The 51,454-nt window shown below is 34.1% G+C and overlaps 1 protein-coding gene and 1 pseudogene across 1 annotated transcript; one reads left to right on the plus strand and one right to left on the minus strand.

The window, feature by feature from the left end:
• Window positions 1-17,800: 17,800 nt before the first annotated feature.
• On the minus strand, window positions 17,801-40,567 carry LOC132558749 (actin-like protein 6B). The gene is made up of 14 exons (XM_060223344.1): window positions 40,496-40,567; window positions 39,289-39,365; window positions 38,949-39,114; window positions 38,406-38,506; window positions 37,995-38,092; window positions 36,533-36,627; window positions 36,289-36,395; window positions 33,300-33,386; window positions 32,709-32,770; window positions 31,103-31,217; window positions 30,586-30,669; window positions 29,690-29,785; window positions 19,233-19,319; window positions 17,801-18,236 (listed from the first exon to the last, which is right to left on the minus strand). Exons 1-14 carry the CDS (start codon window positions 40,518-40,520, stop codon window positions 18,156-18,158), a joined length of 1,281 nt encoding a protein of 426 aa, XP_060079327.1. The 5' UTR covers window positions 40,521-40,567; the 3' UTR covers window positions 17,801-18,155.
• Window positions 40,568-40,884: 317 nt separating this feature from the next.
• On the plus strand, window positions 40,885-41,796 carry LOC132558745 (uncharacterized; annotated as a pseudogene).
• The last annotated feature ends 9,658 nt before the right edge of the window (window positions 41,797-51,454 follow it).

Raw genomic sequence — 51,454 nt, forward strand, 5'->3', positions numbered from 1 at the left:
ATTTAGGTAAAACACTAATATGTTTATTCTATATGGAGAAAATAAAAATAAGACATTTTCCATTATTGTTTTCTAAAAGATTGTATAACTGCCACACGAGTAAGTAATACCTTATAGCACATTTTAGTTCACAGTAATATATACTAAGGAATAATTATTTATCGACAAAAAGTTATTAGGTACTAGGTATAAAGGGATAGAACGATAACTTTAATGTAAACTCATACTTTAAAAAAATGAAACAACATAATGGATGTTTCCGTTTCTTGTAAATTCCCTGATAAATTCCAAAGATGTTATCATTGAAATAAATGTAACTATAACTGAATCACCATCAAGATTAAGTAGGTTTATCAGTTAATTCTTATTAAAAATGATATCATACAAATATTCACAAATTATATCTGAGTGCTTACAGGATCCAAATTGGTGTTCATTTCTTTCGAGATTTTATGAAAGTTCTCATTTTTGTGAGCCATGGCGATGTGAGTAACATAGACTTCCATATCTCAAATAAAAACGAATTTAAGATACTTTTTACCACATAATTTACATTTTGACCAGTTTTATAGACAAATTGTGGAGGACAAAAAATCAAACGGAGCCATCTATTTTGTTTTGCAATTTTCAATTCATGATATGTAATTATCCATATCACAATCGATTTCTGATTGGCGCAACCAATGAAACATGTTGTAGGGTATGTCATACTGGTGACATGTATGAAAAAATATTACAAGGCCTAGTCCACCTGACAACAGTCCAGTTATGCGATAAGAATATTTCGTAAAACAGATTAGAGGGTAAACTGTATACCAATATGTGATATATAAATAGCAACAAATAAAAATACGATTTGGTGATAAGATTTATGTTTTTACATTCTCGTCAGCCTTAGGTATGACCGCCGTGCAATGTCTTTATTGTTTTCCAATCCTGCAACCTAACAAATTATATATGTATACATTTACAGAGAATGTAAGTAACAGGCAGAACACTTTCCGTAAATTCCCAGGCTAATGGCGAACAGTAACAATGTATTTAGATAATAATTGGTACCGATAGTTTAATCGTTTTGTTCATACCAGAGCCCACTAAACATTCAACAAACCGTGTGTATTGTTATCATACTGTTTCACAAAAACGGACACATTCACGTAAAATGTACACAAATTGCCACGATAATATATTAGGTTCTTCGAAAAATGGCAACAATAGATCATATCGGCTTTGGTAAGAATGGTTCTGTCTGTCACTTCTTAGAAGAATAATACCCAAAGGGCACTTTCTTTCCTGTCTAGACTGCAAAAATTGATCCCGGGAACAAGACAAGAAAATCTTGTCTACAATCTAAAATGTTCGGTTTAAATCGTAGTCGATGAATTTAAAAAGTCTAATCGAAGCGCTCTCACTTGAAGTATTCCTTACCAAATTCCAATCTTTTCGCGTTGGGTTGGAAATATCTCTTGTGACATGTATAAAATAGAAACTGTCGGAGTTAATCTCTGTATAAGCAGACCCCCCTGTGTTGTAGGAAACATAATGTATATGTGTAAATCCCGCGACTCCAGCCCTTATCCTTAAGAATAAATTAGAAGTGATAAATGTTTCTAATATAAAACGTTGAAACATAACTCAAAGATCCTATGGAGGACATTTTACGGAGATGTAGATTCTGTTAGTTATCTTTAAACTTTGCCACCTTTTATATTTTTTATCCATATTAACCCCGGTAATAGCAATCATTCTTAAAACTTTAGACTGAAGAAATGTAATACTAAAACACAAACTGGAAATTTTGGAAATAGGATCTAAAAATCATATTCAAAATCGATGAACCTGTCAAAAAAGCATAAACGAAAGATTTACATTATGAAAAATTGAGTGTAAACTACTTACAACGATAACGTTTTCAATGTGGGAGTAGGTATAACGGCAATAAAACCACTAAAATGAGCAAAATTGTAATTTAAAACAAGATATATGGAAAATATTTTCTCATCAGATCAACATGATAAGCACAACCAAACTTATCCTCACTTGCAAATGTCCCTGAAATTCGTGTAAAGCAAACGTTTTTGTCACGATTTCCCTGAATCATCTATATACCGTTCCCAGGTTGTTCTCCTGTCGATAACATTGGTATAACGAGAAAAGAACGAGAGTTGACGACTGTTTATTCCTCTCACCAGTTGTATTCCTGGTGTATTTAAACAAGGACGGACGTCCCTGTTTTCATTAGAGCCTGCACGCTGGTGAAGATTTTGGGAAAGGTTAAAAGTCGTCTTAATGATCTCATCGCGAAATGTGTGTTCAATATGACCAAGTTTCCTGCTAATTACTTTATCTTGTTGTTGTTATATTGTTCTGATGTGGGAAAGTGACATTACTTCTCTGAATTGACCAATATTTACAAAACGATGAAGCAGAAAACGCTTATTTTTTCGGAACACCTGGTCGTCTTTTCCTTATGCTTTTTCTGACGTCTCCGTGTACATTTTTCTTTTGCTCCTATTTTGCCATAGATTTATCGAATTTGTGTTTGAATTACGATCCCGAAATTTCTTTGTTGATTTTGAAGTGACGGTAAAAATCTGTTTTAGTAAATTACAATTTTCGAGTGAAAATGTTTATTTTATAAATGTGAATGATAGACCTTAGCAATCATAAGAACTAGAAGTTTGAGCATATCAACTGATATTTATTGATAAGAATTTCAATTCTGATATTTTGTGGTGTAATTTGTTACTGCTAAAAAAGAGAGTGATATTAAACTATAAAATATTCAACTAAAATATATGCAAGCAAAATACAGATTGTAGATATATGCAGGTGATAAATTGGCATGTTTCATGATTCCGGATTATAAAACATAAATATATGTTTCATTAGCAAGCACCTGATACACAGTAACTGAACAATATAAGAACAAGATATGTTGGCAGGGAGTGACCGTGGGGAAAAGTACTCTATCACGTTTTTATTGACAGCTGTCGCGTGCTTTATGTTAAATCTGGATATCGTTTATCTAAAATCTCGTCGAAATCTCGTTTTCGTGTTACCTGCGGTCGTGGTACCAATAACTAAATCGTTCGAGTGATGTATGGCAAATACTCGTGGTTTAAATACAACCATTTATGGCTATAATTTCTAGCTATATATTACGGGGAAAATCTATTTTCGGTGCCAGATAAACACGTTCTTAAGAAATAATTGTTCGTTATGATTACGGGGCCAAACACTTTCTGTTATTGTACCCGAATAAAAAATAAGATCAAAGTACATCTTGGTTGGGTTGCATGTGCAAAACTGAAGTGGTGTAGTGTAAAAAATGAGTTACAGTAGATTTAGTGTCGAACACACTCATAATGTTGATACGAATTTCAAGTAGATCATTGAAAGTTTCAGACAGTAATCATTTTATTTATATTGGAGTCGATATAAATCGTCTGGTGTTTAACTTTTGTGTTGAAGTCTAGCCATAGTCTGGGGCTGTGCTGCATTCACACTATAAAAAGGAGAAAGGATTTGACTGACCCCAGTCGTAAACATTCTGAACAATTTGTGGTGTTTTCCTCGAGTTAAGACGTAATTCACCATCCTTCACAAGACTTCGCAAGACATTTGCTAAAACTTGGGAAATTTGTTTTGCTACGGAAGTAAATGAAGTGTTTTATATCTATGGTGAGGCTTTGTAAACACAAACCCGTCATTTACCTGACGTAGACACCTTAAATTTTGTCAGAGTTTCTATTGAAACGAAATAATGATGCTCCCCAAATACAATTATTCTGATCCACATTTGAAAAAACTTTTAAGTGATATTACTTTTACTGAATAATACTGTAAATCGCTTATATTTCGTGTGGGATTTATTTTCGCTCTAATATGCGAAGAAAGTCAAATATTTCGCGATTATTTGTGAGAAAATAATTCTGGATTACATTTATGTTGATTTGGTAACCGATATCGGAGTCTTGAAGAGTCCTTGTCTCTGATATAACAATTCACTATTCGCGAATGTCATATCATTTTAATATCAGTGTTCGCGAAATCATGTATTCGCGAATATGTCTGGAAAGAAAGACTCGCGAAATAAGGTATTCGCGAAACCTAAGTAATTTACAGTATTTCCGAACACTTAAGTAAATAGGAATGTTAAACACGTCATAGTGTTAGTATAAAATAGGTTTACTACCTCTACCATACCAGAATGATCTATAGATATATACATACTGTACGCTCGGTTATGTCTACTGTAAAATCTAACCAGAGAGATGTGCGATTAAGATACAGTGATAAAAACCGTTAAAACAATAACATGGACAGGGAATATAAACGAGAAGATACAATAGACACAACACACATGGAGAGTATACTTTAATACAAATTTAGAGTGTTTAACAATTAATTAAACTGCATCATGTCTCATTTTCGTCGTTCTAGGTCTTGTAACTGTGTGATGCTAAGGACCTAGATTTAGAAATTTAGGAGGTAACCGAGGAAAATCCAAAGTGATCAAAAGAAAAGTCAAAATCTAGATGGGGGGATGCACTGAGTCCATAGTTAATTGAATTTCGTAATTTCCCTATATCAGATAAATTTAGAATAGCATCCAGTATGTGTGTAAAATCTAAACCGTGGTTTCAAACCTTGAACTGTTTCGTTATGGTTATTATGGACAGAGCTATTTAAAATGAACTCTGTTCAAAGATGATATCTTCTGTACCCTTTGATTGTCTCCCTTTGAAGAGGACTGACGTAAATTTTACACCTGTGTATGAGATTAATTTGAGAGAGAATATTAAATATAGGCGTGCAGAAGTTGAGTGTACAGTACGCCTAACTAGCCTGGTTAGTGGGACTTTCCCTTTAGTCGAGTGGTAGAGTGTCCGGCTACAGACAGAAGGGTCGCTAGTTCGAATCAGAATGTCTTTCAATACTCTTTTCTATCACACACGTATTTTCAACAATATCATGTGATTATTATTATTAATAATTATTGTTTTTATTACCAAGGTAATACAATACAAATCTTTGGGGCTTAATTCTTCCAAAGGGGGCTCTCTTCAAGACGAAATATCAATGGGACAGAGTAAATCATATTTACATCCGTACATCTAGTTATAGATTGGTCACAATTTATCACCGATGTTTATTGTAACTTTGATAAATTTGGAGTAAAACAATTAAACTAACATAACAACAGAAAATTGAGAAAGTTTTTAGTTACCTTGTGTTTTGAAGCTAGTGTGATCGCCCTAACAAATTAGGGAAGCTAAGGTAATGTATTATCAGCTGATTATTCTAATAGTTCACACATCATTATAATGTCAATGTACGAGATTTATGTCTCAATTGTAGTCCCTATCTATCTAGACCATTATTGTGTCTCTCTGTAATTTTCAACCTCGCACATTATACATGTCAATACTTAGAGAAATTTTATTTATTTTATTGTAGTTTTGACAGTGTTTCTATTTGTTTTTGTTTTTTTACTGTTTTTTAAGTCAGAAAGTCCATGCTTTCGTATCACTGTGACGGGTGTTATCTACAGGTATAATTGGATATGATTTCAGCAAAATATGACACAACATGCCAGGTAAATGATCTTTGGATGAAATTCTGCTTCACATTTTTTGGTACAGATATTGGTATTAACTTCTGTTATCTAATCTAAGTATCTAACTATGACTATCATATGTTGTTGTTGTTTCAAAATTGAGACCCGGCGTTTAATTTGCGAATCTTAAAATGGATGGATGGAACATACATGTATCATTCAGAACTAACTGATCTATTCTACTTTTTCACGATAAAAAGGGGAAAGGTGAGGGGTCATGGGAGGGGAGGGGGGTCATGGGGGTCATGGAATACACAATATTACACTTACTACTCACCGAAAACCGAGAGAAGAAGCAGGCGACTTTCTCACTTTGGTCCAACAGAATTATCCGGACTCTCGTCTCTTATTTACCATTCCACAGCTCCTTTCAATCACATCTTCATTTGTCTATTGCACCCTCCTATAATTCTTTCTGATCTAAAGAACATTTTAAAATGAAATATTTTGAAACGATGTCTGGGGCATAGCTGTAAAAACGTCAAAATGTTCAACTATCAAATGAAAATGCACTACTTCCGGTCAGGCCACAAAACCTTGTAATATCCAGAGTATCAGAAATGACAATGCTAGCATATCTGTGATATACTTTACTATTTGTATTGCTTCTCATGAACTTTGGCCCTAAGTCTTTAAGCCGTTTGTTGGTATTGAAGGGCAGTGCGAGGGACCATAAAAGGGGTCGAGGAAGGGGCTGGGATCAGGAGGATAATAGGGGCAGGTGAACTGTCTGTTCATCAATCAGTGTCAACACATCCGTAGTTATCTCTTCTGCTCAGAGTGGCCAAATTACCGACCCATCCAACACCCTCGTAAACTACTCAGCGGCAGCCTCCGTCACACTGTAGGGGACTGGCACGAACATAGATCTAGAACCGAGAGTCCTGATATGGAACCGCTATCCCTTCGCCCGCCACTGACTTCAAATTATACCAGTAATTTATATACAATTGTAAGTAATGATCTCTTTGTGCTGATAACCATTTACGAACCAATTATTCAGGGTAAGTCATCTGAAAGTGACCGTATTAAGCAAATAGTATACATTCAAATTTCGTGGTACACGTTTGTAGTTCTAACCATATGAAGCGTACTGTCATCTTAATTTGATAACATCGTTAGTAAAAAGATTTCGAGGGAATTACAACCAAATTTTACCCGGACAGAAAATGTCAAGATAAAAAAGTCAAGGTCATTGACTTTAAAGACGAGGACAAGCATCTCATTGACAAAATGTAAAATAAAATCAGACAAATCTTCATAAAAAATAACGTCATCGTTAGTCGCTAGTCCTCGTGTTGTCCTTAAATCCTGTCGCTAGTCCTCGTGTTGTCCTTAGATCCTGTCGCTAGTCCTCGTGTTGTCCTTAGATCCTGTCGCTAGTCCTCGTGTTGTCCTTAAATCCTGTCGCTAGTCCTCATGTTGTCCTTAAATCATGTCGCTTTTGTTGTCCTAAAAATTGTCGCTAGTCCTCGTGTTGTCATTAATCCTGTCGCTAGTAAAATGTTGTCTTTATATCCTATCGCTAATCCTCGTGTTGTCCTTAGATTCTGTCGCTAGTCCTCGTGTTGTCCTTAGATTCTGTCACTGGTCATTGTCTTGCCTTTCAGTCCTGTTGTTAGTCCTCAGCTTGTTCTTAAATCCTGTCGCTGGTCCTCGTGTTGTCCTTAGATTCTGTCACTGGTCATGGATTTGCCTTTCAGCCCTGTTGTTAGTCCTCAGTTTGTACTTAAACCTGACGCTGCTCGTCGTTACATGTATCGTTGAAGTGGTAAAAGTTTCTCGTTGATTCCAGTTATCTGTAAGCTTTTACTACTAAAAATTGAATGCTCCTATCCGTCAATTTAACATTAACCCAAGTAAAATATAATACTTCAAACCTGAAATGAATAAAATAAACAAACGAAAAATGACTACGTCATACACGTGCACATCTCTCTTACGTCATAATCACCTAAATATATTCTGCTACCTGATGGACATGACGAAGTCTGTTTAATTTATTTACTGTTTTGAAGAGCTAGTGTCATTCTGGGCGGGATCTCCGTTAAATAGATGGTGCCTACCTTAATGAACAACATACAGGAGTCCTGTCGCAAATATACAAAGTAAATGAAGAAATGTGTATTGCCCAAGGACACAATCACAATAGCACAGAACGATTCGCGATCTCAGCAGAGCTAACGGCCCCAGTACGATAAAGGGCAGACTGAAATACTCGTAAAAAAGGCATTTACCACGTTGTAGTTAGTATACAGTGGCGGCTAGTGTGACACCTGGATGAGATGATAATTACGATGATTATGACAATGACGACGGAGCACACATTCTTTGAGATAAGATAACAGCCCAGGTTATAAGTACATAATCTGTGTTTAAAACAGGTCCACAACATGGCGAAGATAAAATCCTGATTAACTAAAAAAATACTGAAATAAGACGGGGAGACTTTGTCGGAGTAGTGCTAGATTCAGGACGAGTTTTAGCCGTACAGGTGTATGTTAGGTTTCAATGGCGAGATATCATGTGGAAACTATTGACAAATGTCTTAAATTAAAAATGTATAAGGAAGTACGGAGTTTAACGGGTGAATGTGATGTGTTATTAAATAAAACATGGAAATCCACAAACATTTTAATCAGACCTCAATGATTTAACAGATAATCTGTTTTTTTTTATTTATTTATTAATTAATTCATTTATTTATTATGAAAATTATTACAAAAACTTCTCCTCAATTTTTTAAATGTTTCAAGTTGTTTTCTGTCATATGAAATTATATTGTGCTATTATGAGACTTTTTAAAAATGTGTTTTTAGGAGAGGGGTATTCCCCCCGAGGGTCACAGAAACAGGTACCCCCCCCCCCACACCCCCACACCCCCGCCCCCTCCACTTTAAAAAAGCTTACACGATAGATAAGTATGGTTATATTACACAGAGCAGATGAACCCCTTTATTTTCCTAACAATGTTAAAATATTACACCGTCTCTCATTACTCGGGGAAGTGTATTTCACAAGGAGTTACACATATCAAGATTGCTGTAATTGATTTTGACAATTTAACAAAATGGCGGGTAATCGTGAACTTTTATCCAGTCTGTGTGTTATTGTGTATCTTACGCCGTTTATCATTGACGGATGTAATACAAAGCGTACACTGGAGCCAAATAGTGTGGGGAAAGAGGTCTGGAATCTAACAACACGTGTTCTTCCTACAAAAACCAGAAGATGTTTTGGAGTCTCTATGTTCTAACTGAAGGATATAATTAATATAACAAGCTAGAATTCTAGTACCATTTCTCCCTAGTCTGTCTCTGGGCTGGCATCAGTTCAAATTTGCAGTTGAAATTGCGTCAAAACACGAGATATATAACGAAGCTGAAGCCAATAAGGTTTCTCTGGGTTTGTACAAATGTTTTAAACCATTTTATTCTACAAATTGCTACTTCTGTGAAATAATCAACTTAGCGAGAGGTAATTGCGTACATGAAACAACACGCTTCGAAACAGCAGTCCTGATAAAACCGGAAGTGAAATCAGCAACATGCATTTCTGAACATGTGTTTTTGACAGCTAACTTGATTAAAATTGTTGGGGTCGATTTCTATGCAAGAAATGCTTTTAAAATACAATTCAAGTGCATTGAAGATTCAATTATTCAAGAAATTTTGTTTAACGGAAAAAACAGCAATAATGATTGACATTGGTGTTGGGCTCTTTTATTGTGACAATGTATTCCAACACAAATTTGACATCCGAGAATTAACCCGTCTGTCAATGTCAGAATGACTGTACTCTTTTTTTGAATCTTCAAAAGCATTTGGTGTTTGGATGTTGGAGCTTTGCATGCAGATCAGCTACAACCCAAAGCGTCATGCAGTTGAGTTCTATCGGTGGTGCCGCTGAGGGCCCAGAAACCTTTCAGTACAAAGTGTTATACATGTGGTCGCTAAGTACAGACATTAACACCTTTTCCTTTGCTACGATAATATTGATGTATCCTGCCACTTCAGTGTTTAACTATAAAATAATCAGAAGGTTTATGTTTACAAAGATTTCTTAATTTAATGCACATTTTAGGAAATATTTTCCAACCCGACTGATTGTAAAATAAATCCGATTACACAAACATCTCACGTGAATCTGTTTTGTCCTGACGTTGGTGGAACATCATATATATTCCACGAGTACAACTGAATAAAGATGATTTTCACTAGTGCGAACATGAAAATATCGGTCAACGGGAAAATCAATCTGCTACAAATTATCAGTATTATAATGAAAATTACCATTCGAACTTAAAAAATATATTTGTTTTACAAGACGATAATATGAAATTGTGAGAATTATTGTTGGATTAACAATATCGCTTCGATGAAATTTAGAAAGTAAGATTTTCAACCATCTATTGTCAGATATATATATATATATATTATATATATCCATGGGGACTAATTGTGTCCCTCTCTTGGTTGAATTGTTATGGTTTTCAAACGGGGCTGAATTTGTTGAACAGATTATCAGAATAGACAACAATAGTCCTTTAATTCATCTTAAACAGAAATTTATCGACCGAATCCCTAAATCTTTACCTACAAAGCAACAAGCAGGGGCAGCTGACATGATATCAATTGTCACATTATGAATTTTCCCATTTCTTTATGCAATGTCCTGCTTTCCCAACCTGTAGTAGTACTAGTGTTTACATGCAGAAGTTGAATCGATATCCCAGCGTAATAGATATCTAAAGCCGACAGATCAACGATACAGGCTGATGGAGACAATAGGAGGTTGATAATATGTCTGTGATGTTTTCCTTTTTCGTCAACGTGTATTTTCATTCCGGATGACACGAAATCATTTGTATTTATTTGATTTCCTAGTGGTGTCGATGAAGCAGAAGACGTTTAACCTAACAAATTTATTCTCATTCCTTTTCAAGGATTTCCGTGTAAACCGCCTGGAACACCTGGTGTTATTCTAGTTCTTTGTCCGGAATTTACATGTAAATCTATTCTTTGTTTATATTCGTTCTTAGACAGCAATGAAATGGGCTGCTTTGCGAAAATCTACCATTTCTGTAGTTATCTTGTATATACTGCGTACAACATTTTTGATCAAAATGAAATATAAAGTTAGATGAAAAGTTGAAAATTTACTGAATGCAATAAAAATGCAGTAAAAGTTTTATCTGGGCAGATGATCGGCAAATCTCGGTGCAACAAACATATCACACCGTTCTGATTAGTTCATGCAAAACGTTGGTACTTAATACACTGTATTTACACCACAGATTTTCATTGCATTTGAGCTTTTTCTGAAACTATTATTACAAGTTTTTTTTTTTTTTTTTTTTTTCCAAGCCTTAAAAACAAAAATTAAAAGTTCGAAACGAGTTTTATGATTCTCGTATATAAAAAACCCACAAATATTTGAAAATATATCTTTATTGAACAAATCAGGGAATCTACATTTTAACATGTCTTAATTTCAAAATGTGGAGAACAAAATCAATGGAAGACAGCCAATTTGTTGCGTCATTTTCAATTTTTGACGTAATATCATTGTTCATATTATGACATCACAATCGATTTTGACCGGCGCAGCTCCAGGGTACATTACACTAGTGACATACACACAAAAACATTACTGGTTTATTGGCGGATTATGTGTTTAATCTATTTACTTGCGATAAGAACAATACATTATAGTGTATGTGACGCTGTTTGAGGTAATCCATTGTAGTACAGTGTATGTGACGTTGTACACACTATAAACAGTGTGGTACAGTGTATGTGTTGTAGTACACCATATAAACAGTGTAGTACACTGTATGTGACGCTGTACACACTATAAACAATGTAGTACAGTGTATGTGACGTTGTACACACTATAAACAGTGTAGTACAGTATATGTGACGTTGTACACACTATAAACAGTGTAATACAGTGTACTAGACGTTGTACACACTACAAACAGTGTAGTACAGTGTATGAGACGTTATACACACTATAAACAGTGTAGTACATTGTATGTGACGTTGTATACACTATAAACAGTGTAGTAAAGTATATGTGACGTTGTACACACTATAAACAGTGTAATACAGTGTACGAGACGTTGTACACACTACAAACAGTGTAATACAGTGTACGAAACGTTGTACACACTACAAACAGTGTAGTACAGTATATGTGACGTTGTACACACTATAAACAGTGTATGTGACGTTGTACACACTATAAACAGTGTAGTACAGTGTATGTGACGTTGTACACACTATAAACAGTGTAGTGCAGTGTATGTGACGTTGTACACACTAAAAAAATGTAGTACAGTGTACGAGACGTTGTACACACTACAAACAGTGTAATACAGTGTACGAAACGTTGTACACACTACAAACAGTGTAGTACAGTATATGTGACGTTGTACACACTACAAACAGTGTAGTACAGTTTATGTGACGTTGTACACACTATTAACAATACTGTGACATTGCTTAAGTTTACCCAAGATCGGTTCCGGTTAGATAGCTTATGTGCTCCGATGTTCCATATAAGTAAACCTGATATATGACACCCCAATAAGCTATATTGTATTGGAAATTAATATTATATACATTTTTCCCTGATCATCTTTAACGATGGGTTTTACATCCAACCTAATCTTTTAAAAACTGGAACGATTAAATAAAAAACCAAAGCTGGGAAAAACATCTTCATAATTTCTCTCAGTTTTCAACAGCTAAGAATAAGTATGGTTTAGTTAGCACCAATATATTTTAGGTCAGCTGACCCAAAGTGTCAGGATGACCCATAGCCATCGTGCTTCGTTCGCCGTGCATACATATATTTAACATTTAAGATTTCTTAAATTCCAACAGCGGGGCTGAAATTAGTCTGAAATCATTCTTGATCAAGTGATTTTTTCTATTTTTTTGGGTCGGTCCGAAATTTAAAATGCCGCCATCACGAAAAGCACATTTTAAACTTTTAAAGTTTTTGTCTCCAGTTCCACTGGTACCATTAAGCTGAGATTGAAATGAACAATTTTGTTTTTTTAACTGTCCTTACTGTTTAATTACTCAAGTTTTATTAAAGTATTAAAAATTAAATAATTACTAACACTTTTCCTACATATATCATTTATAGTATTACCATTGAGGCTTGTGAACTTTTTAAAAAACGAAATTTTTTTTTCTTAAGGAGAGGAAACCCTGTCTGCTCCACACTGTAAATAGGATTCAATACTCCAATCAGTGGAGGGGAGGAACACACTATGATAAGTCGTGTACATCGGAAGCATTATTATAATTAAGTACCCTCAAAGTGTAAACCTGACGTCACGTTTCGTGGGTAAGGTTTCTAAGTGCAAAGTACGATGTACGGGATAGAGAAACAGATCTTTGCAGCAGACCGTGTCGGATTTTGATTTAAAAGTTCCCTGGAAATTCTCCGAAGAGCTCACAAGTCAAGGATGATCGGATAATTCTACTGAGGCTCAAACCACATAATTTTGTACTAATTAAAGTACAAGAGGGTGTGTAGCCGAGACTAAGTAGCGAGGGGACGGGAAGCATGTGGTCTCAAATCTTCTTGGCGGTATGTTTGGGAGCGTAGAAGTTTTCTGAGTGGGAGTAAATTTTACTAATCAGATTTATTTAAACAGACGTTCTCCAGAAAATGTTAAGTTTTTATCACCTTAAGTGTGTTTATAAATGGTGTATATACAAGGAGATTTAAGCCCAAAACCACAAAGTGCATTTATCAAGTACAGTGTTTAATCTCTGATCCCTAGATGTAGCGTATCGGACAGTCACGCGTATTGTGGTACATATCTTCTTTGATGTCGTTCAATAGTATTGTCGGGGAAACGTTTGATCCATTAAAATACATGTATTATGTCATTTCCAGAACACACAACTACGTCATCAAAAATGGAAGGAGGAAGAGCACGTAACTATGTCGTCGCCAAGTAATGTTGTGATTTACTTGGTTCTCTGTTTGTATTGTCAAACAAAACAACAACAACTTCAAGTACAAGATAAAAATATAGTTAATGACGATACGCAAGTGATGATATAAAGAAAATCGTGTGTTTTTTTAAACAATTTTCTTTATATATATATGTGTGTGTGTTTGTGTGTGTGTGTTTGTGTGTGCGTGCGTGCGCGCGCGCGCGTGTGTGTGTAAATTGCAAAATTAAAAATAAAGAAATAACTTGAGTTTACTTATCAGTATGGATGGCACTGTATAAGGCAAGCTGTAAGCAGAGGAATTGTTTTACAGGATCACCCTTGAAGACTTCTATCTTCATGCACATGTAAATCCGTCAGATACAAGTGATGACACGCCTTCAAACAAAGTGCCGTGGAAACTGAAATAAACACCCACAAGACAACGTTTCGAACATATATATGTAAAAAACTCCAACGTCCATTTATTAGCATAGTGTAAAATTCGTCAGATACAAGTAATGACATGTCCTCAAAGTGCCGTGGAAACTGAAATAAAAACCCACAAGACAACGTTTCGAACATTTATATATTAAAAAAGCCAACGTCCATTTATCAATCAGCACAGTAAAATATTCAACAAGAATTTCGGGGCACGCCCGTGTATTATGAATCATTTCTGATATATGACAATGCTACGTGTGTACATAAAATAAAAAAAAATATCAAAATGCATCGTAACAATTTGGAATAAAATGATCAAGTGTGGAATAAGTTTTCTAAAGTTAGCTTGAAGAAAATGATTTTAAGAAACATAAACTCGTCAGTTGACAGCCGGCCATTTTAATATTTTACAAAGTCGTTGTCACCATTTCCTAGAGAAGTATATGATAGATGGCTGTGGTCGTTTAAATTTGGGAGCGGGCAGAAACGAAAGAGTACCGCGGGATGGAACAATATAAACCCGTCCCACGCCAAAGGAATATACGGAAATGGTGATAATGAGTCAAACTGTTTTGGAAGGAAAACAGCGAAATATGTTGAATGATAAATGTGTGATGAAAAGAAAACAAGAAAAATCAGAAAAAGGAGGAGATATTTGGACATGTATTTTTTGTAAAAACTTTCCGAAACTGAAAAATCACAATGCCAGAAGAGAAAATGCAATTTGATGTAATGGTTATATAGCCTACCGTTTGATATTGATGGAAACTGAGGAAGATGATCTCATAAAGGAAATAAAATACTGAAAAACAAAGGGCAATAACTCCTTTAAAAAATTGCTGAATCATACTACGAAAACATTACTTAATGTCATGGTAATAAAGCTTACCAGGTTTGAAAGAAATCGCTGAAAAATTGAGAGATATGATCCTAGGACAAAATTAACATTATGAAAACAAGGGGGGATAATTTGTGTTGGAGCCCTTCCCTTGACTTCAAATGATTACTAGGCCACCAATATCTCGGATATCAAATTCAATGAGAAGGCTCCCTCTGACCCCTAGTGCCTATTCGGTTATATCAATAGGTCTAGGGGAGTACTAGATATGTCTTTATCTACAAGGGGCACCTTGCTCCATTGTTTTGCCTGTTCAACTTTGAGAACATATAGGGAGAAATTGCTGACATGTAGCCATCTTGGATTTTGATAAAAAGTCTCAGACTGTGTAGTTTTTCCTCATTAATTGGTGGTATCACGTAATTCATTAATCCATAAATACATGTAATTATTAGTGTAAAAAAAGGGTACAGATGTAAAAAAGAAGTAGAAAATTTCATACACGTTGTGTTGGAGAGAGAAAAGATTCATCCATGATCAATACTTAAATCAAAAATACACTAAAATATGGTAGTTATTAGAAACACAATGTAATAATTACATACATTTATGTACATTGTCTTATAATTTCTAAAGGCATGGAACAGATCCATGCTTTCTTATAAAGTACAGATCCTGTTACCTTAAATTCAGTGGTTACTTGAGCAGTAAAGATGATAACACTATTTGAAAAATTGCCAGATTTTGATCAAGAAGACAGACAGTGTGGGCTGGGGTCCACTGCCAAATTTGACCACACATTTTGACTTCAACAGCATCAATAATAACAAAATCAAGTCAAAATTATATAATTTACTTTCAGCTACCTAGCCATGGCAAGACTTTTTGTTCATGTACCAAAAAGGGTAAGAATTAAATTTAGATTTATAACAATAGACTTATTTTTCAAATTGATGTACATAATATACAATGATTGTCTCAAATGTGTTTTATATCAAAATCACCCATCACACATACCGACAATATATAGTAAATTATCTGTGGGAGGCACTCTTAACATAATTTTCCTTCTAATTTTTATGTCGGTTTAGATTAAATCGCAATTTTGTGATAGGAGATAATTGCAGGTCTTAACTTTTCCTCAAAATAGATAACAGAAATATATTATCTGGAGATGAATCAACTAATTCAAATTTAAATGTTACTTCACCATATCTAGAGTACTTCAGAATATGGGCCAACAGATACTTGTTATTTTGGATGCCAATTTCTGAACTTCATTCAGAGAACTGTACAGGGTGGTTCATTAAATTTTCAAGGTAAATCTACCCCTTAATAAGGAATAAATATTAAAACAATACTCAAGATACAAAGACAAATGATCTGTTTTAATCTGCCCTTAAAGAACCGAGTCTATCCAAGTATTTAAATATTACATAAAACTTTATAACACATTCCTATGATAATTCTAATGGTTTACAATGAATATTGATATCATTGGTATGTTCAGGTGTTAAAAAATTGTTTTTGCCTCAAACTGGTCTGTTTTTCACTTTTTATGTCGAAAGATTAGTGTCCGTGCCATGTCTTCAGTAAACCAGTATCTGGTTTTGGTTGTAATTATGATACGTCAAAAGATGTTGAAGTAAGGAAAAAGTTAAGGTAGGAAGTAAATTTCATCTGACATTGGATCCCAATAAGTGACAAATCATGTGAATGTTTGGACAAGTAAGCTAAAAAGAAGAAAACAACATGTTTACTTCAATGACTTTTATTTTACAAAATAAATGAGATGTCTCCCATGATGTACATTCTTACAGACTTTCTCTCACTCCTATCAATATTTCTTTCTCTCATTCTATTTACAATTTCATCAAACTTTCCACATACACAAGCATACATTGGTACATGAATGTATAAACAAACAATATAAAACACACACAAGTTACAGATATACAATGAACTGTTAGTGTGTACAACATAAACCATTCAAGGGTCCATGGAACTATATTAAAAGTGTACTTTGAATTCCGTCATATTTCTTCAGTATTTTTATAACCAATTAACAGATATATGTTATCTTATATAACTTATCTGCGACTTTTGTCAGAGTTATTCCCCTTGAATACATGAGGTCACCATTGGGTAGCATATACCCTTAAGGTGTTAAGATAGGACATTCTGGACAAATACTCAGAATGAGTGTAACAAATGGATTTTCGATATATTACTGATGTAATTTTAAAGCTTTAAAAAGAACACTGAACAATACCATTACTTGTAAACAGAAATGTATAACAGCTGTTTTGAGATGCTTAGTTTACAATTATGCTCTGTTGAGAAGAAAAGACTTTATATTTTCAATATACTACCTAAGATTTGATATACTTCTCCTATGATCACCCATGTTCTCTCGAAGTTAGTTTTTATGTCCGATTTCTATGACATTACCCAATAATTTTGGTAATTTTCTTCTCTACAAGTATTGACATCATACCTCATTAAAATTTGAATCACCTTTTGGTGAGATAAAATATGCGGATCAATGATATTCATAATTCTAATAAATTACACTGCTTGTTTCATACATAAGTGTAAAACTTTGGTCATGTTTGAGTTAAACAGTCTGTAATGATTAATGACTTCATGTAAGGAATACTATACTATAATAATAATAATAAAAAAAAATTCTGAACTGGGTTAGATATTCCTGGTCCCAATAACTTACGTCTTTATAGAATTTACTCTAATCCTGCATTTGTATTTTGTATTTATTTGTAAATTGATAAAGTACTACAAGGTATGAGATTCAAAGTTGATCTATTAATTTTGTAGAGAATGTTCATTATACATCAAATATTTTTGTAGAAAATGTTCGTTAACAGTAAAAACAAATATTTTCGTAGAAAATGTTCATTAACCACAAAAGCAAATATTTTCATAGAGAATGTTCATCAATTATGAAAAAAAAAATTTTCATAACATTTTCATGGGAATAAAAATTGATGTATACAAATGGTATAAATTATCGTGGTAGAAATTCATAGGAATGAAGATTTGAACACATTTTAAGTATTTTTCCTAAGGAAGAAATATTTTCCAAGACCTAAGTACTATGTAGCACCATGAATTATATTTCAATAGTATGTAAAGAAGCACAGAGAGAACTTTCAGAACACAGCTTCCATTATAGTTACCAGAAGAAAAGACAGTCTTTTGGACAGAATTTTTGTTCCTGGATCTGATTTCTACATAACATTTAACAACCAAATTGACCTTGACCTTGCCATCAAGGACACTTGCGTTCCACACAGCTACGACCTCCCTCTTCATACTCCTGCTTAGATATCCACATCTGCTGGAAGGAGCCCTGTATAAAGTAAGGCTTGTCTGAGTGAAATATATAAAACTCATCATATCTTTATTGATATGAAAATCTGTTTTTTTAAATTTAAGAAATCTTCCATGAAGTATCGTATTTTTGACTGATCCAAAATGCTGGTATCAGCGAAAATACCTGTCACATACAAAAGTAATTATTGAAATGTTTAAAAAGTCAATGACAACACATATCAGCATTACATTGTGAAAGACTCAGTTATGTAATTAATGTTTATTAATTAATCATTATTAAATCACAGGGAAAGAATTTGACCCTGAACATAACACATCAGAGCACATGATAATGACATAATTCATGCTGATAAAATTCACCAAACAGAGAAATAAACAAAGAGGCCCATGGGGCTTAACTGTCAACCGAGTCTTACAAAAATTGCTGTTTTGTTGTTCTGTCTTGTCATAGAAATCATCTTGGTGGTAAGATAAGATGATAAATGATGAATGTAATGCAAATGATTAAAATTTCTATCAAGCTAACACATTTTGGTCCTGCCCATCATGCCCCTGGAGGTCAGACAGGGTTGATACGTACATACATGTACCACAAACAACCATCACAAGGTAATGATTCTAAGTTTAAATCATGTCCAGTAATGGGGACAAAACAAATCATGACAAAATGACAATTTTCTGTATGATATAAATGTATAATAAAAGGCTATATCAAAACTTTGTCCCACGTGACATAAAATGGTGAATAAACTGACAAACAAATGGCGAGACTTGGATATTTTTTATGAGTATCCGCTAGAGGGGGTGTTCAAATAATATAGAAGATGCCATTATGCAGTATATAAATGCCAAAGGTTTTTTTTCTTTTATGGCTGTTAGATTCCAAAAAGTGACTGTGACTACAAAGGAACTCAACACCCCTCTCTGTCAAAAAGATATCACTTTGACAGTCATTAAACATGCACATTGATAAATTCACTGATACTGTACAGGTGACTCCCAGATATCTTACCAAAGATGCTAGAATTGATCCTCCAATCCAACTGCTGAATCGTCTCTCCGCGGTACCGGTGGCAGATATAATCTTCAGTCTCATGCTCTAAAAAAGGATGAATAATGGTAATATTTCTGGTAAGACTAGGTGTAGCAGTTCATGTTTAGATAGATCAAATTTGTTGTATATGTTTGAGCTTTAATTTTTTCTATGCAGGATGAGAGTTGTCTCCCCTTGTGAATCACAGGGAACGCCTGAATCGGTTAGGAAAGATGAAACATTTGATGTCAGCAACCAAACTCTGAATCTGTTACCGTTACGTTCGTATGCAACATCTGCACCTCATCACAGCAGTAGTTTTTATGATGGATATGGTGAAGAATGGAATAAAATGTAATAAAATGAGTGATAGGGTTAAAAAATGGTAGCATTTAAAAGATTTCATGATTTAATAAAAATAATGTATGTCTGGCTGTAACATATCTAAAAGTTAAAAAAAAATTCTTCATTTCAACTGAAATATAGCTGAATTTAAAATACATGTATTACCAATTTTTCAATATTACTTTAATTTTTTTAAAAAATGAACATGTTGGAAAATTCTTACAAGCCTGTATTTTTCCATGCCTTATAAAAAATTTTAAGCTCTGTCCTACTTTCTGGACTGACACAACTGTCATCTGGATCAAATATTCAGCATTTCACATGAAACATCAAAAGAAATCAAAATTAAATTTTCAATTAGTTTCCTCAAATTTGAATTGAAAAAGATACATTAACATTTTTGTAACTAAAAGTTATCATTTTGAATCAATGTATCATTGTGTAATTAGATAGTTAATCAGTTTGTTTGTTGAAACTAACACCCAATGAACGGACAGGGTCATTTTGCAACCAGGTTTCCTGATAGTTGGTGGTGATTACCTCACAGAACAACATACTGGAGGACCACATATTATTGGAGCAATCGGGGTAATGTTTCTTGCCAAAGAACACAATTACAATAGCCTAGACCAGCCTAATTCTCAGGTTCATGAGAAACACAAACCACTACAGGTAGGGAACGACAAACTACCCATCTCAGATTGTTGCCTGAGGTTTTCATAGGCCAACATTCTGACTGGCTAAGCTGTGGTGTCCCTGGTTGATAGTCTAACAGAAACATAAACATATTCATTCAGATAAAAGATGAATACGGAACTAATTCAATAAGAAAGAAACTCACTGTAAAGTAATGCACTGATTTATATATGGTTAGAGTATTCTTTATCTATCCTTTCAGCTATGTCGGTAGAGATGTATGTCTTCCTCCAGTTTCATATCTGGAAGGTGACTGTTCCTAAGTCACTTCCAGTCATAAACACAAAATTGGGATTTTCCGGTTGTCACTGAGGTGAGATTTTTAGAATATGACAGATAACATCACTATTTAAACTTTTTTTTCTGTTTCATACATTTTTTCCTTTTTTCTTATAGGTAAAGCCTTCTCTTTGTAAAGTGAACACTGACACTACTGTTCCATTCAAAGATACAATCATTTACAATGTCAGATGATGTTATAAGGAAAAGGCTGATTAACCTGTAGTTCTGTAAGTGTAGTTCTGACATTTAATCACACTAGTTCCTAAAGTAGTAATACTGACTTAATCATTACTAACTTATTATCTCCCTTTATTTATACAGATACATGCCTTTGTTACTAGCCATTTAATCATGATTACCCATGAATGGGGACTAAGTGTGCAGTGGATTGTGGTAACAGGTGATTTATATGCCCACACTTTTCTATTGTGAGAGGTGTGAAGTATGCATTAAACAGGTATCCAGTGAAACATTCTTCAACTCACGGTATCTGTTATAAATATATAAATTAGTGAAACATTCTTCAACTCACGGTATCTGTTATAAATATATAAATTAGTGAAACATTCTTCAACTCACGGTATCTGTTATAAATATATAAATTAGTGAAACATTCTTCAACTCACTGTACCTGTTATAAATATATAAATTAACTCTATCTATTTTACAAAAAATGTGAAACAAGGTATAAACTTATAAAAATCACTTTTGTAGACCTATTTGAAACTGTGCATGGGGTCTTTCTGTTGGAGTAAAACAGAGTATGCAAGGAAACCCCACATGGTCGGGCAAGGGATCCAGCACATTTATATGCATGTTCTGCCTATCAAACCCTGGATGTATAAGTGAAAGGCGAGTGCATAACCACTGTGCCACCTGACCACACAGGTGATAATAAATGTACTGAATTTTAGAACAACTTTTGTTGATTTTTTTTCTCCTTCAGAAAAGTACACACTTAAATATTTAAATGTTTTTTTCTGTATTTCTAAAGTGATGATTCTTGTATACACTATTTTGTTCAGTTTCCAGTTTAATTGATTATATAAAAGTTTAAGTGTTTTAAATTAAAATGGATACATATGTCATATATATATCGTTGTGAACAAGATATTTTCACATATACACCATTCTTGTTTTAAATTAGCTTCATAACTCAATGATCCCGAAGAAATACTCTTATCAAATGCAGCTTGATAAAATCCTGTGCATCATACATATCAAATGTAGACAACACATAAATGTTCTGTGCACAACCAAAATCTGACAGATTCCTAGAGAAATGCTTCTTAAAATACCAACAGTACATCAAGTTATGTGATAAAGAGCTATCATCTAATGTATGCCAAAGTAGACATTGTCAATATAATGTAGGTAATACGTCTATTAGTTATACCAAAAACGAAACTCCAGAAAGTCTTAGTTTGACAAGATAGGCTGTAGGGGAACGGTGCAGCTCAAACAGATTGGCGGGTTCCCTACTGTTATTTGTGATAAGGAGATGTACAGACAGACAGTGTACTGGGTCGCCTTAATCATTTTCAGTACAGATATCTTAGTCTACACAAAGAGTATATATTTTATTCATCTCTAAAATATTGATGGCTTAATATCTTAAAATTAATCAAATATTTCTAAAAAATTACCTTACAGTTTAATACAGAATCATCCATCTTTCAATGATTTCTGAAATATTTGTGCCACAACCATTCACAGCTGTTTGCAGCTAAAATCTGATTGTTGCAACATCTACCTTTAGCGGAGGGTTTGCTCCTGTGAGGAAAAAGGCTTTAGGTCCTGTTCCATAAATGAGACATTCAAGAGACTTTAGACAAGAGATCTAAGGAGATCATGGCACCAACCTTTGTTTGATCTTTATTCATTCTTAATAAAAATGGACCCTTTTCAGCCTTTTCTCTTCTTTCCTCTGTTTAAGGTCTTAATTATATCAAATACGATGAGGAATCTGCAATACCAGTCTTTTAACTATCAAATCGAAGACAATCTCCTGTCAGCCATTTGACAAAGACCCATCCAGTACTTCTCCAGAAATTGGGATCACAAACTTTTATTGTTAACATCAAAGATGACTGCCTGTGAGCTAGCTATTATGTTTTTTTTCCTGATCAGTCCGAAAGTGGAGTTATTAAAAGTGACAAAGGGAACCTACATCTGAAAATAGAGAACAATCAATTTTGTACTTCTAAAAAAATAGCAATAAAAATCTTTCATTGTTAAAATTCATTTTTTTCTTATCAGACAAAGTAGATACTAAATAGATTTGACAAAGATTGATCCAGTACTTCCCAAGAAATTGTGATCACAAACTTTCATTGTCAAAATCTAAGATGGCTGCCTGTCAGCCATTTTTTTTTATCATTCCCACATTCAAAAAGGCACAACTAGGAAGATCTTTCCAGTGCTTCTCAAGAACAGCAGTAACAAAGGCTGTTTAAGGACTGATGACAGATGAATGACAACAGAGAGACGAAGGGCCATTGATGCAGGGTGATTTAAACCGCTCACAATCTTATGTATTACTACTTTCTGCTCAATACTCACTCTTGTGTTAGTGTAAGGACTAATTTGCCTATTGTAAGTATAATTGTGACTGTGGGGTGTCCTGCCAGTTTACATACAGTGTACTTCAGTACGATGTAGCACCATAAAATCTGCCTCAGTCCCTTTCTATTACAAGGAGCTTACACGAACACACAGCAGCCTCCCGAGAACACACACACTCACCTCCAATAATACATGGAGAGATCAGTCTTAAATGACTACAGATGTTGACAAGACATTAAACAATTAAAATCTAACAGTATTCTTTAAAACATGTATATTGTATCCTCCTTCAGTGCTACAACACTATTACATGTACCTACATTGTATATATATATATATATATTAAATATCATTTATAACCAATTAAATCTCATTTTTTATTGCTAATGGAGTAATTAATATTTCTATAAACTTCTATGTAATAATTAAAATTATTATAAACTAGAACAAAGAAGGATATGTGTGGCTTCAAACTGTATTATTTTGAAGAAAGATGTTCATAATACAGTGCATTTAGACTTTTAGCATGTTTAAATCAAATCTGAAGTTAAATTCAAATATATTTATGATTTACAAAGTCGTTTTGTTCAAAAGGTGACAAACAAAGGTAAGCAACATTAACATTTGTCTCTATGATGTTAGGTATCCTAGCTTAAACACAAACTACATCCTTATAATTCTTTTTCAATTTCTTCTGGATTTAAAAATAATCACCTCATACATATAAGCATTGCGTCCTGATCTATGGATTTACTGGGGTAGGTATTTTCATACTCTATTATCATCTTACATAAAAAAAAATTCTTTCTCAATTTCTGTTAGTTCTTTAGGTAGGCCATGCTGTTTAAAGAAAATTTTTAAAAGCTTACAATTTTTTTTTCATGCAAGAATGATTGAACATAAAACATTCTGAATTTTTTAAGCCTCGTCTGCAAAACTTTTAATAAATTTGGACCAAGAAAATCATCTTTTAATTCCTATATGGCATTAAAAATTGTAACATTAACAAATTAACACTGTTACATAGAATCAAAAAGCAAGGTGATCTTAATGCTAAAAAGTACCAATTACCTAAGGTATTATCTGATTAGCACTTTCTGTCCAATAAAGTGTGAGAGAGACCAGAGATGGTATAGGAATGGGAGATAGCAGAACATGTACACCTCACTATCTGGTATGATGTACAAGTATCTAATGATGAAATCTCCGACAGGTATTAGATTTAAAATAAAAAAGATTCGCAGGTTTATTTCTAAGAATTAAATAATTTTTCAAGGGGTTTATCATATAGAATTAAATTATTTTAATGGGTTTTTTTATTTTTTAGAATTAAAGTAACTTTTCAGGGATTTATATTTTAGAATTAAAGCATTTTCCTGAGTGGTGTATGTTATTAGAACAAAATCCAGAAAATAAGATAACTAGAGCTCCAAAATTAAACTATCTGAGAATTTCATAACATTAGCTAAAAATACATTTTTTCACTTCAACTATAATTAAGAAAAAAGAATCCATCATTTTTATTTTATGTTTGGTAGGTCAATAGCAGGATCTAGACACACACTGACAACACTGCCTCCACCTCTCTGTCATCAACAGTAGAGCTAAGAACCCTGAAAACTCTAGTGTTAATTCATTGATGGGTCCAAATCTATAAATCATCTTGTGAAACTGTAGATAATTAATACACAAACAGAAGCAAAGGATTTAAAGTGTGATAAAAAAAAATGTAAAACAGATGAAAAATTTAGTCCCGAAAATATCACGGCTGACAATGACAGCTATAAGTATATGAAATTTCACTTATGAATACTTTCAACTATCATACAATGTTTTACAACAAACCAATCACAAAAGTTAAAATCATAGTCTTTAAATGTACAAATAGCATTTTTCTAAACATACTTGAGCCTAGAAATCGCAACGGGCAAAGCAGAGAATATGTATGTATTGTCTGGCACAATAATGGATTACAAGAGAGCTGGTTGTATAATGTATCTGTACAAATAACATACAGACCAATAGCAGCAATTTAAGGTTGACATTAAGTCAAAAATCACGAAGTGTACCTCTGGTACAAACATTTCATGTTACACATTAATCTTTGCCCAACAACTGACAATGATAGAGAATTGATTATTTTAAAAAAAATATTTTACAAAGAATCAAACAAAAATTTTTAATTGATTGCCAACATTCTATCCTTTTAAACATCCATTGATTCTAAGTCACTGATGCAATAACATTTTCAATTAAGAATGAATAAATTCTTGTTCCTGTAAAATGAATACAGCACAAAAAGCAATCCCTCAGGGCTGATAAGTTGCGATTAATTAGAGTTCAGCCTTCACAAATGGTCTCTAATTTTGGGTGTGGTTTGACGTTGTCTCCAGTGTGGCATTATTGAAGGCCCCATATTTCTGACAGGGCGTGTCACACACAAGGCGGCAGACAAGTATGACGTTAGCTTCATTTTCAACCATTTTTAATTTTTTTATCTTCAAACATACAGGTATTTTAATGTATATTTGTTGTAATGCCTCTTTTTAACATCCTCTTACAATGACTACGCCTACAAAACTGACGCAACTACAGAACCTTTTCAATAAATAATGACTTGGTCTCATATTTACCTGTTTCTGTCTTTAATTATGTTTTGTGGAACACAGTGTTTTCTTCTATATCTGCTGTTTTGACATTAACCACTAAATCTGGGACCATACCTGGTCAGTGTTAAAATTCCAAGCCACACAGAATGCTCCAAGTGAAAAAAAAAACCATCCTAAACTGACAAAATTTGATGACAGCCACTCTAACAAATATCAACATTCACCTCAATTACTACATTCCACATTTAGTGTAATCTGGAGACAGCAGTGGCAAGGATTCTGCAAAAAGTCTATAAGACTGCAGAAGTTATCTCCCTTGATACTTTAAGTGTTGGCTCTACATCTCTGAAGTTAGTGAGTAAATAAAACCCCCAAAAAATCTTACACTGTTAACCTGTATGGTCAAGGAAAAAATAAACTATTCTTTATATAATTCAATATATTTCATGCTCCGTGGTCAAGTTATATAAATCTAAGAAATAAGAATATGCAGATAAATCTAAGATCTAAAGGCATTTATATTATCTACGAATTAGGAGAAATTTCGCCATCTACTGAATGGAAGATCATCAACTTGAGAAGTTGTAAATTCCAACCCACAATTGGTAATTTTTTTATATAAAAGAAAACACCCAAAACTGGAAAATTTCTTTTCCAGAAAAAAAAAAAAAATCTACCTTGGAATGAAACTAGGGAACACAAGACTTTTTCCACTGAAAAATTAACCCGGAATTAAAAAGTTAATCCTTAGCAATACCCAGTGGTTATTATCTTAATTCCTGTAAGATGTCCTTTTACATAAAGAGTGCGATATCTTAATTCAATCGTTTTAAAAGAAAATTGCCGAAATTTTGACCCATGAAAATATCCAGCCATACGCAATCACTTATCATTCCTATGTCCTTAGATAATTTTTTGTGACATTTGTTTCTCCATAGCTACTAAACAGATTTTCTTAATCATTCATCAACCCAATAAGCGTTGGTCTAAGTTGTGCACTGCTGTACGCTAGCTGCCAGCTAGAGACCATCTTGGATATTGAAGTTGGTGATCCCTATTTTCAAACAGCTATAAGAATGATTCTCTTGAAATCTCACTAACATAAACAACTCTAGTTGTGCATGACAAATTATCAAATACTCAAACTGGCTACTAGCAGCTTTTTGGGATTTAGATATTGTAAGTTTCTGACCTAGCTCCACTTTTACAACTGCTGAACAGATTTTCTTTCAACATTGTAATCATAGTATGGGTCATAGATATGTGTGCCACGTGTTAAGAATCTTCTATATTTCAAGATAACTACCAGTGACCAATTTGAATTTTGACATTGGAAGTTACAAGGTTTTTTTTTTTTGTGAAATCTCATTGTACTCTTGCCTGAAAAGTTCAGTATCAGTCTGTAAGGTTGTGTCTACCATGTTTAACCTTAATGTGTTATCAAAAATATGTGTGCAAGATGTCACTTTGATTTTTGACCTTTGACTTTTGAAGTATGTTACTTCTATTTTCCAAAACGAGAATTAAATGATATTATGTAACAAATTCAAGAGACAAGATCAGTAAGGAGTCACTTTGTACATGTCCCCCTTTTGGTGTTTTAGTTTTTCGGTAATGACAAACTGCCGAGAAATATGATAACAATTAAGCTTACAGTCTATTCTAAAAACAGGTATTAACTAAAATTACAAAATAACAACTACATGTCACACGATCTTGTCGTCTATCTTTACTAGATAGTTAGATAGTGACAGTTTAGACCTGAATTATGGGTAAATGTCATTTCTTAATTGTTTTCTCCGAATCTGTTAGCCTTTGACCTCAAACACATTTCAAACAGAGATCCTGTTTGTAGGACTATTGGTTTATTGGCAACTTTTTTTTGTGATACAAATTTTTTTGTACAGTTTTCAAAAAAGCCTGAAAAAAAGGGATACATTTTTTACAGATCAATTCTTTTTACAGGTATTTTTTTGGAAGAGAGCCTTATATCCTTTTTAAAGATGCAGAGACTATCCTAAGACTGTAAATACTAAGAAGTGCCCAGTAAAACAAACAACTGGTTAATAGTGACTTGACACTTAAAAATCACTTGCATCACTTGCTGGAGAACAAGCAAGATGATACCTGAAAAACACACATTGACAAGATGCTTCACAAAGACTTGGCCTTAAGTGATGATTCTAGTGATAAAGTTCCAGGGGAATCAAAGACAACTAACAGTGTCAGAGTAGATTATTAACAAGAGGACACTGAGTAATTTTATCTTTGTAAACAAATTTCATATAGCTAATAAGTAGGGTAAAATAACTGTGATGGAGTTATGATGGAATTGTGATGGAGTTATGATGGAGTTGTGATGGAGTTATGATGGGGTCTGATGGAGTTATGATGGAGTTGTGATGGAGTTATGATGGAGTTGTGATGGAGTTATGATGGGGTCTGATGGAGTTATGATGGAGTTGTGATGGAGTTATGATGGAGTTGTGATGGAGTTGTGATGGAGTTGTTATGGGGTCTGATGGAGTTATGATGGAGTTGTGATGGAGTTATGATGGAGTTGTAATGGAGTTGTGATGGAGTTATGATGGGGTCTGATGGAGTTATGATGGAGTTGTGATGGAGTTATGATGGAGTTGTGATGGAGTTGTGATGGAGTTGTTATGGGGTCTGATGGAGTTATGATGGAGTTGTGATGGAGTTATGATGGAGTTGTGATGGAGTTGTTATGGGGTTATGATGGGGTCTGATGGAGTTATGATGGAGTTGTGATGGAGTTGTGATGGAGTTGTGATGGGGTTATGATGGGGTCTGATGGAGTTATGATGGAGTTGTGATGGAGTTATGATGGAGTTGTGATGGAGTTGTGATGAAGTTGTTATGGGGTTATGATGGGGTCTGATGGAGTTGTGATGGAGTTATGATGGAGTTGTGATGGAGTTGTGATGGAGTTGTTATGGGGTTATGATGGAGTTATGATGGAGTTGTGATGGAGTTATATCTTCTGAACAGACATCATATTATAAAAATTCAATATATATCCTTTATTTGGACATTAGGTGTAAAGATGTCCTTAAGAAGCCCTGTTTGGGTGAAACCAGTTTATAATAAATTGATGAACCCAGCCTCTTCACTTGTTTTGATTACTACTGCTACTCTTTTGACAAACAGTAGAAGATTTGAGTGAGACGTTTTGATGAACATGCAGTTACCATACCTTCATGAGATAAACGACCACTGTTAAGTGTACTAGCTCTAACATAAGTATTGTAGGAGATGGTAAGGAATCTACCAACTTTTATAGCTGTACTATAATCCTATGTACACTGAGCTTGGAAATATGTGACGAGATGATAAACAGATAAAAGAGGGAAAAAAATTACACAAGACGGCCACATTATACTATAGTCAATACAGCTACACTTTATTTTATACCACATGGTCATAGATGTGAGATTGTCTGTAGCGCCTCTTGTCCCTGTTTAGTAGTGGCCCACCATAGCATATCAAGATGGCCTCTTGGGCCAGCAGCATGAAAAGATATTTTCCCTGTCAACTATTTTTTTAATTTTCCCAGTCAATAATATGATTTTGCTGATCTGGGACTGAAAATGATTTCACTCTGAGCTAGTGACACCTCCTGCCTGTTTATTTGACGTACGATGCATTGCAGTTCTTGCATTTTATGACATTCTTTTGGGGTGATTTATCCTTAGGATAAATTAGAATCATTTCGACGTATCTTGTAAGGTTTCGTGGCTGTGTCAATACCGTGACCACAGTTACTTATCATCTTTCTTTATGAAAAGGGTGTCAGGGAATGGCATAGTGCCACCCATTTCTTCCTGGTGAATTTACTGCTGTTAAAAATCTATGGGAAATAACAGACCAAGGTCTATATGAAATTTATATACACTATAGGTGACAAAGAGTACTTACAGGTGGTGTCTTGGTACCGAGATCACGGTTGAGTCGTTCTGTGAATCCAGAGATAAGACTGTTACCTCCCACAACGATTACACTGCTGTACAGGCTCTACAGAAACAAAATCAAAAACTTTACACTGGTGCAGTCTTTGTGTTAATGATTAGTATGACACAGAAACAGGAACAATAAATTGAGACAGAAAGAATTCTTTTTGTATCCCTCATTCAATTTTCAATAAGGATGAGATATCCATGTGTTTGAAAAGGGTTCTTTTTTAAGGTAACATTAGGAAAAGTTGGACATCTATTGGAATAGTGATACAAAGGTAAAATATGCAATAAATATTCTTCAAGGTATGTTTGACATTGTTAGGTGGGGGTGGGGTGCAAAAGGAAGTCTTACCAAAGAAACAATGACTATAAGACTACTGTCACTTTCATTAAAAATATATAATTTGTGATCATATCAAAATCTGGATTGGATTTTCAGTTAAACTTGACTTCACACGACATTGCTGCTAATTCTTTTATCTGTCTTGGGGCCTAATCAATAAGACAAATAGGGACATGGGCTTATTACTGGACAATGATTTGTTGTTAATCCTACTGAAACTGCAACAGATGTGAGAGGGTTAATTGACCTGGACTTGGGTTATTGCAGACTACATTATATACCATAAATCCCTAAGAATTCTCAAATACTTTTTTTCGCAAACTTATCATTTCAGACATATTCGCAAATACATGATTTTTTGAATGCTGATCTCGAAAATGCATGTATTGACGAAAAATGGCATTATTGTAACTAAATGGGTTTAGGATTAAACCCCAATAAAGTGAGAGGAAATTTAGACAAAGAGACTGAAATATATTTTAAGTATAAAGTTGTGTACAGAAATGTTTACTTACTGGTCGTATATCAATATCACACATTCCAACACTGGTGGTCACAACATGTCCTGCACTCAACATGGTGTTTCCACTTGGCAAGTCCTACAAATACACAGAAGTTATATAAATATATATGATTCTCAGGTTCCTAATGGAGTGAGCTAGACCTCATTTATATAAAGTCATATTAAGCATCTGATATCTGAAAGATAAGTACATAATATGATATCAATGAATTTACTTAACCACAGAACAGGTCTATAAGAAAGTTGCAAGTTGGATGCATTGTAAGCAAATGTTTAAAAGTATTCTGACAGGAGGAATTACACATGATTGATCTACAAGGTATTGGGGCTCTATTACAATAGTGATATATGATGATGTAAAGCAAGTTTGGTACCTAATTTTTTTTTTATTATTGCCAGAAAGAAATTACAAATAAAAAAAAATAATAACAACAAAATCTTAGACTTTTGTTTGATGGTAAAAAAAAAATATAATAAGGTAACTCCTTTTCTATGGTACAGCATCTCACCTTTATCACTGAGGGGTCGAAAAGGCCTTCAGGTAATCTGAACTTCTCTGCTCCGAAGTCTTGGTTGTAGCCATTAGGGAATTCATACAGCACTGTTGGCATTGTCTCAGCCGTGCTGTAAGCAGATTTTAGAATAACTAGTAATTGCTTACTTGCAGATTGAATTAATCAAATTTAACATTGATTAATTAGTGAACATAAACATATTGAAGAAATCCAGTGATGACCTGTTGTAGGGGTTACTTCTCTAAATGATCTATATCTTATGGATAGACTATAAGGTTATATATAAACTTCATTTATTTTACAACAATTGTGAAACAAGCTATCAGCTTATATTGATCAACCTTGTTGGCCTGAATGGAAGCATGCGGAGGTCCTAATGTGGGAGGAAACCAGAGTTCCTGGGGAAAACCTACATGGTCGTGCAGGTGACTAAATACCTTTTCACATCCATTTTGGGAATTGAACCCTAGACAGCCAGATGAAAGGCGAGTGTGTTACCACTGCACCACCCGACCACCCAAACTATAATGCTGATGTTGGATACTGCATGAAATGCATCTTATCATATAGTTCTGCTTGAATTTATCAAATCTGTACAATATCACCCAGTAAAGAACCAGGTAACATAAACAACCATGTACTGGACGTGCAGGTGTCTTTATAGTATAGTGGAATATATGTTTTCATCTCATATTGAGGACTGAAATGCTTATCTGAAAATCTATAACTCTATAGTACCCAAAACTCTGTTGGGACAGAATTGCACACCTTAAGATACTCAAACAATACTTCTCTGTCCTGATGTTATAACAAAAGAATAAGTAAAAAACAAAGTCCAAATTTTCATGATTGCTTCAAAAACGAAAATGTAGACATACACACAGATACTCCCTATATCATTAAACATATTTTTAAACTGAAAGGTTTCCACATAGACTGTGCAGGGCTCTCGATCTGCCAGATTTGGGGCCGAATTCCCAATGCAAAATAGTATCTTTTTCCCAATTTAGACCCCAAGTTTTCCCAATTCCAAGGAAAACACCATTATTTTTCCCCAATTCAAAGGACCCCGGGCTCCAGTCCCAAAATGGGGTGTGAGAGCCCTGCTTTGAATACTTAAGACCTATCTATGAGTTATTCGAATATGACTTTTGCTGGGTTTATCATCCTGTGAACAGCCATGTCATTTTGAGGTGGGGGCCTCCTTGTAGTAGCTGGTTGCTACCTGATTGAACAACATAAGGGAGGCCATCCTGAGTAATTATGGTAGTGTCTTGCAAAAGGCCAAAAACTGTGGCAGCAATAACAGGACCAATTCTCCGCATTTTGCGACACAAAGACCACCACAGGAGAAATGAACCACAGACCTTGGATCTTCATGGAGATCGTGAGGACCGATGGTCTTCAGACACGAATAATTATAGGGAAAGATTGGAAATGAATAGATGGAAGTATAAGAAGTCAGTATGTGAGAAGGAGACAAAAAGAGGATGGATAAATATCCATAAAACAGTTGATTACCCTGTAAAAAGTAAATAAATCTAATTTGTGTGTATCAATTTCAGCAATAATCTTTGGTATGAAGTTGTATAATATTTACCTGTTATCATATGGAGTGTCCATCACCTGAAGGGCTGAGGCAGCAAAGTCTTGTAATACATCCTGAAATCAAATAAAAATATTTGTAACACACGATGCCCTGCTGACATTTATAAAATACTGGTCTATCTCACCCACAACTTAATATTTAATCTCACTTGCAGAATCACTCAAAAGGATGTATTCAATCTTACATTCAATACCTTTAGAAAATTCTCCGTGCCTTAATAACAACAAAAGAAAGACATCCAAAAATATATCAGTGCTAGTATGTACTGCATTCTATGGCACTTGAGTGGTCGTATCAGAGTTTAATTCCAAGAACAGAGAAAAGGTAGGGGTCACCTGCTCAACCATGTGGGTTTTCCACAGGTACTACAGTTTCCACCCACAATAAGACCCCTCCCGCAATTACATGTAGACCAACAAGAGTGATTATTATAAGCTTATGGCTTGTTTCAACATTGTTGTAAAATAAAAGAAATTTATATTATATATTCTATTTAACCTGAAAGTCACATTTCAATTTACTCGGTGAAGCTGCAAAATACCATTTCCCTTCACCATAAGCAAGGCAAGACAAAGTCCTTACCTTGACCATGTAGTTATGGAAAGACTTTGTGACTTCTGGAATATCCTTCTTTTTCCATTTGGCATCCTCCATTAAAGATACAGGTTCCTGTAGTACACACAGTACATTTAAACATCTATTTTGCTGATATTTTCATAAAATGAGAAATTCATATGGATATACACATTTCACCAGTGGTGAAAGTAGGAATCTGGCCAAGTCAGGACATTATATATACACATTTCAACAGTGGTGAAAGGAGGAATCTGGCCAAGTCAGGACATTATATATACACATTTCACCAGTGGTGAAAGTAGGAATCTGGCAATGTCAGGACATTATATATACACATTTCACCAGTGGTGAAAGTAGGAATCTGGCAAAGTCAGGACATTATATATACACATTTCACCAGTGGTGAAAGTAGGAATCTGGCAAAGTCAGGACATTATATATACACATTTCACCAGTGGTGAAAGTAGGAATCTGGCCAAGTCAGGACATTATATATACACATTTCAACAGTGGTGAAAGGAGGAATCTGGCCAAGTCAGGACATTATATATACACATTTCACCAGTGGTGAAAGTAGGAATCTGGCAATGTCAGGACATTATATATACACATTTCACCAGTGGTGAAAGTAGGAATCTGGCAAAGTCAGGACATTATATATACACATTTCACCAGTGGTGAAAGTAGGAATCTGGCAAAGTCAGGACATTATATATACACATTTCACCAGTGGTGAAAGTAGGAATCTGGCCAAGTCAGGACATTATATATACACATTTCACCAGTGGTGAAAGGAGGAATCTGGCCAAGTCAGGACATTATATATACACATTTCACCAGTGGTGAAAGTTGGAATTTGGCCAAGTCAGGACATTATATATACACATTTCACCAGTGGTGAAAGTAGGAATCTGGCAATGTCAGGACATTATATATACACATTTCACCAGTGGTGAAAGTAGGAATCTGGCAAAGTCAGGACATTATATATACACAATTCACCAGTGGTGAAAGTAGTAATCTGTCCAAGTCAGGACATTATATATACACATTTCACCAGTGGTGAAAGTAGGAATCTGGCCAAGTCAGGACATTATATATACACATTTCACCAGTGGTGAAAGGAGGAATCTGGCCAAGTCAGGACATTATATATACACATTTCACCAGTGGTGAAAGTAGGAATCTGGCCAAGTCAGGACATTATATATACACAAACCTAGGGAAAAATATTTGGCGCAGTATTTCAACTATTAGAATCCAACAGAGATACCATTAGACAACACTTTTATCTGATTAAGTACAAAGATCTTACCTTGTTCTGTGTACATTAATAAGATCTTACCTTATTATGTGTACATCAATAAGATATTACCTTGTTCTGTGTACATCAATAAGGTATCACCTTGTTCTGTGTACATCAATAAGGTATCACCTTGTTCTGTGTACATCAATAAGGTATCACCTTGTTCTGTGTACATCAATAAGGTATTACCTTGTTCTGTGTACATCAATAAGGTATCACCTTGTTCTGTGTACATCAATAAGGTATCACCTTGTTCTGTGTACATCAATAAGGTATCACCTTGTTCTTTGTACATCAATAAGATATTACCTTGTTCTGTGTACATCAGTAAGATATTACTTTGTTCTGTGTACATCAATAAGATACTACCTTGTTCTTTGTACATCAATAAGATATTACCTTGTTCTTTGTACATCAATAAGATATTACCTTGTTCTGTGTACATCAGTAAGATATTACCTTGTTCTGTGTACATCAATAAGGTATTACTTTGTTCTGTGTACATCAATAAGGTATTACCTTGTTCTGTGTACATCAATAAGATATTACCTTGTTCTGTGTACATCAATAAGATATTACCTTGTTCTGTGTACATCAATAAGGTATTACTTTCTTCTGTGTACATCAATAAGATACTACCTTGTTCTGTGTACATCAATAAGATCTTACCTTGTTCTGTGTACATCAATAAGATCTTACCTTGATCTGTGTGCATCAATAAGATATTACCTTGTTCTTTGTACATCAATAAGATACTAACTTGTTCTGTGTACATCAATAAGATACTACCTTGTTCTTTGTACATCAATAAGATACTACCTTGTTCTGTGTACATCAATAAGATATTACCTTGTTCTGTGTACATCAATAAGATACTACCTTGTTCTTTGTACATCAATAAGATATTACCTTGTTCTGTGTACATCAATAAGATATTACCTTGTTCTGTGTACATCAATAAGATATTACCTTGTTCTGTGTACATCAATAAGATATTACTTTGTTCTGTGTACATCAATAAGATACTACCTTGTTCTTTGTACATCAATAAGATATTACCTTGTTCTTTGTACATCAATAAGATATTACCTTGTTCTGTGTACATCAATAAGATACTACCTTGTTCTTTGTACATCAATAAGATATTACCTTGTTCTTTGTACATCAATAAGATATTACCTTGTTCTGTGTACATCAATAAGATATTACCTTGTTCTGTGTACATCAATAAGATATTACTTTGTTCTGTGTACATCAATAAGATACTACCTTGTTCTTTGTACATCAATAAGATATTACCTTGTTCTTTGTACATCAATAAGATATTACCTTGTTCTGTGTACATCAGTAAGACATTACCTTGTTCTGTGTACATCAGTAAGATATTACCTTGTTCTGTGTACATCAATAAGGTATCACCTTGTTCTTTGTACATCAATAAGATATTACCTTGTTCTGTGTACATCAGTAAGATATTACTTTGTTCTGTGTACATCAATAAGATACTACCTTGTTCTTTGTACATCAATAAGATATTACCTTGTTCTTTGTACATCAATAAGATATTACCTTGTTCTGTGTACATCAGTAAGATATTACCTTGTTCTGTGTACATCAATAAGGTATTACTTTGTTCTGTGTACATCAAAAAGTTATTACATTCTTTTGTATACATTAAAAAGATCTTACCTTGTTCTGTATCATGTATGGTGGTATAACATCAATTTCTAGCTCCTCCATCAGTTTCTTACACTCCAGAGATATAAAGTCGCCTGCCAATGGTGACTTCACGATGGCTGTGGATACATCATTGAGATCATGATTTATAGTGTTCTCAATATCATACACAATATACAGTTAACAGGGCTATTGTCGAGATATTATCTCTACTACAGTCTACAGCAATGATTCAGATCAATCTATAATACTGTACCTTGACCTATGACATAGCCATCATACACTGGAACAGCTGTTGTGTGTGTTGCACCACTATCCAATACCAGACCCGTAGATCTTCCATTTGCAAATCTTTTAAGAGTTAAGGAAATTATAAAAATATTGTATACTGGAAAAATTTTGCCCCAGGTTATTTTTGCTGTTGTAACATCATACATGATTGTTCATTATGCTCTCTGAAGATTATATATAAGGGTTATATCAGTGTAACAAAATTTTCTCTCGTCTCAAATTCGCCCTTTTATTTCATGGATAAAAAGGGTGAAAATTAAACAGGAGCAATAATTTCCCAGTACAGATTTTGCAAAGAATGTTTTTATTTTTTTTAGCAAAAATAAATCTACATCTTTAAAGGGGCTATTTAATCAAGCAACGTTTTTGCTATTCAGCTGGAAATGAAAATATATGTGTCCAGACTAACAAATCTGTACATAATAGTTTTCTCCTATGTAGCCAATGTCCAATGTAGTCAGTTTAAAATCTGGGGAAGCCCCTGCCAAAATTAGCGATAAACCAAATATAGCATGAAACACTGCGCCCTCTAGCGGGAAGAAAACTGTTTGTAAACAAATGCACGTGTTATGGTGGCATCAAGTGACTAAACGGTGAGTCTGATTTCACGTTAACTCCTTTCATAAGGAAATCATGAAAGAAATGGTGTGGTAAAACATATAAAAGTTACTAAAATTCACGGTGAATTGTTATTTGATGGTTTAAATCTGCCAAACACGGTCTGACATACAAAAAATATCACCAGCGATGATGACTTATCACTTACCAAGTCTAGAAGAGTCTTCACAACTTCTTCATTACTTCGAAAAAAATTTTCTTTCTTGAACTTGTCCCACCTCTCGTAGGCCTACTACTCTCCAATTGTTATTCGAGAGTGAGCTTTCTGCCACTGACCTTTTCTATGTTTTGTGTGCGATGACGCGACCCGTTTGCCATGGACACGCTTTGGCTGGGAAGCCATTTTTGTTTGTGCATGCTCACAGGTCAAAGTGTGCATAGACGGCTTGCTCATTTGCATTTTATCGTGCTGTATAGACGATTAGGATTTCCCATATAATTCATTAAAAAACCGACAAAAAACATGCGCTTGTATCAATATGTCAGTGAGGATATTTCATAAGGATTATTGAACTACATTTTTACGGATGAATTTGTAACTAGAAAAAAAAATAAACAAACTAAATAGCCCCTTTAAATTACATGTGTAAGAGCAAAACAGGAATGTAGAATTTCAGTCGTTTCAACTGTAGCTTGCTACTTATAATCTGGTAATGAAGATTACAGGAGATAATAGTCTTGGCAGACAGTTACCCAATAATACAAAAATATCTCATGGAAAAGAGTTTTTAAAGACAAATTTTCAAGCAAGACACAAGAACAATTTTACTTAGTCTAAGTAACCACACAAAGTTATGACAAAAGGATACGCTGATAAAACTGCATTTTTACACAAGAAGAAAGCAGGAACATTGTAAGTTTCAAACATAATTTCTGTCAGGCGTTCTCTTTTTCCTCGGCTATTCCACTGTAAAATGATTTTTAAAAAGTCTGTTGAAATCAAACATAAAACGATTAACCTGCAATAAGCCCTGAGAGCCAACATGTACTTCTGTCTGACTCCAATCAGGGGGTAGGTTTATTAAAGAACTATTACTGATTTGTAATGCTACTGAACAGCAATTGATATTGATCAGATTATAACAATCCAACAGCTTATTGCTAGTTATGAAATGACTATTACATGTAATTACTTGCAGTATTGCCCCTAAGCATTTACTTCTGTTCCTGATAACGTCACAAAGTATATGATAGCTTCAGATTTACAGTCATGTACTTACTGCCGGTTCTGACATCATCACAGGGTGCATGTTGGCTTCAGATTTGATGTTCTTAGAGTATGTGTAGTCCATCACCTTCTCAAAAATCTCCCAGTTGTCAACTTTAATATAAAATATTGTAACTGATTTGTATAGAACTTTCAGCAAAAGTGGATTATCCCATTAATAGATTCCCCATGGAGATTGCAGTCAACATTTCACAATTGAAATAAAAAAAAGATAGAATAAATTTAACTTGTATTCTTATTCAAGATTGAAATAATACGTCATAAATAAATAATATCTAATATTCAGATGATACACATAAGGGAAAAAAACTAATCTGTATGTAAAATTCTGATGGCAATCATATTTTGCATATCGTTATGGGGCATTGATGAAAATTCTATGTGATATCATTTCATTTAATAATGACAAATTATTAAGCTAAGAATAATAAGCTTTATGAATATGTGAATTTGCAAATCTGTCAATTGATTTACTTTAATTCAAATACTCATTATCGCTTATTGCCAAATATTATTAGGAGTCTGTTTGACATACTCATGCCATCCTTGAGGAAACTGCTGATTTCCATCCCTTTACGTGGCACTTTCAACATAGTGGTGTCAATGTAGTACTTTTTATCTGCCTGTTTGATCTCTTTATCTTCTGTTTCCATGGCAGCCTCAAGGTCCTCTATAACACCTACATGTGTAGGTATCTCAGCCTGCAATCATCAGAAAACAGTTTAAATAATGCAAAACAAAAACAGATCTATTTCATCCTTAAAATCTAAAAAAAAAAGAACAAATTGTGACATTTCAAAGACTGAAAAATTGTTAAGTAAAATTCATCACTTTCCTGTACCTTTGAATACAATAGTGATATCCTCTATAATTACCTTTGGGGAATCTTCTCCTGCATATCCAGCCCGAACAGAATAGGAGCCTATATCAAAAACCAATGCTCCAACCTCATCTGTTAAAACAAAATTGAATGTCATTATGATTTGAAACAGAAGAACCAATTCCTTCAATTTTTTTCTGTTTGCCTGGTATCAACCAATAACAACTAGCCATCTGACCACAGGAGCTACTCTAATCTTATAACTTTTAACAAGTTATCCCTTCAAAAAAGGAAAATATAATGTATTATTAAATAAATCCTTTTCTGCATTTAATTCCAAATGTACATCAGCAATTATCAATCTGGAAAAAAGCAAAGGCTGATCACTTAATTAATGTATCAGAGTTGATCTAGACCAAAGGCTTCTAATATCCATCCTACCACTAATATTTTCATCAATCATACGAGAGTTTACTTTCTGGAAGGGTCACAACTACAAGACTAGAGAGATTCTGTAGTGAGGCCATTGCAAATATGTGAAAGTGAAGTTTATGGGGAAACATGATGAGTAGAAATACTTTACATTTAGTTTCTTTGACACGCATGCAAATTAGTTAGTAGGAAAATGTTTTAGCTTTCCCTTAACTTGCTCTATTGACAGTTATATAAAACATTGCCTGAATGCCGTCACATGCATGGGTCACAAAAATTCAGCATTTATCAGCAGTATGGACCCGTCCAACACAAGGATAAAATTGTGAATTAATATATTAAGAGCCCTTCGGATTATGGCCACAGAAATTATGTCTGTTGGGCTTGTTGGTTCCCCGCTGATGGCAAACTGGTTCATTGAGTGAGTCTTAATAAATGCTCTACATTTTGTTGAACTTGTAAACGATATTAAATAATGTTTCGTTTTCATTTAATTTGTTGAATCTAAATTTGCTACCTGCAGTTCCATTGACAGTGTCACCTAGTCAGTATTATTTAAGTCAGACATCAGGATTCTTTTAATTTAAAATACAGATATGACTCTGTCGCATATACGTATTTCATCCGCATATATGATACACTCAGTAAAGGTATTGTCCATTTCGTTACTTTGTAATAAATGTCTAAGTACTATGCACTGCTATTCAAATGCAGCAAATTAAAGCGGCAATACACAGACGCTCGAACATTACAGTCAAACAATGTCTGCTTTGACAGAGAATACATAGTTAAATATGGCATATCAAAAAGGGATGAGCATTTTACATTACCTCCTCCATAAACTCCTCCACTCATTTTGTAAATATAGTTTTAATCGCGATTTATTACCGACGAAACAAAGACTCACGCCGGTAAAAATAACAACATGTGCACTTCCGCCGGAAGTGAACAATTCTCGATTGGTGGAAAATGTACAGATATAGGACAATTCTTTTATTTTACCTAATTTCGATATGTCATGTTTGTTTTTAGATGTTATTGATAATACACATAAGATGACACATAGTAACTACAAATTAAATATTGTCTTAATATGTCTACATTTTACGACATCTCGGATGTCAAGAAGTTGAAAAGGCGCCAAAGGAGATGAAGTGACAGGGTCTGATATCCCCAAACCCATGAGTCGATTTCGTACTGGGCCAACTATGTGAATGACCAGAGTAAACTCACTCGGAAACGCGAAGCATCTGTCGAAAGTGGCAGTGTGCTTCGTTTAGTAATAGATGAGATGCGGGTGGTATCAGCATGCGTGCAAGCCAGAGACGTATATATCACATCATGAGTCTGGGGTACTTGGTGCATCACCTGATGTATTTGTACAAGGAGAGTTTAAGAATGATAGGAGTATCCATCATCAGTGTAGAAACCACTTAACTTCATCACCAGACATAGTTGAGGTGAAATGCCCATACACAGCCAGAGACATGACAATATTAGAGGCGTGTGAATCTATCAAAGATTTTTTCCTAGGTAAGAAGTAACTATGAACTTCTTTAAAAGCTCTGTGACTTTGCTAACAGTCAGACTAAATTGTTCATTTCAAGGAGATATTCAGACTGAAACCACTTAAAAGATGTGTATCAGATTGACATGTTAAATTTCTGTCAAGTTACAGATATATAATTCCCTTTTGCCGAGATAAATTATGTTCTAAAGACGACTACCTTGTACTCGAAACTTTCCCAGCTGTTTCTAACAAAAGTTTATATTGATTTGATTCATAGGCTGTGTATATTAGTATGTATATGACCAAGCATATGTGGTACATAATGGAGATTACTCGGATAAGTGTATTTATGATTCCAATATTTGTTATTTGGTTTTAAGTCCAATATGTGTACTGTTTCAGAAATGTCAGATGATGGAAAGATTGTGCTAAAACAGTCACATGACTACTGGCACCAGATACAGGTCCAGCTGTACCTGACAGGGACTCAAGTGTTGTGACCTTGCTGTCTGGACAACAAAAGACTTTCAGGTGATAAGGATAACAAAAGATCAACTGTGGACACCAACTATTTCTGTTCTGATTGATTTTTATTTCAACACGTTCTTGCCATCACTGTAATTAAAACAGTTTAGTTTTAAAAAATGTCAAATTGTACTACAACTCTATTTGCAACATATTTTTACATCTATAGATAACATCTCAACAAATTCTTTACATCTGCAGATAATGATCATGATATTGTACATCTACAGATAAATGTACATAATGTACATCTACAGAGCAACAGATAAATGATCAGTAAGATAAGATGTCCCAGTGAAAGTATTATGAAACAATAAATAGTTATTATTTTGAGAGTACAAGAAATTATTAAATGATTGTCCTGACTTACTGTATCTGTCTTAACAGTGGTACATGTATATAGTACCATATGGTCTCAAACTCATGTGTGAAGTTAAATTTGAATGCCTTCAGTATTTCATGAGAAAACAGTTTTAAGTTAATTCTTTTTATGCCTAATGCTTTAAGAACAGCAAGCAAAAACATTAATCCAGTGATAACCCATCACTAATGCTGGTATGGAAATAATAGCTTGCATGTCCTTTTAATAGCTGAGCTCAAGATTTACAGCTGAGAAAATAGTAGAATGTGCAAGAAATATTAAATTATAAATAGAAAAACAGACTGACATTTCAAGACTGGACAATATCATATTTATCTGCAATTTCCTTTAACAGTGGAGCCTGAACATTGACAAGACAGCAGCAAACTTGAAAAAGTTTTGTTGATAAATGCCTGTATTGTGCTGGTATGTGATTTAAAATCTCAAAATTCTTTTTGCTCGCTCAACATAGATCCTACTTCTTCCAATCTTAAAACAAAGTTCTGCCTCCTCTTTTGTAAATTGACCTTTGTTTGACAGGAAAGGAGGGATATTTAATGAAACACCAGCAGGTGGTTTATCAAAAATATTGAAACCCTTATCAGCCAGTATCATGTCCCCTGGTTTTAGCTGATCATGTAACCTGGAACGTTCTACAATGGCTGCATCAGTAGTTGATCCAGGGTACAAATCAGAACAATATACCAATGCTGCATTTGGAGCTACACATGTTACAGCTTTGACAGTATGCCTACTTTTATAGTTACTATAGGAAAGAGATTGACAAATCATGTCTGATGAAACATCTTGAATAACTTCTGTAGCATCCATTGCTATTCTGGCAGAATTAAAGTCTTTAAAAGACTTTGGCATAGACCCCTTACATTTTAACTGACTAGGTATACTGACAGCTTTCAAGACACCATCAAATAAAGTTTCATGTAGAGTAGAAATGTAAGTATTTATGATATTTGAAATAGTTGCATGGCTTGTGTTAAATCTCTCTGTTAAATCTAAATCCCTACAGTTGAGCCTTAATTTCATGAGAGTCATTAACAGCTGGTCTTCTATGCTAAAACAATTGACTGTCCATCCTGCATAGTAGTTAAATGGTGACATTCTTCTCAGCAAGTCAGCTAACACATTAATTACATCAGCTTGAAGTGAAGTTTAAAGCAACATTTGTCAATATAAATAAAAAGAGTACTGCAAAGCAGCACAAAATATGGCAGTGAATATCTGAAACAAAGAAGATAATTCAAGAATTACAGTCCCCCACCTGACATACTTTTATGGAAGTCAAAGGTCGAAGTCAAGGTTACAGTGACCTACTTTTGGGAGGACCATATTCTTCCTGACAAGTAAGATTTTAGAGAATTGGCTAAATTTCCTCTGAAGGGCCCAGACCCTTTACAGGAAATTTGATCCCCCTTAACCAAGGATGCTACTTAACAACTTTGGTGGAAATTGATTTTGTGGTTCAAGAGAAGAAGGGATTTATAAGATAAATTGGCAGATGATGGATGCTGTGGTATCCCATAAGGTCACTAGGCCAACATCCAAATATTCGAAATGGTAGACATGTGCTGCATATACTATAGTGCTAACATATGGAAACCAAAAGCGAAATAATATCTTTAATGTTGCCAAGTAACAAAACACTATGCTTTAAAATACTAAAAATTCAGGTGTGGAGGAATCTTGCATAAAATAATTATTTAAAGGCTAACCTTGTCGGTGTCATGAATGATGTCCTCTATCTTCATTCTTGGTTTTTCAGCTTAAGCATCTCTACTTCTTTTTCTAAGGAAGCAATCTCCTCTTCCAAGTCTTGAACTTTGAAAAAAAATCATTGGCTTAATATTCTTGGTACATCTAAATTTGCACTTAAAACTCCATTCTTTGCTACTCATCTAAAAAAAAGAAAGTTTAGATTGACTTGAAAGCATTATACTTCATAAATACCTGATTTCACTTTTACTGTCTGTACTTCAACATTATCCCCACAGTCAGGAATATGGTAGCTGTGATCTAGTGTTGCTAATTCCTTTGTCGCTGTTGAACATCAACTCACCATCCAATTCAACTTTTGGTCTTTTTTTGTCTAGGAAAAATCAATTTAAGTGACATTTCCTTTTTTGTAGTTTAATCTTAAGTTAACGTGAGGAGCAATATTTACATAATTATCATATTGCTATAGTATAAACCATGAGCGAAAAGGTAACAACAAATTGTAAGCCACAGACAACTTTAAATACTGTATACATCCTGCAATAAGCTAAGGGGCCCAGTGTTTAATATTGGGTCAATAATTGGAAGTGGGCTTATTTCAGGGAAATAGTTTATATAGAACATTGAATTTGAAATCTATGAAAAAGATATGGGTAGTCTTATTACCAGGTATGGGCTCATTGCCGGATAAATACGGTATTTAAACCTCTCTTATGCATTTTCAGTGGTTTTGATATATATTAACTGACTTATGCCATTAAATAATGTTGTGCACTCTCTTTCATGATGTTACAATGTGAAATGTTAAAAAAAGCTAATTCAGGAAGGTTGATATTTTTTGTTAAATTTAAACACCCTAACACATGTATGGAGTGTAGTTATGTATATTTTCATAATTGTTATTTACTGTGAATTATCACGAAATAATAAGTTATTTTTCAATAATTAATTTTTAGTTGTTTGTACGAAAAATGCTACACAATCCAAGGCTACGTAAAATAACACAAAATGGGGGTGAAATCATTTCAAGGTAGGTATTTGTGTTTTGTCAAAATCTAAATGTATTGTAAACAAAACGTTGATTTTGCCAAAAAGAAAATCCAGACTAGGATTTGAACCTAGATCTCACTACGTGAATAGTGTGTTCTGTTTTGAACTATCTGTATGAAAATTTATGCAGAAAATACTAAAGTGTGTTTTTCGCCTTTTTCCAAACAATTAACTTTTAATCTGATTTGCACACCATATGCCTTTTTATTATAGACTTTATAGACTAGTTTCCATTTCATTTATTTTTGTCACTGTTTTCATTGTGTGACTGCTCATATAGACTTTGTTTTGTCACAATCCTCTGTATTTCATTTTTTTTGTATTTTTGGCTATTTTTTAACCAAAGGATATTGATTCTTCTTTAATCTTTATTTTGCATATGTCCCACGCTGTATGTACCTCTGTTGTTTTGTTTTCTATTTACGTATTACATGTCTTTATAATGGCTATAATTCTATTCTTGTTTTCTTCATTGTTTAGTAGGCTCTTGTTAAATTTCCAATATCCTGGGCCTCTTTCAGGATTTGAGATATCTAAAATTAATGAAACCGCAAGATGGTCAGTTGATTTTATTATAGCAGGACGGATATCTGTTTTAATCAATTTCGGAGTTATTTCCCTTGATATCAAAAAGTAGTCAATTCTACTTGCTTCTCTTTCGTTATTTTTTATTCACCTTGTAAATTGTTCTTTTGTAGGATTTTTTAATCTCCACATGTCAAATAATTTAAGTTCTCTTTTTAATATAGTAAGGCCATTAACACATTTCTGTATTCTATTCACTGATATTCTGTCAATTTTATCTTGTATGTCATTCCGGTCCCCTCCAATTATTGTCATGCCCTGTTTAAACTTTTCTATTTTGTTTTTAATTTTTTTTGAAAAATCTGTTTCTTTGTTGTTTTTCATTTTGGGCATATATGTTGATAATTGTAAATTTGTTTTCATGTATTTGTAAATTTACCATAATACATCTACCATTTTCATCAGACCATGTATTTATTATCTCATGATTCAAGCTATTTTTTTAGTAATATAGATACTCCTCTGCTCTGACTGGTGCTGAAGTCATGTATCATATCTCCTCGCCATTCAGCATTGATATAATATGTCTGTTTTTATACATATGATATTAGCTTTTTGTTCCTTAGCCCATGCATATAATCGGTTTCTTTTTTGTTTTTCTCCGAGACCTTGTGTGTTTAGCGTTAGCATTATACAGTACATTTTGTATTTTATTTTGAATTTTTGAATATTTTGAAAATATTGTCCGTTTTTAACTGAATAATAATTTTATGAGTTTTATCCTGTAATATACAGGTAGTTTTTATCATTACACATACATTTATACATATACACCTTGTAAGACATATTTAATATTTTGATATTTAGATTATGATTGTCATATGTAACATTTTGATGTTTGTGTTGTTTTCATTATGTTTGTACATTATAAATTGTATGACATAATTAACATTGTGTTGTTTTTCATTGATATATGTACAATGTAAATACATGTATACTATTTATGTAGTTAATATGACATACATTCTGTATAGGATATATTTCGTGATTCATACATATATCACCATGTTTGATTGCTTCAGTGAAATTTTCTACATTGTAAATAAACATATTTCTAACTTAATCTCTACTTTCTCTGTTATATATTTACTACGATTGTACTTTCTCATGGATACTGTATTTGTAGATCTGAGAGGGAAAAAGGATACAAATCCCAAAAGTTATTATTTTCCATTGATCTACATTACATTTACACCTTGTTATATACTTTGATTATCGTCCTTTGGTTTTTTCTTTGCTTTTCCTCCAGCCTCTAGCATTTCTGTCGGAGTTGGTGGTGTACACACCTCTATGGCCATCTGTCTTGATTTACGAGACATCGACGGGAGTTCCTTGGTTTAGTAACTTGTCGAGGGTGGTCATGGTGCTGGTTTTAGTGTCTCTCTTAAGTGTCTTTTTTATGAGTCTTGTGTTTCTTTTTCTTAGATGACTGTTCACTGCCAGATGGTGTCTTAACAAGACGTTCTTTTTGTTCAGCAACTATAGTGATGGATTCAGTTTCTGTTTCATGGTCAGTGATCATGGCACTCTCATCACCTGAATTTTCATCTGAACTTGAAAAGTCTTGTTCTGATGATGAAGTCATTTTGTTGAGGGATACCGACTCTTCTGGCCACCCTTGTTTACATTCTGGAACTTTTGGCACTTTCAGGTTGAAAGGTGATAATTAAACTAGTTACCACATGAAAATTTATTTTCTATTTCCATTGACATTTGACATTGAAAAGCAATCCTATGCAAAAACCTGCTTTATAAATCTCCCTCAGTGACAAAGACATCTTTTATGGTTTAGGAGTATTGACCTTTCAGTAGTTACAACTACAAACCAAGTTTTATGAAGATATCTTTTACAGTTTAAGAGTTATGGCCTAGGCAAAAATACAAGTGTGTTCAAACATTGAGATTTTTGGAAAATATTTATAAAATTATTTAAATAATGAAAAGATAAATATTGTGAATTTTTGTTGATCCTACAAGAATTTGTTACCATTACAGTTAACCAATATTTCTCTCTGTATAAATCGTTGAATAAAGTTCACCTGACATAATAACACCAATGCATATACTCTTGTCCACTTGAGTTTAAAACAGAAATTTCCTGTTTCCTGACAAAATCTACAGCATCAGTCACTCTGAGTTTGCTCCATATACCAGTCTACAGTAACTCATTGAGATATTGATTAAATTTATTACTTACAAAATAAGAACAAAAACATGAATTAATATCACATGATTTATCTGGTATAAAATACATGTATTAAAAAGTAACATCAAATGTGTTTACAAACAAAAAGCCAAAATTATGATATGGTTTCTAATTGCTCACCTGCAATGCATTGTAAAAGGGAAAAGCTGAAACAGTATATATATATATTGGTTCAAATTTGATAGCATCCCATTATGCCACAGACAAAACAAACATCATGGGTCTTCAGATTTTCAAAACGTTACTTGGAAATTTAGACAATTTGACCTAAATCATCTAAAAAGCAATCGGTCAATTCTTTGTGGAAACAAACATGAAATGACTCCATTACTGCATGTTATGTGCAAAAAGACTTGAATCAAGTATCTTTGTGTTATTGAAGATGAATAAATTTCTCAAAACTGACACAGACAGATGGATGCCACAGCACAGTATAGATTAATTTGTCCTTCAGGAATCTGCCAAAATCACAAAAGTAATGTAACTAGAATACTGAGGCAAGAACTATGCCAAATTAAACAATAAATCAACATACTTTGAAACTGTTCATCAACACTATTAATAATTCTGTTTTTAAAAAATTCAATGTTCATTCTTTATCAAAAATGTCTTCTGAACATCCCATGATATCATATCATAAATCCGGGTTATGAAACAGGCCAAGATAAGATTGACTTCAGTCTACTTTTCTGTTGCTTTACGAACTCGGACGTTGGGTGAGGTGGTACTGAAGCAATGGTCTATGCAACCCGTCTGGGGTCCTTTGGTGCCATAGTTGGTCCTCCCTTCATCCCAACTCGATCTGCCAAACGGTTCTGCGCTACAGATTCTGAAAGTCCTTCAACATAAATGTACAACTTCTCTTCATTGACAGCATGTACAGCCCACCTGCCAGACTTTTTGTTAAATTTCTCTGGTATCTGCAAACAGATTAAATTACCATTGTTTGGTAATGTTAAATCCAGAAGTTCAGAGTTGAATTGTATTTTTCTATTGTTCTAGTACTTCAGTCTAAAATGCATCTACTCTGACATAACCTAGTGAACATGTACATTTCTCTACACTGAGTTAAATACACTGAAACCTCGCTATTAAGACCACTTTGGGGACTGGACAAAAGTGGTCTTAATAGCGAGGTGGTCTTAATAGTAAGGTGGATCAGATTGACCACAAAGAACCGTAACTCTGTTTAAAATAAAGAGTATATATATCATTAAGTAATGTACATGTATATTATTCAACAATAATAATAAACTAAAATGTTGAATTTTATGAAATGCATGTAAAAAAGACAAAATTGCTGAATTGACAGAAGAATAATTATGTATATATTCCTTAGTTTATATCATAATATACATGCATATTTACTATTGTAAACATTGAATAAAAGGAAACAAACAATCCATCTTAAGTTCAATTGGAATTTAACGTTAATTTTGCAACTTTTTCACATAAAGTTACGAACACATTTACTCAGTATTTGTAACAACTTCAATAAAGTCACTATAAAGTCTTTCAACGCTTCATTTTTCACTGAAATTCGCAAACACATTATCTTTATCAGTGTATCACTCAGTACAACACATTTTTCTTTTTACTTAAAAAAAAGAGTCCGGAGCACAATATTGTGAAGAGCTACGGATCTGGACAGCCTCCTCTTTCATACATCCTTTTTACCGATCGCGATAGCTCGTTTCGTTTCCGTGGTTTCGTCATTGCTTGATAAAGTTCATCGGAGTTTTGTGACAGAGAAAATGTGTCGTAAAAAAATTGGAACACATACACATTTTTTTATTGTTCAAACGATATCGAGAGTGTAACATTGCTTTAAAAACCCTCAACAACGTGTGCACGTGCAAGCCAAGGAATATCGGCCGAAACGACTACATAATTCACTTTTGGGTATGCAGGGCTTCTAAGGTGTTTATATACCTACTGATCTATCAACATATAATTAACAAACAACAGATCGCTATTAAAACGTGTCTAGCACGCGGTTTCGGACGGGTAGGCCAAGTTCATCCGATAATGATGTTTACTTCGTTTAACGCCACCTGGTGACAGGGTCGGTAACCCGTGACGAAAACAATGGTCGTGAACGACACACATGTTCATGGTTCACTGCCCACCAGGTAAACTTTAATCACTGGTCAGGCCGTGGTCGTAATTGTGAGGTCAATTATCGTTAATAAGTGGTCGCTGGGACTGTAGGAAGTGGTCGTAATACGGAATAGCGGGATGGTCGTAATACTGAAGCGACCAATACAAAGATATATAGTGGAAAAAAACGGGACTGAAAAAAAGTGCCTGTAATAGCGGGGTGGTCGTAATTTTGAGGTGGTCGTTAGGTGAGGTTTCACTGTACTTTGATATGTGTTACCATGATATGTAATCTGTACTTGTTCAAGAAATACAACTCTTTACCAAGGGATCATTATCGTATGTCACAATGTAATCTATTAATGTGTATTTTATATTCTACATCAATTTCTTTTCCAGAAGTGCTGGTGCAATACTAATCCGAGTCCTTGCCGATTGGCAGATCTTGTAGCATGTATAGCATTACAAGGCTCATTGTTCTAAATATTGTAAAATTTTGCTCAATTTCATATGGCACAAAGTTCTACAGCTGCAAATGAAATCAGAAGATACCTCATTGTGCCGTCTTTATTTCTTTTATGTCTCTGTCCACATTATCATTATAGTCCAGAGCAGCCATAAGGATCCTGGCATGGTAGACAGGTGGCACACACAAGTATAGCTTCGCACAATGCATCAAAACAAGCTGATGAAAATTTTCAAGCTCTGAAGTACTCCTGTGGAGTGTAAACTAAAATATGTGTGCAAATTGGAAACCATAATTTCTGGTCAAAATGTCTTACAATAGATGTATATAAACAAGAATTTCATAGAAAAGTGTCACGTGCCTAGGACAAAAATCTATTTATACTAACATTGACCTTGACCTTTGACCACTCAACCTGAAAAGCAATCCCAAGCAGGCACTTTTGGTGGGAAATCACTGTAAGGAGTTTGAAGTTGATCGGCCAAAGGGAACTCAAGTTATCATGATGTCGCCTTTTGCAGGCAACAAAAAAATATATGATTGCAAATTTCATTTGAAGAGTCATGGACATGGTCATTTGACAACTTTTCACACAAAACAGCACAAATATCTGTGCTACTGTGACATTGATAGAGGGCCAACGTCCACCATTTGAACAAATTTTGCGAAGCTTCATTACAACATGCTACAGTCAAATATCAGAACCCTAAATGTCTGTTTTCTGCGAATTCATTTGACCTGTGTGACCTTGAAAGACATTGTAGAACCTTATCTAGCTTACCAAATGCAACATAGAATTCTAGGCCTTCAGGTTTAATCTATAGATGGCACATGATGAAGGACAAAGAAGAAAATATCGACTCTTGGTCATCTCGACCCAATGTTACCACATAATCATGCTATGTCAACTAAACTACACGTCAAGGTTAATATTACATATGCACAATCAGTGGTCCTAATGCTACAATCACTATTTAGTTTTTGCTTTATGAAACAAATACACCACATAATGTTTTAAAGTGAAAACCTACCTGAAATTCAAGTAGTAAGGCACACCTGACGAAGAAACCTAGTATCCAATACAATCCTTCTGAGTGCATTGTGAGCTGCACTTTCTAACCATTCCTGGTCTCGATCTGCTTCGGCTATTTGTCCGTGACTGCATTGACCAAAGCTTGATTTGCCATAAGCCAAAGCCCACATAACACAATGGCGCAGAGTAGTTCCTGAAGAATGTTGCAAGTATTAGGTGTAC

This window comes from Ylistrum balloti, unplaced genomic scaffold (assembly GCF_031769215.1).
Source record: "Ylistrum balloti isolate Yb309-2 unplaced genomic scaffold, AGI_CSIRO_Ybal_v1 Utg370820, whole genome shotgun sequence".
In the NCBI taxonomy this organism is placed as follows: Eukaryota; Metazoa; Mollusca; class Bivalvia; order Pectinida; family Pectinidae; genus Ylistrum; species Ylistrum balloti.

Excerpts from the sequence above, each read along its gene's own strand:
- LOC132558749 (XM_060223344.1), bottom strand. The coding sequence starts at position 40,520 with ATGAGTGGAGGAGTTTATGGAGGAG. Across the intron at positions 39,115-39,288 it reads CAGGAGAAGATTCCCCAAAG|GCTGAGATACCTACACATGT; the intron begins GTAATTATAGAG and ends TGATGATTGCAG. Across the intron at positions 31,218-32,708 it reads GACACTCCATATGATAACAG|CACGGCTGAGACAATGCCAA; the intron begins GTAAATATTATA and ends ATCTGCTTACAG.